The sequence below is a fragment of the Neopelma chrysocephalum genome, unplaced genomic scaffold (assembly GCF_003984885.1).
Source record: "Neopelma chrysocephalum unplaced genomic scaffold, ASM398488v2 Primary Assembly neopelma1_22, whole genome shotgun sequence".
NCBI classification, from domain to species: Eukaryota; Metazoa; Chordata; class Aves; order Passeriformes; family Pipridae; genus Neopelma; species Neopelma chrysocephalum.
The window spans coordinates 7,840,615-7,912,703 of record NW_020897689.1 but is presented as its reverse complement, the minus strand read 5'-3'; the positions used below and the strand labels follow the sequence as shown (position 1 = coordinate 7,912,703).

The following is a 72,089-nucleotide window of genomic DNA, read 5'->3' as shown; positions in this document are numbered from 1 at the left end:
GCAATTAGGGCAGAACGTCGCTCAGGACGTCCACTACTGGCAGAATCGAGCATGGTTCTGATGTTCCAACATGCTAGAGTTAATTTGAGTACACCTTTGGAGGCAGGTGCATGCCTTTGTCTTTTGCTCTTTGTGCGACCGCATTGGAAGAAGATGCCCGTCGGTCTGCGGTTAACCAACCGGGTGAAGGTGGAGATGAGCTTTGTTTAGGCCACCTTTTCTAGGCCCCTCTCCGAGTGGAGCAAGCAGTGCTGTCCTTGAAAAGGCTGCTTGGTCGTTCAGGGTGCTGCCCCAAGAGACTCTCATCTCCGTCAGTCTCAAATGACCAATATCCTGAACCGCCTGCATGCAGGGTTGAGTCTGCGGCTCCCAGTGCATCTTTCACCTACCGTTTCGACCCTCGCCCGTCGCTACAGGACTTTTTGCATGTGGGTAAAGCCTTCAAGCCTGCGCAATGGATTTTTTAGGTGAGATGCAGTATGCGCGGAACTGAACCCACCCTTTAATCCTGAGGTTCATCTGCCAGGGCCGAGCAAGCTTGGACGGTGGCAGCGAGGTCCTCAGGACGTAGGTTTGATTAGAGTGACCTTCTCTGAGATGGATGGCCTTCCAGGGCTAAGCGAGCTCCATCTGCCCGAATTTATGCAAGTTTCTTCCAAATGCACCCTACCTCTTTTAAAGATCTTTTTATCAATATTTCCATTCTTGATACTACAAGTCTCATTCTCCAAGTGCTGAGGTAGACAAGATTTCCTGTTCAGTGAATACCTCCCACTTGTTCATGATTCCAACACCTTCCCTTACTCAAAAGTCACACAATACCTCAAGTGGGAAGGAACCTCTGGAGGTCATCTGATACAACCTCTGTGCTTAATCAGGGCCACCTAGGGCCAGTGGCCCAGGACCATGTCCAGACGGCTTTTGAATATCTCTAAGAGAGAAGGCTCCACAACCTCCCTGGTTGTGCCAGTGCTCAGTCACTCTCACAGTGAAAAGATGTTTCCTCATTTTCAGAGGAAACCTCCCATGTTTCAGTTCATGCCCATTTTCTCTGATCTGGCTCTGTCTTCTTTGCCCCGTCCTTTCAGGTATTTATAGACATTAATAAGATCCTGCTCAAGCCTTTTCTTCTCCAGGCTGAACAGCTCCATCTGTCTCAGCCTTTTTGCATAAGAAACATGCTTGAACCCCTTAAAGATCTTAATGGTTCTTCACTGCATTCTCTCCAGTGTATCTGCATGTGTTTCTTGTGTATCAAAGAGCCCAGAACTGGATCCAGCACTCCAGGTGTGGTCTCACCAGGGCAGAATAGAGGGGCAGGATCACCTTCCTCCACCTGCTGGCAACACTCCTCTTGATGCAGCCCAGGACACCCATTGGCCTTCTTTGGCACAAGGGCACACTGGCTCATGTATTTGTCACATTATGTACTTGTCCATAAAACTGTTATTCCTGTTGCATTCTTATAAATAATTTTTAATATTTTCTGAGTTTTCTCTATTGATTTCATTATTACTTCTATAACATTACCCCTCTTTTTTTTTCATTTATAATTAACTCTTTAGGGCTTATGTAATAACTATATTGCTGTCCATTTTATCTTCTTTTCCCCAGTGATGTTTCTTCTTCCTGCATGACTTTGGTTTTCTTGATATATGTCCCACTGTTTTTTAAATCACAGTCAATCTTGGTTAAATTAAAAAAAAAAATTCTTTCTTTTTGAAACTTCAGTAATTTTTTATTAATACTCTTCCCATATTTTTTAAAATCAGAGTTTTAAATTTAATAGAATAACTAGGAGTCCAGCATCCTCCACATTTCTTTTCAATGGCTGACTCAGACAATGTATTAAGACTAGAATACCTTCTGAATTAATTTGACTACGCTAGAAGGAGGCAACATTATCTTTACTTGAATATTCTTTACTTGAATATTTTCCTTACCTACATGGTTGGCTTTTGTGAATGACGTCAAATAATGCCTGTAAACACATTCTTCTCATTATTTTTAAATGTTACATTTAAAAAAAATATTTTAAATATTCCTATGCCCTTTCTTTGTGAAATAATTGATACATATTTAAGCAATCTCCTCCTGAAATATTGATTATTGTAAGTGCCTGTCTTGTTGGAGCTTGTTCTTTCATATAAAAATCATTCCAAGTCTCTAATAATTTGAAATACCTTCTGCTGCCTCTTTTTAATACAAGTGACCACAAGTAACATAATATTATAGGAAATAGTAAAGGTATAATATTTAATTGCAGCATTATCTGTTGATACATGTTTGTAATGTATCTTGTCTATTATTCTGTGCATTACAGCAAAAGGAGTAGTTATTTTCAGTTTTGGAGAAAATTTTTTAGGCGCTTATATTTGAGTGTCTGTACTCAATGTAGAAGCCATCAGCAGCTCCGATTACTTGAAATTGTCCCTTCCACTATCACTGACCCTGAATTTTCTTTTCTGACATTAACATATCACTGAATTGCCAAATTGCCTGTGTATCTTATTTTCTGTAATAATGCTCATATTAACCCATATAATCTGCATCATTTCCACTTTTGCTTAATAAGATCTTCACTGCATTTTAGAAATTATGTGGTCAGGTCCAATTATGTAGGAGAAAAATATTAATTATGTGAGAAATTCTGAGATTTAATACAGACCAAAAAAAATAAATCATAGGTTATGTAGTTTGGATTCTCTGCTACAAAGCTTATAAGGCACACTGAAATAATCTTAGGGACAATCTTGCCCAAGGCAAGACAAGTCCTAAAATGTTGGTGTTATATTAACTGTCTCCATTCAGGCATGATTTCTTTAGGAACTTTTGCAGATACTACATGGTAGTCTGTGGAGGACAAGTTGGATACATTGTCTATAAAACTAGTGTCTTTTCTTAGGAAAAACAGTGAAAATAACTCAGGTGCTAAATTTATACCTATAGGTTTTCCTACATGTTATCAGGCTACTCCAGGGTGGGAAGGGTCTAATGAGGGCCCTGACAATGAAAGGGATATATGTACACCCTTAAGCATAAAAATAGAATGACTATTTCACTTTATCTATGTGATCTAATCAGCAATTGCCAGTAAGCATTTCAGCTGCTATGCAGTATCTGTGAAATTATCCATAAATTTCAAAAGTTCACAGTGGAAGTACATTATTATTGGTTCGTATTCATGTTGAGCATCTGTTTAAAATGTTTGTTATCCATTTAATCAGGAAGCAAACCTCCCTCCTGATCTGTGAATTACTCACTGGTCAAATGCCAAATCACCATCAAGAGCCAACAGCAAATAATCTACATGATTAGCTTTTAGCATTTCAGGGAGTGGGTTTTGACCTCAAACAGCAAGTACCATATGCCTCATTGCCTTGTTGTATGATTCTTGGAGTGTTTTTCAGAAATTAGCATTACATTACATTTTTATGATACAATTACTTTCTCTATTTTTTTCTCCTACATTTTGGGTATCTAAACTTTACTGCATACTATGCAGAACACGAAGAACAGTGAGATATATCTACTTCATTAATATTTCTCTGTAAATAGCCAACATGGATGCTTCAGGAGGAGCATAAAAGCAAGGCAATCGTATATACTTCTGTGTAGTACTAAGCTTAAAAAATCCCAGCTGTATCAGCAAGTGAGGAAGTCTGGTTAAGGAATAACAGTAAATATTGCTTCATAGTTCTGCTAAAGGAACATTGAAAGTATTTTCAAATCTGATATAGCTCTGTATTTGCACTTGCAGTTTTAGTAAGAAATTAGTAGATAGAAATATTATTTTGGTGCAATGCATTTCCCCCTCACAAAACCCAGACATTTAGCACTGTATTTTGTCTTATATCAGTGATAGATGCTGATGTGCACAAGTAAAATGTGATATTTGTATATGTACTTTTACTTCAGTACCCTCCATATTTCCATTATACCCACACAACACCTCTCACAACTCAGGTTAAATGTCTTGTATATTAACAGACTAAGTAACCAAACCACTGAAATAATATAGGAAAATATTCTTAGCAAGAGATAACTTTTTTAACCACAAATTAAAACAACAGAAGAATAGAAATGAGGATCAAAACCTTTAGCAAGTTAGTAGGCTCTTTATCAAAGGCTCATTGCTCTTTTCCCTTGGTCAGAAAGTCTCTACATGGATATATATACTTGAGAGGGAAAGAAGGCAGTAAGAAATCTCATTTGCTTACTGGTATTCATGATGACTAGACAACATCTTCCAGACATGAGAAAAAGTTACACTGAAAAATCAATGGCTGTGTTTAAAAATGTGGCTTATATCACCTTCTTTAAAAGCACATGACACTGCATTAATGGACAAAATCATGAACAATACTGATTTTCTGTGTGAGAAACACCTGTCTGATTTTCTTCTCATGTTTTTCGTCTGTGATGTTCATACTACATTGGGTACTGTACCTCCAATTCTTTCGTCATACTCCAGTATACCACATGCCAGTGTGGCTGCCTGGGCGGGTCAGTCATTTACCACTAATCCTGCTCCAGAGACAGTGCCTCAGTGTCTGAGACAACGTGATGCTAGAGCATGTGTGACATTGTACACAGCCAAGAGACTTGGAGGACCCTGTGTTCACCTAATTGTAACTGATACACAAGCCAGAGTGTGCAGTCTTATGTGTAGGAACCTCTGGGAAAGTGGGAACACTACAGAATCAATATGTAAAGTGCAGCTGCTTCTCTGGGAACCTTTGTTTTTCTCAGACGCAGCATTAAATGCAATGTCTTCTCAATATTCAGTTTTCTAGGTCGGTTTTTGAGCTGATGTCAATACACTAAAAGGATTGTCTTCTAATGCTGTATGCCATAAAATATCATACCATCACAATATTTTAGCTGCTGAGATATCACTTGCTACCTCCTGTGGAACCACGTGAAAATGTGCTCTCTCTTATATTTGACAACTCCAGCATGTGAAAAGTCTATTTTTTCAGCGTAGGCAACTTTTTGTATATAGTTCCTTATTTTATGAATGCTAGTTTTGTGGTTGTGCCACTGTGGGGCTGTGGCTGCAGTGGTGATGACTGTTTGTCTTCACTGTCCAGTGTGTCTATTTTACCACTTACACAAGCAGCCTGATGTTGTGGTGGGGATAGCAGCCAAAGGCTAGCGCATAACATCCAATATACAGAAGGCAATTCTGTGTAACTGCTTCTTAACATATTAACCTATAATTAGTCAAGAGCCAGTAAGCTACAGAAGAAGAGAAGCTTGAAACAGAACATTGAGTCACATGGAAAGAATAGTTCAAAGCTCCAATAACCTCTGAAGAAGTTCACCCTTCCCTTCTTGCAAGCACTGAAATAGCTTGTTTTCCAAATAATTTCTTTTCGTATACCCATCCACTTGCTACTCAGCAACTTTCTACTGGTGTAAGCTACTCTTACACTTCACTCTACAGACTGTTTTGGTTTAGATTACAACTGTAAAAGCTGCTGATGGTACTTGAGCTCAACCTCAACTTTGGCAAAAGTGTGTGCAGCCCTTCCACACTTAGCCCCTGGGTTTGTGTTGCAGCCTCTCTGAAAGCAAGAGATTCTTACTTGTAAATTATCTTCTGTGTGCTCTTTCCTTTCAGACTGATGTGCCAGCAAGCCACCGTGATCCTGGCAGTAGCCGTGTGATAGATACTAGCCTGCTAAAATTTCCTATAACCTTTATCTAGGTCACATAATTAAAGCCAAGAAAAAAGTAGTAAACTTTTACCTGTACTCTTCCGCGTTATGGCATAATGAAGAACTAGAAGTAAGCTATGTCTTTGCCAATACCAGAAAGAAAAAATTCCTTGAATTGCTCACTGCATATAGAAGCTATGAGAAAACTGAAGAAAGTACATGAAATGAGGTGCTTTCACATTTTATTTGTTAAATATTTTCTGAAGGAAATTGCAGATCTTACAATCTACTTTTACTTATACTGTTAGGAATGAAAGTGCTAAAAAATAGTTCACTAAGAAAACAAAGAACTGAGACAAAGTACAAAAAATGCCAGGCTTCACTTCAAACCATTACTCAATAAAAGCAAATTTCCTTGAAATGTAGCAGTCAGGGCAAAATGTAGATAGAGGTTTACAGGTAACAGAAGTTTGGAGGTATCACCAGGAAGCTTCTTCATGAGAACATGGCTAAAAGAATAGGTACAGGTAAAGTGTCTTTTCCAATACTTTGTTAATGGAGATCTGTCTATTTGCAGAGACATAGAGATTATTAGTACTGCCTAACTTCAGGTACCTAAACTAGGAGTCTGAGCTCCTGCATGGTCAGCGTAGGCTGCTTTAGAGAGCTGGCCCAGACAAGGAGGTTAACTTTGATGTTCAAAGTCTTCTTCATAATTGATGTATACAGAGACCATCTTTACTTAGCTACCTCCCTCCAGTGTTTGAAGAAGTTTGTAAATAATTTTTATCAGATGCTGTCATATTAGTAGTCAGCTCATTTGCTAATGAAGCAGAAGCCACATTCCAGGTATGACCATTTGACATTATGTTAGGAATGTGTGTTCTGAAACTGTCACTTCAATTTGCATAATTAACAAATGGATTATTTGTGTTATTGCTGATAACTGGGTCTAAATGAGGTTATTGAAATAAATTGACTCTGCTTTGTGAGGAGATTGAAAACCGTGCTTGCCAATGAAAACATTAATAAGTAATGAAAGAACAGAATAAGATTTAATTAAAAAGGCATATAAAAGAAGGCAGAAAGACAGAAGAAAAAGACAAAGAAGTAGTACTAACTAATAAATGCAAATGAAGTGTTGTATTCAGCAATGCAGGAAGGAACAGTGACAGACAGAGACAGACAAAAGCATTTATCTTATTTTCAACTACAAAGAATTACCAATTCTGTATCAATTAAACTACAGGCCTGACCTGGAGGAAAATATTTTTCTTGTATGTATGAAAAGAAGATGATGATGCAAATCAGAGTTCTTCAATCAATCAAGAACACTGAAGTCAGGATCTGTATTATATTCAGTAGCCAAGTCTGAGAAACTGAAGAGATGGGTCTTTCAAATGAAAGTGGGGACTTCTACAAATCCTTTGCATTTGTTTGGTCTGTCAGCACCCCAGGAAAGCTGAGACCCTTGTGCCTGACCAGTCTGTCAGGGTCCTGGTATGGGGACTCTACACTGCACAGCCACCTGGATAGGAGAGCAATTCAACTAATGTGTTCAGGGACACACACACAACAGCATAAGAGAAACCCCCTCCTGGGTTTCCACGCTTTTATTCGAGTATGTTACCCACTGACGGTGACTGCCAGTGACTGTGAACACTTTGTGGAATAACAGTCTTTATTTATATACACAATGAAAATAGAAAAGTGTGACAGGTTACGGTTTAAAGATTGATGGTGATAATATCTGACTGCAAAACCATATTCAAAGCAATATACAGACATGCTCTGATCACCAATAAAAGTTAGGTTGAGATAATCATTTAGCACACATAGACTATTGTTCTCAACCAATAGGCATCTCTATAGGGGAGAAGACAGGTTCAGCCTGCCAACTGATCCCAGAAGTTATGATGGAGTCTTCCATAACTTCTCCCTGTTCTTAACTTACTTTTATACTACTTCTTTATGTTTAGTTGGATCTTGAGTGACTCTAGTCATACACGCCTTTGTCACTGATTGGTGTAAAATTCTCTTGCTTCACTCTTAAAGATATAGTCAATAAATTATAGACTACATGCTCAGTGAGAGGTGTTTGTACCTTGGAGGCGGGTAATTTAGGATGGAGGTGTGCATTAGTATTACAATTAGATTACAATGAACTGAGTTAATCCAAGGAAAGCCATTTTGCCATAGTTGCTGGTTCGGCAGCAAGAAATATCCTATCTCCCTTGGTTGACAGCTGCTATGTGCTTAAGGTTGCATTTTGCGTGTGGGGAGTCATTGTGGAAGAGGTTTCAGGCATGCTGACTGCATTGCACCCAGAGAGAAGCAACTGCATTTCACCCTATAATTTCCACAGTTATAACTTCTGTTAGAATGTGAATATAACTTCACAGTTTTCTCTGATTTTACCCCCAGTCCTCTTCCCACAGAGTATCAGTCAAGAAGACAAAGAAAATTGGCATCACATCAGAAAGTGATTGCACTTAAGAGACACAGTATTATCTGTCAGAAGCTCCATACCCTCCCTACATGCTATGCAGCTTCTACATCTGTTTTATTAACAATTTTGTTGCAGTGATATTACATTGATATTGTACTGCATTGCATCTTGAAGGGCAAAGATAAAATCAGACATTAAAAAAAAAGAAAACACAGGCACTTGCCTTTAACAATCAAACTTTTTGTGAAAATCTCTTCTGTGTATCAGGACCCAGCTTTCTTCTATCATTGCTGTATTTGGCATTTATAGCTGGAGAAGACATATTTTTTTGAGTATCATTCAATGGTGTAGCCTGACTACCATGTCAGGCTGATGGAGGAGAAGGAAAAGACAGTGGAGAGAAGATAAAGAAATAAAGGCAAGGAAAGTGAAACCAATTGCTGAGGAGTTGAAGAAAGAGAGACAATGAAAGAAATGCCTGCCCTCTTCCAAGCATGAAAGGAAGAAGACAGTGAGCATAAGAAAGGCAACAGGGAAGAAATGTTCAGGCTTGTAAAAGAAAATCGTGAAATGAAAGAGACTGAGAAAACTCATTCTGGCAGGCAACAACTGGCTGAAACAATATTGTGGTGAGCAAATAGAAATATTTTAAAAGGCCTAACTGATGAAAAATATAGAATGTGAAAAAAGATGGTTGTAAATGCACAAAGTACAGGGTACAGTATTGAATGTTGCACACACAAAACAATCAATACATTCCAGTAAAACTTAGTGGATTCTTTATATTCAGTAGATGGTATGTAACTGTTTATGAATTATTTATACAAGCCCTCTAGAAATGCTTCAAAATATATCAGTCCTGGTTAGGCATATTTTAGGCTCTATCAAGGATAGATGGCTGTCCACAGGATCTGAACTGATAGCTAGCCTTTTTGAAGGTTCTTCAGGACAAATGGATACTTTCCACTTTGACAGGAGATGCAATTGCAGGAGGCAGTGTGCAGCTTGCCTTGGCTTGTGTTACCAAATGTACCATGAGATTAGGGAAAATGTTGGATCACCAGAGGTCCAAAGCCCAGTTTGAAGAACATCTACAGTCCAAGAAAGAATAAAGTTTCCCAAACAGATTTGGGAGTGGCACCTCATGTAGAAGGAAAGTCGAGCAGTAGACATGGAGGTACCTCTAAGAACTGACAAAGGGACTGCCCTGAGAGTAGGGGCCTGGCAAGGTATGAATGGTGGGTAAGCAGTTGATTATGGGAATTGTGAAATACAATAGAAATATTTTCCCTTCAGTGTTTTATATCACTCTTCTACACATGGAAATGTACACTTTATAATTAAAGCTACTTATAAAAAAGCTTTAAAATTAGAAGGATTTTGAACTTTTATTCCCTTACAGAAATCCCTACAGATATTACCAATGGTAAAACATCTTTTCTGCACTTTACCCTGTTTCCTTTATGTGCCTTTGTCCCTTAAACTGTCTTAAATGTTGGGAGAAACTGCTTTCCTAGCATTTTTTAAAGAAGAATGCAGTTTATTATACATCTGGAAATAATGCATTATATAGCTCCCTCAGAATATTTTTTCTAATGTGTGTTTTGGGAACCTTAGAAATTTCAGTTATTTTTATGATGATTAGTTAAGTATAGATGTAAGTCCTGCTGACAGGTCATTTTTCAAAACTTTATCCTATGTCAGTGAGTGGGTGGTCCTAATACCAGGATGTGACAGTGAAGGGAAGCCTGGAAGAGGGGAGAAAACATGCAAAGTTAAAATGTGCCCAGTGTCAGATGGGTCACCGCATTAATGCGGTGTGACTTTTTATTATGATAGCATTATTTTGAGTATGTAATATGCTAGTAATTCCACTGTAAATTCATGTGATATGAAAAATTTAGGAGAAAAAGGCCACAATACATTAAAAATATCCTCCACAAGTTTTCACAGAAACCACTAGGATCAGATTTCACAATCTTCAAAAAAACCTTTCAACTTCTGAAAATTTTCTTGGAAGTATTTACCGCAGGCATAAGCGCCTTTTAATAAAACATCCCTAATATGCACCCTGACAACTTTGCACGTAAGTGGCAGTATATCACCATTTTACTATTTTTCAGTGTGTTACAGTCAGACTAAAAAAAGCACAAACCCCAAACAAACTGCTGTACACTTATTACAGAATATATTACAGCCCCCTAAATATTAAAAATTTACTTTCCTAATAAAAGAATCACAGAATTGCAGAATATGCTGAGTTGGAAGGGACCTACAAGGATCGAGTCCAACTCTTAGCCTTGCACAGGACCATCCCCACCATGTACCTGAGAGTATCATCCAAGCACTTCTTGAACTCTGTCAGGCTTGGTGTTGGGATCACTTCCCTGGAGAGACTGTTCCAGCACCCAATCACCCTCTGGGTGAAGAATCTTTTTTCTAATATCCAACCTAAACCTCCATTCCCTCATGTCCTGTCACTGGTCACCACAGAGAAGAGATCAGTGCCTGCCACTTGTCTTCCCCTCACAAGGAAGTTGTAAACTGTGATGATGTCTCCCCTCAAAGAGGTGTATCACAGACCAAGTGATTTCAGCCGCTCCTTGAGGCTTCCCCTCAAGGCCCTTCACCATCCCTGTGGCACTCCTTTGGACACTCTCTAATAGCTTAATACTTTTCTTATATTGTGGTGACCAAAACTGCACACAATATTCAAGATGAGGCCGCCCCAGTGCAGAGCAGAGTGGGACAATCCCCTCCCTCAACCGGTTGGTGATGCTTTGCCTGATGCCCCCCAGGACACGATTGGCCCTCCTGGCTGCCAGGGCACTGCTGACTCGTATTCAACTTGCCATCAACCAGGACCCACAGGTCCCTTTCCATGGCACTGCTTTCCAGAATCTCATTCCCCAGTCTGTATGAACATCCGGGGTTGCCCCTTCCCAGGTGCAGAATCCAGCACTTCCCCTTGTTGAGCCAGAAATTTTGTGCTATTTCATTACACGACTGACAAGCAATAGCAGAGAACATAAGAATACCAGTATTTTGATTTGCTAACTGCAATGGACATACAGACTGTCAACAACATTTGAGGGATAGGTCCGTTTTTCCCTCCATTACTGAATCAATATGATTTGAACAGAGGAAATGAAAGAATCAAACTCTCCTCTCATTAGCCATGAATTCACATGTGGGGAAGATGCAGATCTAATTCATTAGTGATAATACCAGCAGACAGGGATATTTTTCCCATGTAACACACGTGTCCAGCTCCCTGACCTTACCAGATATACATCTCAGTTGCACAATCATACCATGCCAGTCACAGACACCTTGGCTCCTCTTTGATATGTGCCAAAAGGATGATGTGAAGAAGCCTTCTAAATCCCCATCTACTGCAAGATCCAGACTATGATTCCAGCAGTCCTACTGCAGTTTGAACATTTCACACCTCCTCTCTCAAATTGTACAAACTAATTAAAATGAAGCCACATCAAATTTCTTTTCCAAAGGAAGCAAACTTTAAATAAAAGTTGTTATGTTGCTTCCTCTTGGCTGCACTGAATTTTATAGCATCCTCAGGAGGACCAGTTGCAGAAGACCAAATGGCTAAAAAAGTTTTTCCTCTGATTGGTCAAGTACTACTGCAAAGATGCCAAGATCCCAAAGCTCTCCTCCACATCAGGAAAGACCTGTCCTTTTTCCCCTTTTTTCAAGGCAAGAAGGAACTGTGATATGTAAATATTGCAGTCCATACCCTGTGTAACTGTCTTGTTTGCACATATGAATACTGCTTCTTTAAGAAAAACAGACACTGGTACTAGTGTAAGAATGTATGTTTTAATATTTGCACACATACAGATATCGGTCTGTTTAGAGTGAACAGGCTGAAGAACAGGCACAAACAACTGGCACAAAAGGGGAGCTGACCTTTCAGTGTTTACCCTGGTGGTGTTTGCAGTGGCACCTACCCGGCTGACGTTGGCGACACCGTTTTGGAAAGCGCCAATAGACTTTGCAAATCTGAAAGCTTCTTTGCAAAGCGTATACTATACTGGCTGCTGGAACTTCCTTTTCTGGGGCCCCACATTCTGTAAGCAACTAATTATGTTTTATAACATAAACAGGTTGGTATTTTGATGTCTTTAACCTGCACTCCTTTAAAGGTACTATTCCTTCAAAGCAGCAACTCAAATCCTCACATACCCTCCTGCAGCTGTAGCTGTAGCTGTAGCTGTAGCTGTAGCTGTAGCTGTGTGGGTTTGCCATCCACTGCAGCAGCTGTGGATGCAGCATATTCCCCAGTCCTTGGCAGTGGTGCTCTGTTTTAACAGTGGGTCAGAGGAAAGAGGGAGTTTGGATTACTGGATGCAGAACACCAGAGTACATAAGACTAATGAAATGGGAGATTCCTAGGAAAAAGTGGTTCTCTAATAAACATCCCTTTATATTTTTCAGCCATCTGTATACCCAGGCCCATACTGCTGCCAAACGTAGGATTTTTTTAATGCATAACCTTGCTTCACAGGCAAAAAAAAGCTGTAAATAAACGATACATCTATTTAGAAACTTGCACAGTTATTCTGAGAGGTGAGGTAGGAAGTTAGAGAATTGTAAAGACATTGCTCCTCAGGAGTAGTCAGAGGTTCTTATATGAGGCAGGTAAGTAAATGCAGTAACAAAGTCAAAGAGGCAGAAAGTAAAGGGCTGGGTCTTGCTATGAGAGAGTACAGAGTCTGGTTGCTTGTAGGTGGAAGGATGCAGCAGAAGTGTGGAGGGAGAGGAGAAGTGTGGGACTGGGAGAGAAGGAAGTAAAGAGAAGAATTAGCTGATTCCATTCAATTCACATTTGACAGTGTTCAGTTTAAAGAAGAAATGAGGGAAGAACAGTTCTTCCTGTACCACCTGCACTGCAGGCACAGAGCTGGAATATGCTGCTGCTGGTGAGGGTGGCAGCCCATCCACATCACAGTATCCTTGTGATGGTCTTATTCTTCCATGATTATATCCAAAGCAGCTTGATGCAACCAAATGTGCCATGTGGATCGATTCCCAAAGCCATCATTGCCTCCAAAAAGATACTGTAGCAAGACCTTTTCCTGATACTAGAAAATAATTTACCCAGCATGAGGAATGAGTATTTAGAGGTCAAGGCTACGCACTGAATTGTAAATGCCTGGCAAATAAGCTATTAATTAAAATAGAAATTGATTCCATCTTGTGGGATTTAAGGAGAAATAAGATTCTCACAAGGTCTCTTCTGAGTGCTCTTTTAGTACAGCTAAAGGCAGTATTTTAATTTTCAAATAATCCAACCCTATAATTAAAGTTACATTTTTGCCACAAATTTTAAAATATTAATGAAACTTGAATAAGTCTGGCTGAAGTGCTCTCGGGCAAAATATAGAAATATGCTAATGACCACCTTCTTCAAAGATCTACTTATGAAAGAGCCATATTCCAACTGCCAAAGTTCATTGCTTTCATTGTCCTTTGTAATTCTAATTAAAACTTCCTTTATGAATCAATTTTTAAACCATTCCTTCCTTTCATGTATTTCTGGAATCATATATTTAATTACACTTATCTGGAAATTTACAGGAAATACAATAATAACAAAAATTAATAATATTAAGATCTTTGTTTTAAACATTGGGTTGATTTTTGCCATCTAGAATGAGTTGATATTGAAAACTGAGGTGATATGTAGAATTATATAAACTAATTCTTAATAAGTTGACCATAACTGCCCATACTAGTATAATTTATAAAGACCCTGTTTTGCACAGCAGGGTATGAGTGCTTTATATAGGAGAAAAAAGAATTACTAACAACCTATAATAGAAGAATTAGCATACTTGTTCATGCCAACAGAAATTCAGAATTAAATATTCTTACTGATCCTTGAGCAGTGACGTTTCAGAATGTTCCAGTTGTACTACTAGAATGTGGATAAAGATAACTTCATCTGGCCTTTAGGTAGGCCTTGAGATATCATGAGTTATCATGAGATACTAAAGGACTTCCAGCACTAAACTCAGACTTGCAATAATAGCTAAAATAATACAATTTTCCTGTCTGATCTATATACCTGTTCTGGTTCAGATTTGGTCAGGAATAAAAACAAAAGGAAAAAAAAATAGAAGTGGGTTAACTGTTCAAGAAGTTATGCTGTGTTATCTAAAACTATCCATTGCCCTAGATGTAGCCCAGACATGATCTTCAGTACTTCCTTTGTTCCTTTCACTTTTGGTGCCACTGAGGGCTTTTGCCACCAAAGTCCCTTAAAAGTACCAATCCTTAAAAGCACCAATACTTTCTCTAGGGCAATGCTACCTATGACCAGTGAAATTATGATGCCTCTGTCTGATTTTTTCGACATTAAAAAGACAGGCGATTCAGACCAAGCAAGGCCTGACATTTGTAAACCATTCTGTTTTTCACTGCACAATCTGATAATGAACATCTGTACCTAGGCAGAAATGCTGAATGTATGACATCTCTCAGAGAAAAGTTGTTGCCAAGGAGCCACTTACTAGGGTGGCATGGACGGTGTGAGATGTTACAGGTGCTGACGCAGATGACTCTGTATTGGCACCTGAACATGTTTCTCAGATGAAGAAGCTCTACTGGTGTCACTGGCAGCCTAGTTTGATGTTCTCTTCCAGTCATAAGAAGTTTGACCCAAGTAAGTAGGCCTGTTGTTCTCCTCCACCTCTCAACCTCACTACAGCACACAGCTTTTAAGAACTAGGATGATGTGGGAAACAGAACCTGAATCCAAGTAGGGGCACAAATATGGCAGAGCCTGTCCCAGGGTAAAAATGTGTTTCTTAGAGATAGATTACTCCAGGCCGTCAAGATATCTAAATTCCTCTGATTATTATCAGTTGCAGGGAACTGTGAGTAAAGAAGAGCAGCCTGTGTAGGAGCAGTTTCATAGGTCCTTTTTCATATGTTTTGATTTAAAAACCAAACAAAGGACACTTAAGTACATGGTTTAGTAGTGGACATGGCAGTGCTAGGTTAACAGTTGGACTCAATGATCTTAAGGGTCTTCTCCAACTAATTATTCTATAATTTTATAAATATGTACATAATGAACAAAACAGACCCAAGTATTTCTGTAATCAGGAAAGGTAAACATTTATACCTTGCAGCATTTCCAACTCTGGGGGCAGGACAGTGCTACTTCCTATACTTCTCATCCCCTCACCCAGCCATGTATCTCTCCCAGCTTACTTACAAAAGCTCTGAACCTGTAGGATTGGGAGCACTGCTGTTAATACAAGGTACCTCACAGGACTGGTCACCCCAGTGCTATATAACTCACAGTGGTTCTCAGCTACTGCTTTTTTCAGAGATAGTGCTGCTGAAATCCAAAATTTCACATGAAGTTACAGTTTGCCAGCATCTGCCTTCCTGCTACTATGAAAGATAAAGCAGGCAAACACTAATAGGACAACAAATCTGATACCAATGTGTCTTTGCCTTCCTTCCAGTAAACAAAATGCATAATTCACATGCAGTCATACAGTAAAGGCCAGCCTGGAATTTACTGGTAGTATAATATTTGGAATCCAAAGTTGGTGGCTTCTAGATACCCAGAGTATCTTCTTCACTGTCAGTGGGACTCCCTAGTTTGTTCAGTGACCCAAGTAGCTCAGCAGAGATGCCTGTATCATTTTTCCCACCCAGTAAGGATTTCTCCATCTTTGTAGAGTCACTAGTTATTGCTCCTCTTATGTACCCAAACTCTTTCAAAGAGGGAGTAGAGATGAGGCCCTCAAGATGGGTGAAACGTGTGGGGCTGATACTTACAGACTGCATGTGCCACAGCTGTGAACAGCTTAAGCTGTACAAGTCATGCTGGAAGCCTCTCAAAAGAGGCCACATCTCTCCCTGCCAGGCAAGAAAAATGCCTGGTACCTGCTGGGTCAGTCCCTCAATGAGTGGATGTGCTGATGACACAGCAGTGAGGGACACAACTCTGAGGCCTCCCCAGCCAAGGGCTCCGCAAGAGCAAGAACAAGAGCTGAGTTGCTCCCTGCAGTGCTCCATGCCTCTGCTTCAGCTCTACCTCCTGGGCAACCTCTGGGCTATAGTCACAGGCCCACCTTCTCAGGTGTTTCCAGACTCTTCCCACCCTAGTGAAAAATGTGCTAGACCCATAATTTAAACTTTCTGGTTTTGACCCTCTCCTCAAGATAACTGACTAGTGCATCTGGATTCAGACAGAAACATCTCTCAATAATTGGATATTAACAGCCATGTGGCAATACATATATAGAAAAAGGGTCAGAAGGCAGGAGAAGAATGAAAATGATGTAACCTCTAGAAATGAGCCTCTTCCATGACTGGCACATAGTTTCCTCTAGTTTGTTGTTCAAGGACTCTGTATGGCTTTGTCATCTCCAGTCTGCTTTACTGTGTGTAAATGGGAAGGATGTAGGTGGTTGATACCGCACCTGAGTGGGCTCTTTGGATAGTGTTACAAGGAAGGGTGACCTTCAGATGAAGTGAGTCAATGGTGTAGTCAATGCTACGTCCTGTCTGGACTTGAGCTCTTCCTTGCTGCTGCCCCTCCTGTGGTACTCCCACAGCCAGCAGGAATCACACCAAGTTGCACTTGCAGAACAGTTCACTGGGTAGGGACATAGTTCTCCTTCATAAAGGGTGACATTTCCATCCCTCTCCATCACACTGTGTGCTGCCACTGACCTTTGGATGATGTTTTGCCAACAAAAGGAGAGCATGTTGGCAAAGGCAGCACAGAGGAGGGAGAAGGCAGAAGAAGGGTGAAGACTACTTATTACCATAGAAACTTAAAGGGGATCCTGATACTATACACTGAGATTTCCTTCTTCACTGCTGTCTGGGTGTTATTCCCCAATACAAAGAAGGTCATCTTTTTCTGCATCTTAGAGATTTATCACCACAGCTGAGAGCCCCATCCTCTCCTCAATGTCTATGTGTCTCAGGTTGGGGCAAGACAACATGGTCAATGAGGGTAAAAATTTGCTCTAAACATCACCCCCTCCCTCCTCCCCAAACAAACAAACAAACAAAATTTATCTAGATACTTCGGAGGAACAAAGGGAAAGGTGATACAAGAAGGGGAACAGGACAGAAGCCAATAGGAAGGACTTTCCTCTGTCACTTCCCTTTCAAGGGGGGATACACTGAGGAGTCTAGGTGTAGCAGCAGATATCATTCCTGGCAATAGCGACAGTAGTTGCAGAAGCTGAGATGGTAAACATTTGATTCCCCCCTCAGCCCCCAGGAAGGCAGTAGGGATTTCCATTTTTGTGCTGCTGTGAAGACTGTGCCATGAACACAGGTAGTGGGTCAGGGCTTGTCCTTCAGCCCTGACTGACCTCTGCTGGGCTGCACCTCAGTCTGCCAGGGAAACAGACAGCAGAAAGATGCTGGCTCACCTATGCTCCCTGTGCAGCCTCCTCTGGCTAGCATTGGACACAGGGCAGTGAGCTAGATGGACTATTGCTCTGACACAGCATGGCATTCCATATGTCCTTCATTTATTCTTACTATTCAAAGATTTCCTATGGTAAGATTTAGACAGAAAAAAAAAAGTGCTTCTAACTGCCTACACTTCATAGCATCTCTCTGATACTGTTTCTGTGTCAGCCAACTCAGACAAGCAATCAGGGTGCCTGGGGAAAAAGAATTTACTCCTTGGGGGGACAAAAAAACCCAAACCCAACCAATTCAAAACCCACAAAACTTTAGTGTTTTCACTGCAAAAACCTTGGACCAAGGACATACTTCTCCATAAATTCTCATTTTCAAATATTTTTCTCCTTTTTTAATTTGACTCCTTGCTGTAATTCATAGATTGATAAAGATGCTACTTTTAACAGTGATATCGAAAACTTACTGATATTTCTACCTCACTTTATAAAGGATGATATGCCTAAAACAAGGCATTTCTTTTCCAGAGAATTAATGACTCTCACAGGGTCAAACTGGACAGGACTGGACCATTACAATTAAACTGCTAAACTGTTATCCCACAGCAATGTTAAATGCCCTGTTCTAACTGGCAGGAAGGGATTCAAACTTCAGTTTGTTTCCTCACACATGCAGCTCAAGTCATACATATGTATATATAACTAAATTGTCATCCACATTTCATATAAAAATATAGGGAAAAAATAATGAAATTTAGTATTAGGGTTTTTTTCCCCAAACTTATCATGACAAAATCTGCCTCTCTTAGAGTAAAAGTTGGTTTTGAGGAAAATGCTCCAGTCCTGTTTCTGCAGCAATGCTGTGCACAAGAGCAACATTTAATTCAGTTAATTTTATGGGACAAATAGATGGAGACAATAACCACCAACAAAGCTCTCAGTCGTATCCAAATCAATCAGCAGCAAACGGACTTAGAACAAAGTGTTTCTGCCCTTAAGGGTTGAATTTGTTGGAGCTGTCTATCTGTTTAGGCAGAACAAACTAGCATGCTCATAAGTCCCCTATCCCTCCAAACCAAAAAAAAGCAGATGTTGTGAACTTGAGAGCGAGAATAAACAGGAGACTAAATCAACAAGAATAAATATGGTACCATACACCTGTCCCAATTAGTATTTTATTTCAAATACATTAAATGTAAATATAGTTTTTCAATGTGATTTCATTTTGCCAGAAGTGCCCTCATCACTGGGTTACAAAAGTGTTACTACACATCTTCCTGGCTCAAAGCATACTTGATTATTTTGTGAAATAGAAGTGACAGAGAGAATGTTGTTCTGACTCACTGTAATGTACAGGTTGGGGAAATTAATCATGGGCAATCAGGCTCAAATCCTTTTAGAGAGGGATGGAAATAGAAACCTACCCCTTCAGATGCTGATTATCTCTTGTGGTACTGTGTAAAGAAAACACAGTATGTATTTGTCTTTTGTGATATTTTAGGAACAGCCATACTGAAACGATCCTGTGTGCTGATATCTAATGTCAGAGACTATTTCTGAGAGTCCAATCATTCTTCATTTCAGGAGCTTTTTGTTTGGTAAACAAAATATGTTTTGATCTTTATACACTTAAGAGGTAAGCAGAGCAAATTAACCAGTTTAATAATAAACTACAGTTCAGAAATCAGAGCAATTTCCTGTATCTTTCTTTTAAAATGTATCTTCAAAGTTATTTAAATAATGACATTTTTCTTTTTAATGATAACCTGCCTTCCCTTCACCCCAGCTCCCCATTGGTCTGCAGCTCTGACATTTCTCCATTGGTTAAAATCTTTCTTGGACTTCATACCAGCTGCAGAACGTTAATTGATGATAATTTTTGTACATTGTTGCTCTTGGACAAAATTAAACTAAAAAAATAAAAGTTCTTAATCTCACTTAGAAGCAGAATAGAAGCTCCCCTCAATAGAAATAATTACTACCAATCACTCTAAATGCACAAGAATGCCTTTTTCAAAGTAATACAATGATATAAATAATAGTTCTGTTCTCATGAAGTCATTGTATTAAAATTTAAAATGAAATGTTTTAAACTAGTAACAGAAAAGTAAAATTTTAATGCATGTTTGTTTAATAGATTTCATGTATATATACAAGTTCTATTTGACTATTTATTTTTACAGACCTTTGTGATCAATTTTTTAGTCACTTTTGTGAAATAGATGGTGAGGATGGTGCAGGAAAGCAATTCTGCCAATCTTGTTCTTTGTCGTAGCAGCGGATAATACATGATATTAGGTATGGCTCCTTGTGGAGTGCTACACATATATATTAAGTGCTGTTCTTTAAAATATTTTTTCTGAGGGACTGACAGAAAAATATGATCTTTGTGAATTCTGTCTGTATAATACCAAAAGCAATGGATAGAAAATGATGCTACAATGTCTAAAGATGACCAACATTTGAATTAACACCGTGTTGCACAAACTGTACTAGAGAATGCACAGTGATACCTGTTGATAAAAGAAAATGCATGGAAATGCTACCTGGTACATGCAATGCGTCCAGGGACTTGTACAACTTCTGATAGATGGTATAGGGTCTTAATGCATCTTTTTACTCTGGTAAATCTAGCCACAGGAAAGCTATGCTGCGCATTTTATGCTGCACATTTTTTGTTTTTGAGTTCTGTCTCTAAATTGGCAATATAGCTGTGCTCCACAAGAATAATACAGTTCACAAGATCCTCAACAATGGACGTGACCAAGACATGTTCAGCTGAAGGAATCCATCTATTGAAAGATGTTGCAACACTGGAATAATCTTGCACATTACTGTACTCACACCCAGAATAGCAGAAATACCAATATCCATTATTTCTTTACTTCATTTGTTGTTCTTGCCAGAAGCCTTTTGTGTCAGTTTTTTTTAAATCTGACCAGAAAATTAAAAAACTGCAGGGACAGTTTGGGCAAAAGCTTAATGCATGGCTTTGAGAGGAGTTCATACATTTTAGTCACCAACGTTCAGATGGATATATTTACCTTCTCTAGCTCTACATATATTTAATTGAAAAAAAACCAAAGAGATTAAACAATAGTCAACAAAAGTAAAATCAATTCAGACCACTCAGCAACATGGTGGGCATATTAGATTTCAGCAAAGGAGACTTCAGGAACCTGCTCCAGATCAGGAAGAGATTTAATTTGAAAACTGGTCTCCCACCATAGAGACTTGCTCCTGAAAAGTCTCCTGCTTGGTCATTTTTGTGGGAGTCTGAAGCAATTTGCTACATTGTTAGTACAGATAGGCAGGTGGGGGCCTGATTTGAGAGTGGACATGTCAAAACGCCATTTGTCAAAGCTGTAACACTTTTATGTGGTCACAAATCATACAGCCATAAAGCAAATGCAAAGGGCACAGTCACAGAGTGTAAAAAGTTTGCTTACAAATTAATTGATAACAAAAAGAAGCAATTACAATGAGGAACCCCATAAATATCTTCACTCCTTTAGAATTTTTCGGTTTCTCGTCTGCAACCATGAATGACTCTAACAGTAAATCTTTTCTGTTGCTTTGTAATGAAATAGCACTTGTGCCTGTACACAGAATAAATGGCTTGGTATGACACATACTCTTTGCTAGGTGATAATGTTAAGCTGTACCTCAATGCTCGTCACCAGTACACTTGTAGCAAATGTGGGTAGAGCCCTCCCCAAATCTTCGTTCGCGAAGCCTAGCCATGATGATTGATGATAATTCACCTCAATGCTACAGAGTCTAGGTCTTGGCCTCCAGAGGTTTAGAGAAGATGGAAGCAAGATGTAGCTAGACAAAAGCAATGAGTATTAAAAAAATCCAGATCTGATGTGTAGACTCCAGGAAGTCCTAATGTTTTGTTTCCTTCCTGTTTCTTCAAACTCTTTTGCATGGACAGGATGTTAGTATGGCTCATTCTTCTGTACCCGAAATGACAGGTGTTAAGTCATCTTAGCACATAAACATGGAAAAAACTTGCATCTAGTTTGTGTATCCAGCTGCACAGTGGCATTTTACCTCACACAGTTTTGCTATAAAAAAAAGTTTAGTGCCCAGTACTTGGGTGCAGAAGCCCACTTCCCAGCAACACAAGGAAAAAAGTAATAAAGATCAATGACTACAGAGCATAACACTTCTTGCATATCACAGAGCATAAGTAGCTATAGCATCCTGCACTTAGTTCCAAAGTATTTAGAGAAGTTATAACCAAAACTGAGAGAGTATAAGAAGAAGCAGTGTGTTACTTTGCATGGCATTGTTTCTCTTGGGCCCATGAAATTTGGAAGCATTTATAGAGCCGGCCTGAAGCCAGCTGGATTCTGATGAATTTTAACCTCAGCGTCTCAGTTTTTGAAAATGAAAATACAGAGAACCTTTGCAAGCTGCTACAGCAGTCCTGTGAAGACTGGAAGGTGGTCAATTCTGCAGTTAGCTCAATGTAACAAATTATACTAAGTAAATGAAATGTTGTCCTGATTAACTTGCATAAAAATTTCAGGCTAGAAGACTTTGATACAATGAAAAGTATATATCTGATGCCTATTCTTGCCTGGCAAAGAAATGAGTGGTTACAAGGTTTTGAATTCTCCTTTGTAAAGAGAAGTCTCATGTGGCTGGTCTGAATCCACAATAAAATTCCTGTCCTGATACCTCCAGCCATATCCACATGTTCTGGACTTCTGCGGGGCTCACAGCTTTTTGCTGTGTCTCAGCAGAAGCAGGCCAGCTTAGCATCCTCTTGCCAGCTGCCAAGGATGGAGGCGGACGCGGACGGGGCCCCCCTCAACCTTTTCTGGGCAATAGCTTTTGCAGGACCGAGGCCAGCTTCTGGCTGAGGCTGCGGTCCCAGCCAGCCCTTGCAGCCCGCGGGACTGGAGGCATCGATCTCCCCGGGAGCTGGTGCTGGCTTCGCCGCCCCGGGGGCGAGGACGGGCTGTGCGGATGCCGGGGCGCGGGTGCGGGGGCCGGGGCGGGCGCGCTGCCCGGAGCGCGGCGCGTCCCGCCCCGCGGGTGCCGGGGAGGGGTGTCCGCCCCACGTCACCGCCGCCCGCGATAAATGCCCGGCGGGGCGGGAGCTGCGAGGAGAGGCGCGGAGCTCCTCGGAGCGACGGTGGCGACGACCCAGAGGCCAGCGGGGGAGGCGGCGGCTGAGCGCAGCGGCAGCCCCTCGCCGCAGCTCCGCTTCTGGACACGTCCTTGACCGCCGCGCCGCTCCCGCCTCAGCGAGCGGGGCGAGGCCGTGCCCGCGCCCCCCGGCCCCGGCTCGACGCGGGCGTGGCGAGGAGGCGGGCGGCGGAGCGAGGCTGGCTGCGGGGAGAGCAGGCAGCCGCCGCCGGAGGGTAAGGGCATTGGCGGGGGGCAGCATCCTCCCCGCAGCATCCTCCCCGCGGCGACGGGAGGGCGGGGGGCGGTGGCAGGCAGACCCTGGGGCCGTGGGGCGCTCCGGTCCCAGGAGAGCGGGGCCGGCGCCGTCGGGTGCGGGCGGTGGCGGCGCGCTGGGGAGAGCCCGGTCCTGCCCGTCCGCCTCTTTTTGTTCCCCTCTCAGCGGCTGGGTCCTGTGTGGCGGGATTCGCGCGTGCTCGCCCAGGGTGTGGGAATGACCGCGGCTTTCCTACCTAAAGCATTCAGTTACCGAGTAGGCGGTGTTGGGATATTGTATTCTTGGAGGTGGTGCTACTTTTTCTGATAGTTTCCAGTGCTTTCCTTTGTTTGGGGAATAGAATAACCCCATCTTCCCCTATTTTCTTGTCCGAGTTGAATACCTTTAGTTTCATCAGGTATTTTTGGGAAATCATAGAACTAAAGCTTTAATCAAAGTCATATTTTGAAATGCACCAAGAGGGGCTATTTTATATCAACTTTATTGTGGATTTCAAGTTTACACTGGTGATGAATGCAAGCCTTAAACTTCTTTTGTTCTTAAATTCCAATATTGAGAGATCTTATCTGCAGTCTGATCTTCATTGATGTCTGACTCCTTCGAAGTAGATATGAAAAGCATGCTTTTTGCATTCAGGCACTGAAATGGGCATGCCAGTGTAATATATAAAACGACTTGAACAGAATGAAGTTCATAAGGTTGAAGATAACCTATCTTTCCGAATCAACAGTGTGTACTTATTAGAGTGAAAAGAAGTAGCATCCTGCTTTCTCCTCCTAAAATAACAGTGACAAACTGTATGAACTACAGGGTTTTTTTCTTTGTAAATTCATGGAGGCCAGTCCTTCAGTCTACAAATTACATTACTCTCTCTTATGTATTTACAGCCAACAGACCTGGAAGAAAGACTTTGTCTTGGAGCTAACTCCTGAGCATTTTTGAGATCATTCATCATGAAGTATGTAGTACAGGAATGGCTCAGAGTAACTATCTTGCTATTCATAGCTCAAGCAGTTTCTGCAATGATTCTTCCCAATGCCACGATCTTAGAGGAACTTTTGGAAAAGTACATGGATGAAGATGGTGAGTGGTGGATCGCCAAGCAGAGAGGGAAAAGGGCTATCACAGACAGTGATATGCAAAGTATCTTGGATCTTCATAATAAGTTACGGGGTCAGGTGTATCCACCAGCTTCCAATATGGAATATATGGTAAGGAAAAACTGATAGTGACATGCAGAAAGAATTGTTCTTAGTATAGTTACTATCACTTTATGAAACAGCATAATTTCAGTCTTGGTTTGCTTGTTTTCTCATTTAAAGCATATGTCACTTGTCTTTTTTTTTCTTATACAGGGATGAAATGTGAGATAAAAATGCATGTTTGTGGATCAAGTATCACGTTCTATTGATATTCATGCGTTTAATCTCTCATAGCTCACCTAAATTTAAGTAGCAGTTCCTCAGTGTTAGGGGCCAATTTCCAAAACTGGTACTCAAAATAGTTGCTTGTGATTGTGGCCTAAGAAGTTACCATCTAAGAAGAGTACTGAACTATGAAGATTCAAAATAACATATATTCTTTCCCATGCTTCTAGGTCGGATGGAATTTCTGAGCTAAATGAGAGTCTTATAACAAGAAAGTCTTCTATTTAAATTGGCATGTGTTACTGGAGTCCTGTATGTTTCTGTGTTTAACAGATTAATAATGTAATACATAATTTCTGTTTGTATTTTTTTCCTTAAGAAGCCTCTGTATTTGGATCATTGTTATTAGCATTAAGTCTCCCATGTTTCTGAACTTTGATTTTATTCTGTAGTTCAAGGCTAACTTTAGCTCTCCTTGCTAAGTAGATCAAATCAGGTCATGAGAGCTTTTAAGAAGTCCAGAGTTTTGACAAGAATGGGCAGTTTTACTTGCATCGGCATCTTTTTCCTGTTTCCATGTGGTGTATTATTTGTTTATCTATTCAAGCACCAGAGAAATAGCATTGCTATAGGTTGGGTTGTTTATATCAAATATTACACAGGTTTCATGACACTTTCTGTGACAGAGATTTGTATTAACACATATCAAGATGTAGATATCTTTCCCAGTCTGCACATATCCTTAAACTTTGTTTGCTGTTGTGACTTTTTCAGACCTTGTTATAATAGAGGTTAACATTTTGTTCCCAGTAACTCAAGTTGATTGATTTCTGGAAAACTCAAGAAAAAGCTGTTAAGTCTTTTTGTAAAATAAGAATAGAGGAGACTATTGTTTTCCCCTGTTAAAAGACTGCAAACCTTTTTCTCAAGATTATGTGAAAGCATAGCTATGATTTTCAGTTATGTGTCTTTTTCCATTCCTAATGCCATTCTACATTTGCCTGTCTTATATATCTTGAAAAGAAGAATTTGGATGTAGTCACTGAAGTAAGACTTTTGACAGCTCTATACTTCGAAGATTCCTTCTGCACTGCACACACTTTGGCTTAGGCTCTGTTAGGTCTACATCTGGAACAAGTTTTTGTGGTTTTGTTGTTGTTTTTTCTGCACTCTCCAATGACCCCTTAGCCAGAATACAAGTAGCATGAAAAAGTGATTACCCAATTTTGATGTTGAGGATGTTATTCAGAACAGGACAGCAGCTTTCAAGAGGGTGGGATTCAATTTTGGCATAATATCCAAGGGAATAAGGGGTTGGGATGGGCAAGGGTTTGGGATCTGTGAATGCAGAGGGTCTGTGTGAAGGGTTGAGTCAGAGGGACTCAAGAGAAGGGCATGGAGAGAGGCTGAGAGTCTGGTCAAGAAGGTTGAGAAATCAGAGTTATGGAGGAAAGAAGCACTTGATGAATAGACGTGGTTAGGGGAAGAACTGGGACTGTCTATGCAGAGAAAATTTGGGATCAGAAGTTTGTGGAGGGAGTTAAGAGGACAGAAATTTGCTAAGAGGCTATTTAAAAAGGCTTAACCTGTGAGCGGGGAGGGAGATTGTGTCCGGAGGAAGCAGGAGAGAGTCAGTCTTGGGAACTGAGAGAGGACAGTGGGACCCACCTGCTTCTTGAACAGAAGGAGTAAATGACAGGATTTCTGATTGTTTGCACATATATTTTTATGATACAGTTTGTGATTTTCCTTTCAATGTCTTACCAAAGGTGAATTTCAGTCCTCCAGAACAGGGAAATAATCTCCCTAAATGTTTGCCTGATGTTTAGCAAACTAGATAAGTACAAATGAAACACTTTTGTCTACTTTTGGTGTACTTTATTAGTATAGACATGCTGGCAAAAAAATCTCCTGCTATGGATACAGTCCTGTCCCTTTGTACTGGTAAAATTTCTCCTTATAAATACAGCTAGTTCTGCTTGGGGAAATGAAATATTATGTCTCACTGAATGTGAATGGAGGTGGTCAAGGTCCAGGTGCCTCACTTGTACACTTGCGTCTCTATTAGTCTGTCGTATAGTGGAGAAGTTTAGGATCTCCAAGAGTAAGTGGAGCTGCGAGAAGGAATGTGGGCGCTGTATGCTCTCATTGCACTGTTAGTCTGTAACATCTAAGGTAACCTAACAGGTGTCTGTGGCTGAAATGCTTCTGTCCTGCTCCTGCCAATAGAATGTACCAGAGTTGATTATGAGAGTGATCCAAGTACTTCAAGAATCAAGATTTTATATTTTAAAATTTACTTTTTTTTTCCCATTCTGAGTCATGAGGCTAGTCATGGCTGAATCAGATGAGTTCAATGCTATAAAAGTTGCTGGGAACGTATAGCTAAGAAATGGGAGGGATGGAGAACCACACTTAAGGTAGGACAATCAGTTATATGACTTAACTTGCAAAGTCCAGCCTTATCTTTGAGGTGAGGTCTCTCTATTAAAAAAAAAATTAAAAGGTTGAATTACAGATATTCTGTACAGCTTTATACTCTTCCCATATGCCTTGAAGAAGAAAAGGGTACTGGGCTATCACAGTTAAAGACCTAAAGTTATTAGCTTCAGTACGATTCACAGTAGATAGGTCTAAAACATTCTTATGGTTGTCTGGCTGAACTTACTGGATGAAAAGTTCATTTTGCCAAGTACTCTGGCTCTGGTGGTGAGCAGTAGTGAATTCCTAGGGTAAAAGAATAAGTATAGAGGATGTCAACAGAGAGACTTCTGCAATGAAACCCCCCAGCTTCCAGCAAACAGCAGCTTAGGGAATTCCTGACTCTGGTGGTGTACTTTTTGTGTGAAATGGAATAGTCTCAGATGGAATTTTTTGTGAATCTGAGTGCTTTTGAGTTCATTTAGTTCATTTGTATTCTTTGAATCAAGTTGCAGAGCTCTATAAATTTAATTATGTACTGCGTGAAAAAACTTTGTCTTGTTGGTTTTTTTTTGCTTTAAACCTGTTCTTTTATTTGATGCCGTGTTTTACTTTATTGTGAGAAATAATTTTCTCAGTGATCACATAGGTTTCTTTTCAAGAATTGTGCTTCCTTTACTTGAAAACTGTTCTGTCTGAAAAGCAGTTCCATTTTGTTTTCCTGCTCTGTCTGATATGATTCTCCTGTTTTCCTTTTATTTCAAAGGAAACAAACCAAACTGTTGACAGTTATGGTATACTGCAAATTGATGGAGTTGTATTTTCTTCACTTCCTAATAATTTCTAACATTCTCTTGCTTTTTGACTGGCTGAACTAAAGCCAACATTTTTCATAGAGCTATTCACAATGATTTTAAGACCTTTCTAATGGGCTAGAGGTCATTTACTACACTACAGTGTATATATAGTTGGCTGTAACCTCCAGCTATGTCCTTATTATTTTGTATGTGTTCACATTGAATGCTATCTATCATTTTGCTTCCAATCACTTAGTATTAATGAATTTCCCATCTTTATCTTGTATTTTTCCTACCTTGTTTTTAACTATCTTAAGTAGTGAGTACTATCTCGCATTCCCTTTTCTTGGGCTATTGGGATCAAGGTATATGGCAGAGGACAATGGACACATCTTGAAGGGAATTTGAAAAGTTATTTTGTATTCTTAAATCTTTTTTCTGTCATTTACCACTTTTTTCTTTATCTCATGATAGCTTAATTTGATTTGTTTATTAATTTTTAAATAGCTTAGGAACTCTTGAAAATTTAACTGCATTTTAACCCTTTTCAACATGTTTTTGACACTTTTCAAAGTCTAATATATTTGGGAAGAATTCATATTATCTATGTATTTCAATATTGTTTTTTAACTTATCCTATGAAATTATCCCAACAGAAGTAAGTTTTTTGGTCTGCAGTTTCTCAGGATCTACTAGAAGCTTTCTAAAATGCTAACACCCATGTGCTGTTTTTTGTTACTGTGGTAATGAGGCCATTTGAAGAGAGAGTGTACCACATAGTAATTAAGAAGTTTCATGATCAAGTTTTTCCAGGTTCTTCAAGGATATTGTCTGGCAATTTGATATTGTCAATATATTCATTTTCAGCTAATGTTTAAGTCTGGTATGCGTCCTCCACCTCATCTTCTGTTTCTTTCTCTGTATAGAAGAATTCTGGTGAGAGATCCTGTGTAAGCTCATCTGTAGGGAATAGTAGTGCAACAAGTTCTGTTAACTCCTCTGCAGTGGCCTTTTGACTGCATGTTAGATCATTTTTTCCTAGACCTCTTCCTTGAATGCTGAGAGAGTTTTTGGGTTGTCAACATTATGACTTAAGTAGAAAAAAAAGTATTCTTGAGGTTATGATGAACGGTTTGTTATGAAAATGCATGGCAGATGTGTGCTGTATATTTGTTTGTCTGGATCGTTTCCTAGTAAAGAAAGGAGTAAGGAACATTTTCTTTTTGCTATGCATATGGATTTAACAGCACTGGAAAGAGAGCAAAGAGGGATGATGTTTCCCTGCTGCCCTTCTAAAACACCCAAACAGTACATAGCAGAATGTTGCGTGAATCATTATGCTTTCAACATTTCCCACCCTGGGCCATTGACATCAGCATGGCCTTCACACTATGTATGCACTTGGAGCACATCTGTATGGAAGAGATACTTGAACTAGTACTGAAAACTGCAGCTGACTGCTGCTGGCAGTGTTCAATCTGACCAGATCAGGGAGCTGCTGTGGCTCTGATGTTCTGTGGCTGCTCAGGTGTCCCTCCTTGTTCCTCTCCTGTGCTGGAGCTGCCTGTGCCTGCCCAGGCTCCCTTGGCAAAGACCTATCCTTTAAGGCAAAAATGGGAATCATTGTGCTTTGTCATATACTTGTCAATGGTTTGTTGTGGATTGATGTGGAAGGGTTCCCTTATTCTCAGTTATTCAGTTCAGGTAGAAAGGGATTTATTGCATATTAATAAATTCTTAGTAGATTGTAAAGTCTTAGTAATATTTGAAAAAATTGTTTTAGGCACCATAACCTACAATTTCCTAAACTCTTGATCTTTTTTTTTGTTTTGTAAGCATTTTTTGTTTATCATGGATTGAAATTGGAAAACCTGTTCCCCCCCCAATAATTTAATTGGTAACATTGCACCTTAATAAAAATGAACCTGTTAATGAAAACTTAGATTTTTTTTCCTGATCATTACAATCAACACTTTAAAAATAGTCATTATTATTTGGATTATCATCATGGCTAGGCTTCGCGAACGAAGATTTGGGAAGGGCTCTACCCACGTTTGTTACAAGCGCACTGGTGGCTAAAAAGGCCAATATGAGATAGACATGTCCAATTACAAAAGGCACAGCAGAAAGACTCCTTAGGTGGTATATTCTGCAAGGCTCGATTCTTTCTGCATTGTCTTTTCTCCTCAAGAGTGATCCTGCGTGCGTTGTCAAAGGAAACAGCAGCGCTACAGATGGTGTGTCTCCAGGCCTCCCGATTGGAGGCCAGAGTAGACCAGTTATGATGATCAATATGGCCAAGGCTGAGATGTTGTTTCAGGGACTCCTTGTATCTTTTCTTCGGGGCTCCTCTCTTGCGGCAGCCAGTGGCAAGTTCACCATAAAGCAGGATCTTAGGGAGGCGGTGATCTTTCATCCTTGATGTGTCCTGCCCAGCGCAGCTGTGTTCTCAGCAACATGGCCTTGATACTTGTGATTGCTACTTGTTCTAGAACAGATGTATTAGTCACATAATCTGACCAGTGGATGTTTAGGATTGTACGGAGACAGCGTTGATGGAAGCGTTCTAGGAGACGCAGGTGGTGGCGGTAGATGACCCATGATTCGGAACCATATAAAAGAGCAGACAGCACAGTGGCTCTGTAAACACTGATCTTTGTACTTTTCTTCAAGTGTTTATTACGCCATACTCTTTTATGGAGTTTTCCGAAAGCACTATATGCCTTTGGTAACCTGTTGTCTATCTCTCCGTCAATCTTACCATCCGAGGAGATGAGGCTACCTAGGTAATTAAACTGCTGGACTGATTTGAGCTCTGATTGGCCAGTGGTGATCTGGGGATGATGGGGGACTTCCTGAGGTGCAGGTTGATAGATAATTTCTGTCTTCTTTAAGCTGACTTCCAGCCCAAAGAGCTCAGCAGCATCTGCAAAGCAGGATGTTAAACGCTGCAGAGCTGCTTCTGTGTGGGCAACAAGGGCAGCGTCATCAGCATAAAGCAGCTCCCAGACAAGATGGTTTAAGGTCTTAGTGTGAGCCTTCAGTTGCCTTAGGTTGAAATTATTTGGATAGTGGAAGTTGTTAATTCCTTTGTATTCCAAACAGTTATACTTTGCAAAATAAAAGGACCCACCAAGGATAAAACTTAAAAAGTAATTTTGATTAATGAGTTTAGAATGCGTTCTATTTTAAACCATTTTTTTAGTATTCATTCCTTGATTTCATGCGTGTTTTTCCAAAAAAAAGGAGTAAGTCAAATAGCTCATGCAAGATCCTCATTTCATGCCTGTGGAATTTGCTGTAGTTAAAAGTGTTTGGGTTCCCAGCTTGACAGATAGCAGAACATTTCAACCTGCTATTTCTTGGCACAGAGCCACACACTGCATTTTGTAATTAGTGTAATTGGAGAACATCAGTATCCTCTAGGGATACTATCCTCTGCTTATTTAATTATTTCTAGTCTTCTGGGAAGATTCTTCAGATAAATACATTGCGAAACCCATGCCTTGCTTCTATAAAGTTTTGTTTTGGAAACCTTGTGAAGAAAGTATAGTCTTCTATGGGTGCTTTTAAAAAAATTCAGATTTGAATATTCATTTGGTTCACAGAGTGGAAAAGTATATATTTATTCTTACTTTTTGTTGGTATAATATCTCTGAAGATGTTAGTTTCAAAACCTTGATAGTGATGTGTTGAATATAATTTCTTTCAAAACCATGACTGCCTTGTGACTTCTATGGGACCTTATATTTTGGAAGGCTTAAAGATTTGCCACTGCATTTCAGTAAGTTCAGGAACACTTCAGAAGAAGAAAATTAAGTAATTTGAGACTGTAAATATTTCTCATTTAGATTTTTCATAATTTTTCTGCAGGCAAATTCCTGCTATATTGAAATAGAAACCATTAAACTTTGGATCATTTGAACCCACTAGTGGATAAAGCTCTTGAATGGATGATAGTAAAATGTTATTTATTGCATTGTAGTGACTCAGTAGGGAGTAAAATAATTTTTTTTGCTATTTTGTGATGCTTTTAGATTCTGTGATTTGTTTTAAGTCTGGAAGTAGCAGTTTCTCTATATATGTATCTATCAGCTCCCAGCTGAGATTTTTTGTCATATCCATTGTTCTTAGGAAAATTGAAACAGCATTAGGAAATGTAAAGGAAGGCCTTGTAGTGGATGTGCAAGTTTTGGTGAATTTTTATGTTCTGAAGTGCCCTGTTAAATTTCCTAGAGCTTTCTGACAAAATTTTTGATGTCTCCATTTAGTGTATCTTCTCCATCTTGCCAAAACTCTTTGGGGTTGCTTGGTTAAAAACAATTCCTGTTCCTTCTTGAGCAGAGGACTTTGGTTTGTGGAATTCCTTAAGTGGCTGAAGAGCACGTTTAGTGCCAAGAACAGAGCAGCTCTATTCAGTGTGAACCTGCCTGCTTTCCCTCTGGTTTTCCACTTTTCTGCTCCACTTCAAAGATTGGTGGAAGTGCTTCAGCTCCTTTGCCTATGCTCAAAGGCTACTGACACTGCATCAAAGAACACAGTGACGTTGACTTATCCTCTTATTCTCTCTGGCAGTTTTAGCAAAGGATTGTGCAGTGTGAAGTGGCCAAGAAAAGAAGTGGATAAGTCCATGGTATGACTTTTATTGATGTAATGCCAACAACAACTAGGCAACTCCAAGTAAAGAAACTGAAAGTGGAAAGTAGCAGAAAGGCTCACTGTCTCAAAGTTTAAGGAAGCCTTCCCAAAATAAAATAATTAGCAACACAGGACAGATGCTGTTCATCTTTTATTTTTTGCTGTCAGAGAATTTCTTCAACCCCCATATCAAAAAAGTTCATGGAATATTAATCAATAATAGCAGAATCAAAGCTTAAATACAAAATGTAAACTGAACACAGAAAGCATCAATGAGATTTATAAAAGAACTTCCATGTAGCCTGTCATCTTCATGATATCTGCCGTGGAATCTTCCTTAACTTGTCACTTTATTGAAATGCTATGTATGAATTTATGCTGTTATCCATAAATATAGTCATCAACCTTAATTTTGGCATAAGTAGAATGACTATCATAGAAAAAAGTGTGATTCATTAAAAAGACTATCCTCTGTCCATATAAAGAAGGACAAATTTCACTTTATTATGAAACAAGAAAAGTTTCTTAAAATGAGGTTGTTAAATCCAGAATTTGGCTGCCTGATAGATATTACAATATATTTGTCCTGAATTCCCTGTTGGATTTTCAAATCATCAGGCATTCCTTTAATACATTTTCAACTCTTTTTTTTAGATTTTATTTGAACATATTTCTGACAGCAGTGCCAAGTCACATATGATCAATGGATGCTCTCTGGCAGCAAGTTCAATTCACTAATGTCAAATCACAGTGGTCATCTTTTAAAAGCATTTACTGTGACACATATTTGAGATACCGCAGCTAATTCCTGTTCAAAGCCCAGGAAATTCTGTAGCATCTCTAAACTGCTGTATGAAAGCAATCGGTTACAGCGAGTTTATCCTGGTAATCACTACCAGGATTTGAGGGAAGGACTCGTTCTCTGGTCAGTTTGTGATTAGCTATAAATATTTATGAATACTACTTGTAATGAATGTGTGTAATTCATAATTTGACAATGGACAAACTAGAGAAATCAAGATCAGCTTTTATGCTGTTGATTCTCTTCCATTCCTGTTAGAATATAGAAGTGAATAGATGATTTTTAGTCATGTTCTAATAGAAAGTCTTAATGCATTGCTTTTAAGAAGTAGCAAAGTAAATGCACTGTTTCAGAACACCCTGGAAAGCTGAATATTCCAGCAAGGTTTTTTTAACATGCTTAGAGTACACACAGAATTAAATGTGATTAGTCATGTCTGCTGGTTCATATTCCTGGTTTTACTTTTTGAACACAAAAAGCTCAAACACATGAAGCTGTAATAGGGACATACTTCTAAATATTGGTGCAATTTTTTCAGTGTTTGGGAACAATATTTTTGGCCTTATACTGCTTTCCTGTTTCCAGGCAAAAGCCACAGTTTTCCTGCTTTTTACTCTTTTCCAAAAGAGTAGCTGAAACCTCAAGGTCTATTCAGGGATCTCTGCCTGGTTTAAAGCTTTATAAACTCCAGTCTGCCACATGGTAGCATGTAGGTTCCTTACCATTTCTTTTCTACAGAGGTAGTAGTTCTGTGGCAGAAAATGGATCTCTAACTTTATTGACAGAGAAAAGTTGGGCAATTTTAGCTATTCTCTTTCTTTGTCCTTAAAGGATATATCAGTACTAGTTAGTATTGTTGGTTTTGTATTTTCAAGGGGAGTTTCCTGGTGTTTCCACACTCCTGAGTTTTTATGGTTGCTGCTGTATATGGGACCTCAGGCTAGAGGGAGGACACATTTTTTTTCAAACTCAAATGACTGAAAAAGGTAAACATCTCAGTTGAGTGCAAGTTACTTACTTTTCAGATGTGTTCATTATCACTAGTTTCCATGAACTTCCTTCAGCAACTTTGTACTGATGAAAATGCCTCACCTAAGCGAAACTGAAAGGCTAACGGGTGAAAACTGCCAATGTCTGTTTATTAAGAAGAGATCATGTTAAACCAATCTATTTTACTTTTTTAATGACTCAGTAATTAACCAGAATAGTGTATCAGAAGGAATTAGTATTAATTAGTAATTAAGTGTCATGTTTTGACTCTGGAAAGTCCTTGACACTCTCTTCCCCTGACATTTTTGTGACAGAAATTGACCAGAAGCTCCCTATTAAATAGGCAGAAGATTGAAGGTGTTGATGCTGTTGGAGCCCATTCATTTTTGGTTAAGCACTTGGGGTTTGACTTGTCTGAGCAAAGAATATATGTGAAAACTGCAGTATGTCTGAATACATAATATATATAATATGGGCACAGCATGGCATTGTTTTAGGGAACATGATCAAAATTAGAACCTGAAAAATAGAAGTCATGGCCTGGAATCAACATGGTGAAGTTTAACTGCAAGATATGGAATAAGGAAGAAATCAAACAGTAACATACAAGGGATAAAATGTAGAGATAAAACTACAGTAAGAAGATGCAGGAGTTGCACTGAATTTAAAAATAATATGAGGCAGCAATCTTTGAAAGGAGACTTCTGTGTGTGAAACTGATGAGACCTTGCCTGAAATGCAGTGTCTATGTCTGGTAATTTTTTAAGAATTGTCTAGCCATTCTAGAGAAAATGAAAGAGATTAATGAGATTGATTATAAAGACAGAATATGTGCTTTATGAAATGATTGAAGGAATGAAGCAGCTGAATTTCATTAATCTTGGAAATAAATAAAGGTTGTTAGAGGAAAGAGAGTGATTTCCTTTTTCTTGACAATAAAACATCAGGTAGCATTGTAGGGCAGGAGATTTACGTTGCATACCAAGGAAATCCTCTTTACTCTTACAGTGATAAAACTCCAGAAGAAAATTACAGTAAATATTATTCTAAAAATACTGTTACTAATTTTAATTAATAAAAATGTGGATAATACACGTATATTTGGCTCAGTGGAAGAGTCTAGACAGACTACAGTCAGGATCAGTCTCCTGAAGTCATTTTCAACTGTACCTCTGTCATTCTATGCTGATGATTTCTATGCAGGTGATTTCTAGTTCTTAACTGTATTTCTGGCATATTTGCATATTTGCTCATAGCATTTCTGATTCTATGTTTCATCTTTCCTTTTTTTCCTTCTCAGTGTCATTAGTCTTAAAGAATACAGTGGATTCTTTTATAAAGTAAATAAATACCCATACTGTACTGTGGTATTTACTTTCCCACTTTTCCCCTATATTTAGAATGTATACAGTAATGAGGTATTTATCCTATGCCATGGTAAATGTTTACTTTCAGTGGTGCCCACTGTACTTACTTTTCCATCTTTACTGAGCTTAAATTTTAGCACTTCTTTAATTTCAATATGGTCCAATTCCATATGATTATTTCTGCCTTCCAATGTATATGAACATCTCTCTCCAATTAAAACGTTATCACTGGGGTTTTTTATTATTATTATTTTTAATGGAAACATTTTTTTGATCTCCTGGACTTTGCAGTTCTGTTGCAACACCATTTGGTGTAATTGGTGGACTCTTATGTTGGTGCAGCTTGGGTGAGGATACGCTCTTTTGATTTAACACTTGCACAACACAAATGGTGGGATTCATCTCAACAAGCTTTTGATGTCTGCATTTGTAAATGTCTGCATTTGAGCCGGTCTCCTCATAATTAGTAGAGAAAAATGAGAATTGTCAACACACAATTTATCTCGATTAAAGGTGGGTAGCTAAAATTATCTCCCTCTATAGATGCTTATTGGTCTATGTAACTGCAAAGATAATTTGGATAATTATCTCAGATGTAGGCATCTGATTTAAGTCTGTTTAAATTCAGGGGAGGTTAATCCCACCCCATGTAATTCATTTGGCTCTTGGTGAATTTTGGTTTAAGCTTTGTTAACCTTAACAAAACATCAGTTTCTCCATAAGCAAGCAGAACACTGGTTTCAGTCTATGTGCTACTTGAACCCTGTGTTTACAGTTTAAATACCCCAATTTTTAGTCCAGTCTGTGAAGTTAAACTGGCAGTAGTTGTGGCTTATTTTAATGTCATCTGTTGTAAACTAAAAGCAGTCAGAAGATCCATATTGTATGTAGCACCATATCACTGCTGGAAAACATGTAACCTCCTGGGGTAGAGGTAGAGTTGGCAGCTGGAGGCAGTAACTGCTTCTATGGTTCAGTTTAATCTGCCACCTGAGTTTGTCTTCAGCCAGTGTGGTGTATGAGAACATTTGTGAAATGCTGATAGTGGTATATCTGCATGAGTGTCTTTGATTGTGCATTAGGTTTTAACAGGATTCTGATGAAAGTAATGCTTGTGTTGGCAAGTGTTGTGGTGCAATTGGAACACATTTGTAGAGTAAAAAAATTGATGCTGAGAACCTGACATTCTTGGTGTCTGCATTTCAGGGGGGCTTATTTTGAGCTAGTTCTTTCTGTGTGGACTGAATACCCACAAACAGCTGCAAAGTGCACTCCTGGAGCACAACTACTGGCATTTTATTTGGAAAGAATCCAGTTTGTACTCCAAGAGTGCTCTGTGATACACATTAATTTGGAGTGATCAGGATTTTATTTTCAAAAGCACATTGCTGATCCAAATTTTAAAGAAGAAAACCTGCAAAACTAATATGACCAGTCTTCGTGAACGAAGATTTTTGGGAAAGGTCTTTTTACCTTTCGAGCCTGCGCAATGGATTTTTTTAGGTGAGACAACGCGTGCGCTGAACTGAGCCCACCCTTTAATCCTAAGGTTCATCTGCTGGGGCCAAGCGAGCTTGTGAGACTGTAAGGCTAAAGTATGCAGAGCTGAAAGTTTTCTTCTCTTACTGTAAAATAGATACTTACAGGGGCTGGTAAGAGACTTCCTGCTCTACATAGTGGGTCAAGTATAAGTTTGAAATAAATAGGAGTTTTATTGTGTAGGTGTAATGTTTTGGATAGCAGAAACATCTGAGATATGGACCACGCAATCTTGTCAATGGTAGGCTCTTCAGAGTAGATGATGAAATCAAGCCTAGAGCAGTAGTGAGCCTTGAACTGAGTGGTTTTGTGTGTGGATGAATTATACCATCACAACAATGACACATTAAAAGTTAATGTAGACCATTTTTGTCACCCAGGAGTATAGAAGAGTAAAAGGGAAGTGGTTATGTCAGTAACTTTCTACAGAGAAAGATATGTCTCTTTGGATCTTTAAAGAGGTAAGATAATGGGATCAAGTTTTCACAGACTGAAATTTCACATTTTGATGGGTGATCGCTTCTTATTTCCTGTAGCTTTGGTGAACAATTATTTATGTGTGCAGATGGCTAGAAAGCACTGAAGCAAAGGCCATCTTGAAAGTTTTACTCAGGGAAAATGTAGTTTATGAGCCAGAAAGCTGTATTTGTCATGTTAACTCAGTATTCAATAGTACCATGAAAGAAACTATGGCCCGGATAGATTGAGGAGCACAAAATGATACAGCATATACCATTTTCATAGACTTTTCTTGTATTGATTTGCATCTGTCTTGCTCTCTTTTGTTCAAAGCAGAGAAGTACAACATGCATTTCTTAAGTTAGGTACTGTTGTGAGCTTGCTCTACATGAGAAGGAGCGAAAGAGAGGTACATAGCTTGGTAGCTACAACCACTTTGACATCATGATCACTGACGAACAAGAGGAAAAAAACCCTCTGTATTTCCTTCTGTTTCTGCAGTAGCAGTGTGTCTTCCCATTGCTAGGTAACGTTTTTTGGTCTTTATAATTGACATCAGTGAGTGGTCTTCTCTTGAAAGTAAAAGCAAGATTTGGAAAGTGGAAGCACATTTTTCAATTTAAGACATACTAGCAACTCCTTTTAGGAATAGCTTCAGGTAGGTTTATATTGCTGAACAGTTTGTGATATTTTCAGCGTCTGCCTATCTCAGTGTAGAAAGCCAACCCTTATGATGATTCCTTATATAAAAGGTAGACCACATGTAGTTTTCCAACAATGTGAGGAACACTTTTTCTTGATAAACAGGTTGAATTACCTTGCATGTAGTACCAAACAATTACCAGTCAAAATGCTTGTCAGACCTGGAAATCAGCTGCCTAGTTGCACTTCCATCTTGTTGTGCTTCCATTACTACCCTGTATTTACCAAAGGAATCTGATAGTGCGAAGACATTGAAACCTGGTCATGTACACTCCTACATTTCAAAAGATCATAGTCACCCTTTTTATGAAAATAAGCAACTTCCTGTATTTTTAAGTAACGATGTTTGAAGATTTAATTCATCCTTTATCAAACAGATGCATCCTTGCCCATAGCTATGCAGAGATTTCTTTTAAACTTTACCATTTGTTTCAAAGAGTTGTTTTAGAAGTGTCCGTGGTGTAAATCTGTGAAGTACCAACTGCTGCTGAGTATTGTGGAAGAACCTTCTGAATTAAGCTTAAAGCTTTGGAATTAGGTCAGCTTAGTATATAGTAGCCAGATTTGAATATCACTATTAACATTGTAGTTAAAGTATGAGAAATGCTTACTTTTGGTAGGATGTAAAATTGCTGTAACTCTTCATATTCTTCCATTTTTATTCCAGCTTCTTTTAAAGTGCCAAGCATTTTGACATTTTAAAGTTCACTAATTAATTTTTATATTTGTTTGAAGTTCTTCATTGTGTAACTTGCTCCAAATGAACATTTTTTACATGCTTTTTTTGTAAACCTTTCCTTATACATTTGCTTTCCTCCATTTATCTCTTTTCTTCCCTGCTTTAAGGAGGAAGGAAACACTGGGAGAACAAAAACCTTTTGAAATGACACATGAAAATATAGGTGTTTAATCTTTCTTTGTATGTGGAGATGATTTCATTGTTTGAAGCCAAAAGCTTGCCATCATGTAAGTGAAACAAGGGAATGCTATTAAAACCACAAGAATAACACTTCTATTCCAGTAAAGAGATATGTTTTAAATACTTGTGCAGATTATTTTACGTTTGTTTCATTTAGCCTGCTATGTGAGCAAGCACAGAATGAATGTAACAAAATGCATTACATTTAATGCTCATCTGACAGGATTGGTATGAAAAGCCTTTAAAATAAACAGTCGCTTAATCCTTAGAATTAAGATACACAGTTTTTCTTCATATAACTTCAATTAGAATAATAAATTTGGGGGGAAATTTGGATCTCCTGTTTTAATTACTGAAAGAGAAGGACAAAATTCAAGGTGGCATCACTAATATAAAGCAGCTTCTTCCTGTTCTTGATCCCATCCCTGAAGCAATGATTAGGGCACATTAACAAAGAAGTAGTAAATCTTTCAAATTGTTTAAGTTCCAACTACATGTAACTGTAGAAGTGACCTTGAAAAATACTTTTAAGCTATTCTTCTCTACATTAGCTGTGATATGAGATTGCAGGCTGACAGATTTCTTGTACAAGTTTTTAATTTGTTTTCAGAAATTTCATACTTGTTCATAATGTTATTAACACCCGTGTACAATTTTTGCATCACTGGAGTAGTCAGATATAAATTTAAGATAAAGTTTTTCAAGTAATTGCTTCGGGGATTAGGATATCAGTTACAGAATCAGAAAACTGGTAAAGTTGGAAGGGACCACAGAGTCCTTGGAGATTGGTCCAATCTCCATGCTCAAGCAGGATCATCCCCACTGATAAATAAGTTAAACAATACTGGGCCCATTATTAATCCTTTGGGGGATACCACTAATGACAGAACTCCAACTAGACCCCGTACCACTGATAACAACTCTCTGAGATCTGCTGTTCAGCCAGTTCTCAATTCACCTCACTGTCCACTCATCCAACCCACACTTCTTGGATTTGCATGCGAGGATGTTGTAAGAGACAGTGTTAAAAGCCTTGCTGAAATCAAGGTAGACAATATCCAGGGCTGTGCCCTCAGCCATCCAGGTAGTTGTTTCATCATAGAAGGCAATCAAGTTGGTCAAGCGGGATTTACCTTTAGTGAATCCATGCTGACTACTCCTGATCACTACCTTGTCATCCATGTGGATAGAGATGGCTTTGAGAATGGAGCACTCAATATTGAGGTGAGGCTGACCATTCCGTAGTTCCTTGGGTCCTCCTTCTTGCCCTTTCTGAAGACTTGAGGTGACATTTGCTTTCTTCTAGTCCTCAGGCACCTCTCCTGGTCTCCATGACCTCTCAAAGATGATTGTGAGCAGCCTCACTGTGGTGTGTGCCAGGTCTCTCAGCACTTGTGGATGTATCCCATCAGGGCACATTGAGTTCTGGATGTCAAGTTTGCCTAGATGTTCTCTAACTCAATCCTGCTTGACCAAGGGAAAGTCTTCCTTCCAACATTCCTGGATCAGAAATTCCTGAGGGCTGGTCTTGTCAGTGAAGTCCAATGCAAAGGCAGCATTCAGTAACTCTACCTTCTCTGCATACTCTGTTACCAGGGTCCCCCTCCATTTAGTAATAGGTCTACATTGTCCTTTGCTTTCCTTTTGCTACTGATGTATTTGAAGAAGCCCTTTTTGTTGTCCTTCACATCCTTGGCCAGATTTAATTGCAGACAGGCCTTGGTCTTCCTTGTCTCATTTCTGCTTACTCTGACAACATCTCTAAATTCATTCCAAGTGGCCTGACCCTGCTTCCATCTCCTGTGTATTTCCTGGCTATGCTTGAGTATTGACAGGAGTTCTTTATTCATGAATGCAGGTCTCTTTCCCCTTTGCCTGATTTCTTGCTCATTGGGATGCATTGGTCTTGAGCCTGAAGGAAGTGATCCTTGAATATCAAGTTTCCCTCTTTTTATTAAAAATCATTAGAGTGATCCTGGAGATTGAGAAACTTTTTCATTTCTACATCAATTTGTCTTGTGTCTTCTGTCTTGGTAGGGCCTGGAGACCCAAGTAACTGTGACATCTAAACTCTTCTACCTTTTTTGTTTTCTGTGGCTGTAGGTGGTTAGCGGTATTTTATTCCCACTTTTTCTTTAAAGGCTCTGGCAATCACGAAAGTGAATTGAATCTCTGTCTAGAAAGTTCTTTTGAACTGGGACATTACACACTGTTCCAGAATGTTTCATAAATTTGATGTACCTTTGCAGAGGTTTTATTTTAGTTCTAACTTCTGTGACAGACACTTCAGGAAGTGGTGGCTTTGATGAGAAAATGAATACTGCACTTAAAGAGATATTTCCTATGTGCAATTTACACTTGACAGATTTTTATGTCTGAATATGTAATGCTTTTGATATTTACTCCATCACATCTGAAAACAATTCTGAAATTATTAAAATGAGAAAGAAATTAAGCTATATCTTGGTAATCATAAATGAGGCTGCTTCAAGGAAAGTGCATTATGTTGAGACTCATCTCACCATAAATTGTAGGACAAATTTAAACTCTATAACCTAAGAAGAATTAGGGTGATTGCATCATGATGAACCTTAAGCTGTGACTTCTTTCCCTGAGTTAAGCATGCCAATTCCTACCTGAAATAATCTTGCATGTATAACCCCATTCATGAAGAAAGTGGAGTTGGTTCTTTGGCTCATACACTAACCTTTTCTGGAGTCGGGAATGACTGTGCAATGGACAAATATCCAAACACCTCAAACTCCTCATTGCTGATATTGTCTCCTGCACTATGCTTTCTGTGAAGAGCTGAAGACTGTCTGCTCAGGTGTGAATATTTCTTTGCTGCAGCTAAGATTGTGGCCTAGAAACTGGGAAGTGTGCTTATCTCTGGCTAGGCAAGCAGGGTAAAGGGAGTAAAGACAGTATTTTATACTGTGGATGAAGACAGAGAAACAGTTAAAGAAGACGGAACTTTCTTTAAAGACCATATCCAATTTCAACAGCACTTGGAGCGTGGGTGTTCATCTGTCAGGAGGATTAACGGTGAATTTAAGTTTTTCATCAAAAAGCTATTCTTGCAGAGTTCTGGATGGCTCTGTCATGCATAGCTATCATCACTCTTTAAAAGAAAATTTTGTTAAAGGTAACTACTTCAGTAGCTTGAAGAATTGATTCAAGCAGCTAAAATTGATTGGCTAGCTCTAATCTTAAAAAAGAAATATTTCAGTTAAAATAGCTGCAAAAAGTATTTTTAAACTTATATGGTGAAAAAATGGAACAGTAGAGCCTGTTGACTTCTGTTTTAAGAGTCAAAAATGTGAGGAGATGCTTTACAAGAGAATATGTAGTGGCCTTCTGAAGCTCATCAGAGCTATAAGAAATTGTAGCTAGCCTTCGAAGTGAGAAGTGGGAAGTTCTAAAATTGAGCAGGTGCCCAAATTTTGATCTACTGTAGTGGGTTGACCCCGGCCAGATACCAGATACCCACTAAAGCCGCGCTCTCACCCTCCCTCTGCATGAGTAGAGATAAGAGCTTGGAGAGGTCAGTGATTGATTACCTTCATGGGCAAAACAAGACTCAAAGTGGGGATACCTATATTTATTACTAACAGGATAAGAACCAAAGAGTGAGAAATAAAACAGTCTTAAAAACACCTTCCCCCCACCCATCCTTCCTTCTTTGTTCTCCCTCCTCCCCCCCAGCGTTGCAGGGGGACGGGGAATGGGGGTTGTGGTCAGTTGTTTCTGCCACTGCTCAGAGAGAGGAGTCCTTCCCCTGCTCCCATGGGGTCCCTCCCACGGGAGGCAGTCCTTGATGGCCCTCTCCAGTGTGAGTCCATCCCATGGGCAACAGTTCTTCCCGAACTGCTGTCCCATGGGTCACTCCTCCATGGAGTGCAGTCCTTCATGAATGAGCTGTACCAACGTGGGTCCCCCCACAGGGGCCGCAAGTCCTATCTGGGAAAACCCTGCTCCGGTGTGGGCTTCCGTCTCCATGGGCTGCAGGTCTCCGGCAGGGCCCTGCTCCATCCTGGGCCTCCTTCATGCATCCACCTGCTCCAGGACGGGCTCCTCCATGGACTGCAGGTGGGTCTCTCTACTCCAGTGGTCCTCCATGGGCTGCAGGGGGACAGCCTGCTTCACCATTGTCTGCAGGGCCACAGGGGCCTCAGCTCTGCCACCTGGAGCACCTCCTCCCCCTCCTTCTGCACTGACCTTGATGTCTACGTTGTTATTCCCATATTCTCACTCTGCTCTTCCCTGGCTGGAATTTCTTCTACGCAGCAATCTTCTGTTCTTAAATATGTTATCACAGAGGCATTCCTATTACTTCTAATTGGCTCGGCCCAATCCTGGAGCCAGCTGGCATTGGCTCCATGGGACAGGGGAATCTTCTAGCAGCTTCTAACAGAAGCCACCCCTGTAGCCCCCCCTGCTACCAAAACCCAGCTACAGAAACCCACTACATTCTACTCCTCACCTCTGTGAATCACATATTTAAGAATTTTAAATTCCACATTCATCACACAACCTTCCCTTACATAAACAAAAGAAATAACAACCTACCAAAACAGAATATAACAAAAATTCCCCCCAAAAATCAAAATAACATCACCATAACACCAAACTTAAGTGAACAATTTACACAAAATCCACCCCTTGTACCTTTACCACAATTACAGCAAAAATTCCCCACGATCATTTCATTCTCTTAACATTATTCAATACTTGTTTTGCTCGTTACCTCTCCCAATTACTATCCTTATCTCAAAATCCTTGTGACTTCCCCGTACGGGCCACCAAAAAGCCTGTAGGTATTATGGTCCAAGTCCTTGTCTCAGCCAGAGTGTCCTCCATTACGGTTTGGGTCCCTGCCTCCTCTACAGTCTTCTGAGAGTATTGAACTGTGGCTCGATAAGCACAGGCCAGACCCCAGTACAGGGCAAGAAGCTGCTGGTTTTGATTGGGGTAGGCAAGGCACCCTTCCATGAGGTGATGTGTCAGTTTGCTAGGGTTGAATACCTGTTCAGGTGTGAAGTACCAGGTAATGGGAGGTGTCAAACACCCTAGGAATACGTCCACACTCCCTGCCACCCAGGAACTGGGCCCCTCAGGGCACATCTCAATATATTATCACCTAAAGTTTGTTTTCTCCTACACCAAGATAACACCACATTCCACAAACTCCATAATGTTCTGACAGTATTGGTTAGTGGCAGTAACATTACTAAACTGCTCACATAAGGATTAGCAAGGAGCATGGGTGACTTCATTATATATTCATTATATATATTCATATATATATATTCATATATATATTCATTATATATTTCATTTATATCAAAGTCAGGAAGGGGGGGAAGGTTGTATTCCTCCTTCAGTCTCAAATAGTTCCCCAGAAGACAACTCCCCCAACACAGAAAGGCCATTAGTACAAAAGCAGGGCACAGAGCCGTGGTTTATATTAATATGTTCCCGAAACTAGCAAAGTAAAGGTATAAGCAATGCAATGCAATGCAATGTGTATATATATATGTATATAACTACCTTTCCCATGCCCCATGATTGGGCACCAAAAAGGACTGTGGTGGGTTCACCTTGGCTGAATGCCAGGTGCCCACCCAGCCGCTCTATCCCTCCCCTTCCCAGCCGGACAGGGGAGAGAGTAAGGTGGGAAAAGAAAACAACACAAATTGTGGGTTGCGATAAAGCAGTTTATATTTATGCAAAAAAGAAAGCAAAAGCAGCGTGTACGCGCACAAAGCAGAAGCCAGCAGTTAATCTCTACTTCCCATAAGCAGCGATGGTCGACCACTTCTCCGAGAAGCAGGGCTCCAGCACACGTAACGGTTGTCAGCAGGCAGCCATCAGAGACAATGAGTGCCTCCGGTCCTGCTCCTTGCCTCAGCTTTTATATCTGGGTTGATGTCATATGGTATGGAATATCACCTTGGTCAGTGTGGGTCAGGTGGCCTACTTGTGTCCCCTCCCAGGATCTCGCCCTTGATTGAAGAAGGAATGTTACAGTGCTGTGCTCAGCAGTAGCCAAAACATGGGTGTGTTATCAACACTCCTCTAGCTACCAATGCAGAGCATGGCACTGTGAAGGCTACTATGGGGAAATAAATTCTGGCTCAGCCAGACCCACCACATCTGTCATAAGTCTAATTTACTCTAAATTTGCATTTCACAGTCTAGTTGGTAAAACCCTTCTTAACAGCAATTATTTGGGAAATATGTTAACTTTATGACTTGTTCATGCTCAGAGCTAAATCTACGTATTATAAGATTTTGAACTGACTTAATGTCATACAATATATGCGACAAAAACAAACTGTGGTGGCTTTTGTTTTAAAATCTTATGATCTTGAGATTTCATGATAGAATGATGAAGCAACGGTACTACAATCTATAAGAACAAAATATGTATGTGGAGGAAGTATGTTAACCTTCATGTTTTTTTACAATGGGTACAGAAGGGAGAAGAACTATTTATGATAGTGTGACAAAAAAAGGGAAGAGGAAAAGATTTATACAAACTGTCATATAAAATTTTGTGATTTAAGATTACAATATTTCCTTATGAAGATTAAAGAATGCTGGAGTTTATGATATCAAAGTACTGGCCCAGGAGGGTGAATAGAAAATTCTTACTGTTTTCTAAAATTAGTGGGCTTTGTATCCAAAGGTGGATTAAAAGATTTATTCTGTCATTACTGTACTGTTTGAGAAATTCTGTCAAAATAAATATTGCATTTTGGGAGTCAAAATGTACCCTGTAAATTTCTTACTTGCTGATGATTGCCAGCTAGTTGAGGGAGGTGATTGTCCCGCTCTGCTCTGTGCTGTTGTGGCCTCACCTTGAATATTGAGTGCAGTTTTGGTGACTGCAATATAAGAAACATATTGAGCTATTGGAGAGTGTCCAAAGGAGGGCAACAAGGATGGGGAAGAGTCTCAAGGGGAAGATGTATGAGGAGCGGCTGAGGTCACTTGGTCTGTTCAACCTGGACAAGAGGAGAGTGAGGGGAGACCTCATTGCGGTCTGCAACTTCCTTGTGAGGGGAAGAGGAGGGGCAGGCACTGATCTCTTCTCTGTGGTGACCAGTGACTGGACCTGAGGGAATGGCCTGAAATTGTGTCATGGGAGGTTTAGGTTGGATATTAGAAAAAGGTTCTTCAGCCAGAGAATGGTTGAGTGCTGGAACAGGGTAGTTGTCACAGCACCAGGCCTGACAGAGTTCAAGAAGCATTTGGATGATACTCTGGGGCACCTGGTGTGACTCTTGGGGATGGTCCTGTGTAGGGCTGGGACTTGAACTCAGTGATCCTTGTGGATCTCTTCCAACTCGGCATATTCTGTGATTCTGTGTGGTTGTATGATAATAATAATAGACAGAATGGAATGCAATACATTGGAGACTTCTGAAGAAGAGAAGCAAGAACAGATATTCTACAATTAAATTGAGTGATATTAAAGTCCTTATATAATGATGGTCTTATATAACCAAGGACATATTTGTTTTTAATGGGTAATCTGATTATTAACGTGAAAACTGCGTGTCCAAATCAATAGAAAAATAAATTTTAGCATGTGGAATTTGTCTGTTATATTTGTGTAATCTTTGGCTGTGTTAAGGAGCTTTCTACCTTTCATCTGTGCCAAAAATTTGTAGACATGATCTCCGGTGGCTGCATGGGAATTTGGATCTGGAAATATTGAATTATCATTATTTAGATAGCATAGTCTCAGTCTATGAAACTTAATCTGAATTTATGATGAAATACTTGAGGTTCTATCAAGACATGTTTCTTTCCCCAGGAAATATTATAGTTTCCTAACCTGAGCATTGGTATCAGAGAGACAGGTATCTGGAAACTGTTTCTGCAGCTCTCAGGAGATTCAAAAAGTCAAGCACCATTATGGATACTTTGTGCAAGAGGAATGGATCACTTTGAGCAAACCCCAGATTAGTGCAGTAAAAACTATGCATACAGAGTATGGTATGATTTTCTTTCAAGGAGAGCATATTTTAGTATGCTTTTGAAAGAAAGAAACTTTGATTTGCCTTTCAGCTACAAGCCTATTCTTTCATGTCTCTTAAAGAATAAAAAATAAGGATAAACAATAGTGATACACAGTAATTCATGATCTTTTTTTTTGACTTGTTTTAAGCATACCTCATGAATCTCCTTTTTTGCCAACCTAGTGATAAAATCAATTAATGACAACCTTACTCTAGTTGTCATAATTTGTGTTTGAATTGTGTATTATTTCAACAAAAGCTCGTTATAGAAAAGGAAGAGAAAATCGCATTCATTTCACATGAACTATTGGTTTAGAGGAAATAAAGCTTTGTTTGAAAGCATGTTGGATAATACCCTTTTGGCTAAGGAAAGTGCCCATAAGTAAAAAGAAATCTCAAGACAGAAAAAGCACTTAATTTAGCTTGGAACTAAGCCTTTCAGTTTCGTATTTGTGCTTTATTCACTACAGCATGGCTGCACATGGTTTCTAAAGGGAATGCTGCGATGGGATTAAAACTTTTTTTTCTCATGGTGAAAACATTTTTCTTTCTTACGTAATACAAATGGAGCATGTAGTTTTCAAGTCTCAATTTTTTCTTCAGTCTTCTGCCTCAGTAAAAGAAACTTCAAAAATGGACAGTCGTCTTTTTCTATTTTTTATAGAATGAGATACACACCAAGGATTTCTAAGAAGATTTCCCTTTCTTTTCTTTCAAATTTCAGTCATGGGACACAGAACTGGAGAGATCTGCAGAGTCATGGGCTGAAACCTGTCTATGGGAGCATGGACCAGCAAACCTTCTTCCATCAATTGGACAGAATTTGGGGGCACACTGGGGAAGGTAGTTTAAGATATTGTTTTATGCAATATATGAAGTTTTCTAAATTTAACAAAATTTGCTTATTACTTAAAGGAAAAATGATAGAAGCTACAACTTTTGAATGACCTAATACACTGCTACTGGCTTTCATAGGTACAGACCTCCAACATTTCATGTCCAAGCATGGTATGATGAAGTGAGAGATTTCACATATCCTTATCCTCATGAATGCAATCCATATTGTCCATACAGATGCTCTGGTCCTGTTTGTACACATTACACACAGGTATGTAGGTGTGTTTGTTTTTTATCAGCTGTGGAAAAGAGTGGTTGAGACCTCCAGTTATGTTGCTATATGAGACTTAGAGCATACTAAACTTTCAGTATATGCCATAGCACAAAAGCCCTAAAAGGACTTGTTTAGACTCCATAGTTAAAAGCGCTGGGTATTAGTAACAGAGTAGGGTTGCCATACAAAACTTTAGACTTCATCCTCATAAATATCTCTTCCTTATCAGGACTAAGGAAAAAGCTCACGAATACCAGTGTAGCACTGAGTGTTGCTGCTCACTGCACTTCGCATAATCCAGCCTCTGTGCTGATATGCTGATAGTCCTTTCTGTAATAAGCTGAAGAAACAGCTCATTTTTTAAAAAAAGAAATATTTTCTTAGGTGAGTTCCTCAGATCAAGGAATAGGTTTTAAGATATTACTTTAACTTCAGCACGATTTTAAAATGGCATGAAACTAATTTATTTACTTCTGAAATCTGCGTATCTAGCCTGAATTTTGGCAGAGGGAAGCCAGTCATGTTTTCATGGGAAATATATGATTTTCAGATTATACTACAGTCCACATAAAACTTGTGATACAATATTTGAAAACCTAAAAGTGATTAATTTTTAAACATTTATTTTCTCTTTAGTAGCATAATTTACAATTGTATCTAATTTTGAAACAATTACCTCCATATTCTTATTTACCATTTCTCTAAATATAATTGCGCTTACCATTACATGCAAGATCAATACATATATAGTGTTTTCGTGGTATCCTGCTGGATCTACGGATTTGGCTTACCTTGAATCAATACAATTTCAACACCTGTGATATTTGTCTAATTTGAAGATTCCAGCCTTTGTCACTCTGATTATTTTGAGATCTGCAATGAAAGGTGAATAAGGAGCACAGCCACCTTTGATGGCAATGACGTGAAAGCATATTTGTTTAAAATCCATTACTTGGGTCTATTTGGTGTATTAGGTTTTTTTTTTTAAAGTTTTATCCTTTATCTTACTTCCTTTTACTGCTGAAAAATATCTATTCTCTCAGTCCAACCAATCCAAACCCCTCTGGGTCTTAAGGTTGTACTGAGAACTCTAGGGCACAGGAACATAACTTCTAACTCACAATCATCTATAAATTATAATTCCAAGAACCAGTTCTTCAGATCATGTTTTGTAAATGTTTTGCTACACTTTCAAATATATGCTTAGACCATTTATATATATAAAATGAGAGCTGCATTTTTTGTATCAAGGTAAAGCTTTTCTTTCTATTAAGGGTATAACCAAATGGCCTTTTGGCAGTTGTAATTAGGTCCCTTCAACCCATTTATAACAGAGGGGAATATATCACTTCTGTTATTTGAGTTTTATATGTTGAAGTTTAGAGGTAGTTATGATTTTAAGTTAATCAGCTTTGGTTTCACATGTTTTTCTCTTTCATTTTCCATAGGTTGTTTGGGCTACAAGTAGCAGAATTGGTTGTGCAATTAATTTGTGTCATAACATGAACATCTGGGGACAGATTTGGCCAAAAGCAGTCTATCTTGTATGCAATTATTCTCCTAAGTAAGTAGATTGATACCCAAAAATATCTTGAAGGGGCAAGATACTTTAAATAATCTGAAAGGAGATCAGTCTGGATTTTCTATCTTTTGTACTGTTACTTTGTTCCCAAGGCAGCCTTTGGCTGCCCAAATACTCTCGTGATTTTTCTAGTCCTTCAGTTTTCTGGCCTGTGTTTTAGTATACAGCATCAGAGATCTTTGTTGTAGTGTGATATTTGTATCTCCCCACTGTGACTTAAGGAATGTGTAAGAGGAAGCCCCTGGTTAAGATCAAATTTTATAGGATATTCCATCTAGGAGAGTGGAGTCTGTTCTCATGTAATGGAGGAACTTAGTCTTACAGTGCTATGCCAGTCTGAAAAGATCTTACAGCAATTTACATCAGTTCTTCAGCTTTTTTCTTCATGGACTTTTCAACTACGTCCTATGTATTTGATATAGAATCATAGAATCATTTGGATTGGAAAAGACCTTTAAGGTCACTGACTCCAAGTGTTAACCTAAAATTGCCAAGTTCACCACGAAACGATGTCCCTAAGTGCCACATCTACATGTCTTTTAAATACCTCCAGGGATGTTGACTCCACCACTTCCCTGGGCAGCCTGTTCCAGTCCTTGATAGCCCTTTCAGTGAAGAAATGTTTCCTAATATCCAATATAAACCTCCCCTGGACTAACTTGAGATCATTCCTCTCATCCTATCGCTTGTTACTTGGGAATATCAGAACAAAGTTACAGTCTATGTATCTGCTGGTTTTCATTATTTGTTGATGTACTAAATGCTGTTTAATGTTAATACATTCATTTATTAAGGTATTTTTTGCTATTTTTTTTCTTTTTGTGTGAAGGGGTAATTGGTGGGGTCATGCTCCTTATAAACCTGGTCGCCCTTGTTCTGCATGTCCCCCTAGTTTTGGAGGAGGTTGTAGAGAAAATCTTTGTTACAGAGGTAAGTACTATTTCAGCATTACAACTATAAATGGGAATAGAAATGTAACCTTTCTTTTTTGATTTCTTTCCTCATTATGCCTTAACATAGTGGAATAGTATATATTATGCATGTACCCAAAGACCTGGTAGGGCCCTTCTTTACTATGATGAATGAGATCATGTAGTTATGGTACATAAGGCTGAGCCTCATCAGAGTGGACTGTACTGAACTCCTGCTGGTAAGTGCTGATTCAGGGCTTTTAGTGCACAAGGATGGAGACTGTCACTGTGTGCTATTTATGCCTTTCTGTAATTACAGTGGAAATGTATGTAGTCATTTGTTTATAGGGAAACATTATCTCAGTGGCATAGTCGTGCTATATGAAAAATCAAGAACAAAACTAGAAGACATTAGAAATTAAAATATAGGCTAGGATGATTATTTACTCCTTAAAATTTTTGGAATGCTATTCATATTTTATAGCATTGAAACACAACATATTATGAAGCTGCTACTTCTTTTTGCTTTACTCTGTGTATGAGTAATTTAGCAATTTTTCTTAATAACTTTTGAGATCTCATATGGACTATATGAAAGTGCATAAATGTGCCCAAATACCTTCCTTATACTTCTTGTCTAAGTAAGAAATGTCGATTCAGTTATGAGTATTTCAAAATTATTTTCATTGTGTATGAATAGAAAGGCCTCATTTTCAGGTGAATTTTATTATGAAATAAGCTTCTTTAATTGCATGTCATCTATGAATTTGGTAAAACTCATGTATACCAGAGATCATCTTTGTTTTATTGGTTTTCTGATGGCATAAAGGTACTAAAACAGGAGCATTTTCATACTTAAATTGTGGCGCATGTGCTAGAAAAAAAAATCTTTGCTCAGTATCACAAACGTACTTGAGATGTTTTTATTAATCTTGCGTTCTTCATCTTATGAAATAGTGAGAAGTCTTTCTTGCTTTCATTTGTCCACCATTTTATGAGAGCAAAGTCATTTTACTGAAACACAGTGAGGGATTTACATTCCACACTGATTTTTTTTCTGAGAGATTATTTTTTTTACCGATTTTCTGAAACAGAGGATTCAGAAAGACCTTATTCTCCCCATGAACCAGAAGAGGAAACCAATGAGATTGAACGTCAACGATCCAAAGCCCAGGATGCAACAGCGCAAAGCTGGCCAAGAACGCATTCACCTTCGACCTCCACAGGCACTGATGACAGTGAGAAAAATGAAGTAATAAGCACACAGCAAATGTGTAAGGAATTTATCTGATTTGCAAGTGATCAACAAAATTAAATTGTATAGTATGAAATTCACTGCAGTGAATTTGCTTTTTGCTTGTTTTAGCTCAGATTGTCTCATGTGAAGTAAGGCTAAGAGATCAGTGCAAAGGAACAACTTGCAATAGGTATGGTAAATTTTACAGTTGTCATTTTGAGATTATTCTGAAAGGCTGTATTTGTACGTGAGCTGGAATATTTTCCCTTTTTGTAATCCCAGGATTTAAGACCAAGTTGTATTTTATTCTCTTAGGTATGAATGTCCTGCTGGCTGTTTGGATAGCAAAGCCAAAGTTATTGGAAGTGTACATTATGAAATGGTAAATAAATATTTTTAAATTAGATTTTGTACCAGTAGAGTGTTTAATGAAATGTCTTTTCTGTTGGAATACTAGTTAAAATATGTTAAGAATGCATTTTGAGTATATCAACATTCACCAAAAATAAAAGCTAACACCAAATGTTTAAGATAGCATCAGATGACCTAAATTTGCATCTGCTATTCTGCATGTACTGTCCAAATATACTTCATACTTACACATACACAGAAGTAGAATTTTTATGTACACTTATTTGACTGTAAATATGTGAAGATGCAATTAAGGAGAAGTGCAGCAATTTGTGGATACACTCGGATAAATTGTTTCAGTAAGGTAGGCCTACTTGTGAAACCTTAATGCTAGCTGAAAGTATATCATTTACTCTGTAGATCTGGAAAACAGCATAAGAAATAACAGCTATTGTGAACAAGTATAATGTAAATAAGAACAGTTTATCTCTGAGTAAGGCAAAGTGGTGTTTTATTTGTATGAAATAATACCTACATAGACCATGCCAAACGTCATAGACTCTCTACCAAGTTTTTAATGACACATTGTGATTGAAACCTTATTATTGTCTGACATGAAACTGCTTTTCTTGCTCTGTTTTTCAGCAATCCAGTATTTGTAAAGCTGCCATACATTATGGCATCCTAGACAATGAAGGTGGTTGGGTTGATGTCACTAGGCAAGGGAGGAAAAACTACTTTATCAAGTCTTACAGAAATGGCATTCAGTCAATTGGGTAAGTTTTCTTAAAATATATGGGAAGGTTTTCACTTGTTTATTTGTAGTTCCTACAAGATATATCACAGTAAAATATTTTTCTCATAGTTTTTGTCATAAAGAATATGAAAATGCTGTAAAAATGCATTCTTTTTTTTCAGATGGATTCAGTGGGAGTACAAAATAAATGTGTCGTTGCAATAAATACATTCACAACTGGGCAGAGGGGGGTGCAGTGAGTAAAAACTGATTTGGGACAATGTCTTGAGTTAAATTCTGTATTCTCTAATAAAAATACTTCTAGCTAAAAGAAATCACTGAAATATATTATTTACTGACAATTTCTATTATTTCTTCTTCAGGAAATACCAGTCAGCTAATTCCTTCACTGTCTCTAAAGTAACAGGTTAGTATTAATTTCTTATAAACTCAGTACTACTTTATGATTTTTCTAAATAGCACACATTTATTTGTTCTGTTTTACTTTCTTCAGTTCAGGCTATTACCTGTGAAACAACAGTGGAACAACTGTGTCCATTTCAAAAACCAGCCTCACACTGTCCAAGGTAAAATTAATAAAATTTTATTAGTTTAGAGTGCTGCCAATATTTCTGTCAGTTCCTAATTATCCTAAGTTGCCATTGATCAAAGATGTCAACAGTAGCTGTGAAAATGAAGTCAGAAATGTTTAACTGATATTTAAATCTTTGGTCTCAGTAGAAAGCCAGGTAGGTAAAGATGATCTGCAGGTTTTTTCAATGGGAGAATCTATTTTTCTTTTGCCCATGAAGATCTTGTTGCTAATCTTAGTGACATCGTTAGGCTAAAGACTGCGAATAATTCTTTATTGTCCAGTATTATTTCTATGCACCTTGGGCAAAGTACACTGTATTTCAATTTATTTACCTGTAAAACAGATACGATAGAAGGATGCAATACAGATATTTATTGCAGAACTTACCAATTTGTTTGGGAGTTCTGTAGGAACTGGAAAAAAAAGTTGAAATATATATGGTTAAATTAAGGTGTGGTCTGCAGGTCAGTAAACAGCTTTAAATATTTGTACCATTTCTTTGAAGACTGTGTTTTAACTCTTCGAAAGAAGCTGTGCCGCAATATTTTGATGAACGAATTTGGTAACAGTTCTTAAAACCATAGATGAGTCAAAGGTAAATACACTGTAGCATGATTTACCACAAACTAAGCTGGAGATATCCACAGGATTGCTTTCATAGCAATCCTACAGCCAATACAGGAAGCAAGTACAAAGCCAGAACTGCTAGAAAAATATCCCTTCATGTAGCTCTTGGGTCCATGGACTTGTTTGGTGTTTGGCTATGGCTCCTGGCTCTCTAGCTGGAAGATGTGGAGAACTAAGCTAAGGAGTGGAACACAGGAATGGATGGATACAATCTCATATTTGTATATTTTTCTTTTTTTATTCATTATTAAAAACTAAAACTAGCTTCTTTAAGAGAAAAATAGAGTCTGTCTTAAGGAAAATTCAAAAATAAAAATAAGGTTAAAAATAGTTTAATTCTGATGCATCAACTTAGGAAACTTCACAACAGCAATGATTCATTCAAGATTCTGTGCATGCTCTTAATTCTGAAAATATAGTCTCAGGAATTACAAGCTATGGCATTGATTACACAAGCTTACTTTTCCCTTTTGTACCCTAATCATAAATCATCAGCTCTTCAAGAGCTGTCCTTTGAGATCTTGCTTCCTTCCAACAAAAGTAGCTTTCTTAAGTGCTTTAATTACCCATCTGGTAAGACTCTAGCATGCCTAGGTGATGTGACGTGCCAAATATCCATGGAGCCTGGATAGCATCCTGGAGAAGAACACTTGCCCAGGGCTGCCCCGTGTAGGGGCCAAAGTCTTTAGGGCATGACCCATTTTTTAAATGAAATAGTTCAGAGTAGACATTGAGTTAACTGTCAGTTCTTGCTTGTAGCATATCACAATTAACAAATAAGATGCTTGACACCTGTACTACCGTTAGCTTCCCATATGATTTTCATGTGCATGTTGAAACTTTAGCAGCCATGAATCACTGAGAAAGTTTTCCTCAAAGGTCAAAAAATGCAGTTAATAAAGATGGTCTTTGTTTTGGTAGCCTTCTGATCACCTAGAATCAGGTAGGAATCTCATTACTTTACGAAGTTTTTCATTTTAGTTATGGATGCCGGTGCTCACCTTCATTATAAGTTGCTAGATTGGCTTACATCACCAGGTCATCAGCATCAAAGCAGGTCCTCACTCAGATCTGCCTCTTCTGTGAAGGTATTTGACTGTACAGTTTGTAAAGGATGCTGTAGAATCAGATAAATTATAGAAGAGTGAACAGTCTCTCTTCTCACTGGCTTTTCTACTAACCTCACATATGTTGGACAAGAACACCATCTGCTTATCAAAAGGGAAGAAGACCAGACTTGTTAAAGTATAATTTTAAGCACTTCATTATAAACCTCAACTTACATCAGCAATGCTTTTCACCTGTATGGTCAAAGCCTCAAAAGCTGACAGCATTTTAAGAGCAGTATAGACCCATATATATGCATTATGAACTTGATTTATACTCAATAATGCTGACAATGAACATGATATAGTAATCCTCTGATACTCATTCCTAACTGTGTGTGGTTTGTTTTTGATCTTTCAGGGTGTATTGTCCTCACAACTGTATGCAGGCAAATCCACACTACGCTCGTGTCATTGGTACACGAATTTATTCTGATGTAAGTATAGGGATTTACATTGCATTATATAATGAAATATAAAATCCTATGAAAAGTTATAAGGTAAGAATAACAAGATAGAGAGTAGATACAGTTATCCTGCATATGCTTATTTTTCACACAGTCTTTTCAAAGTTCTTTTTCAGAGACTCCCATTTAAGTTAGCAATACTCAGCTGCTGAAGATATGGAAAGTTATTTGAAAACCCATTATAGACTTCAGTAGTCTCTGGACCCAAATTTTCAGTTTTTTATGAAAATTCCCACTGATTTGTTCAATATTAGCAGTGTATACTCATTTAAACCCCTGCACTTTAGATCCTGATGTACCCACAACTTCTGTCAGATGATACTAACAAAAAAATTACTCTTAAAATAAATGTCCACAGTCTCATTATTTTGGATATTTCTTATTTGTGTGGATAGCAAAATATTTGCAGCAGATTTTCAATATGTTTGTGTAAAGTATCTCACATTGTCATATTTTAAGACTTTTTTTTTGTCATTCTGTTTCCTAATCAAGTTTTTTTCCCTACAACATGTTGAGTTCTCAGGTGGATAGAAAGAATGAAAAGAGGGTTCTATTTTATGCCCCTTCTTTGTCATCTCTCTGTGGAGAAGCAAGGATGTAGTGGCAGAGAAAGCCGGTCACATTTTTGCCAGTTTTAACTGAAAATGTAGTCTCTGCAGTTATGTTTTAACTATCTTATAGCTGTCATAAGGAATAGTATGGCAACCAGCTGGGCCAGATTTTCACTACTTTCTTGTACTTTTAAATGTGTGAAAATAATATGCAAATATTTGCTCATCATTATTTTGAAACTAACTAATGTCCGTTAGATTACCTGAGTATCTTGTCCTGAAAAACTCTTGTCCTTAAGCAGTGTCACAGATGTGAGTAGTACTTCTAGTTTAAGAAGGATAATTGATTTGTGAACTGGGTCCTTAATGTGTGTAAGAGAGGCAGTGAAAACAGATTCAATGCAAGTCTATTTTGTGGAAGATGATTTTCTTTCAGTTCTGTGGTTGCAATCAAAGGCTACAGCCAAAGTTTCCCAGTGAGTTAGAAAAGACTTTGTTGTAGGAGAAAAAAGACATGCTTTTGTTTAACTTAGACAGGAGAACATCCCAGAATATATATTTTCTTTGTCTAGAGAAGCCCCAGGTGACTTTAATTAGTATTATAAAGTTATGCTTTAAAATTTATTTTAGATGTACTATTTCATTATTCATCTCCATTGTATAGAAATGTGTGCAGCCATACTGCTTTTAGGAAAAAATGGACATAAATAGAGGTAAGAAACCAGGGATGGAAGTCTTCTTATCAACTTCAAATGCTGTCAGGGTAGATATTTACACTGAAGGTGCTATTCTAGGTTATGTTTATAGTAGTTTCTAGTACATACAGTATAGTGGTAAAGGAGATAAATAGGCATCTGCAGAGCAGAATTCATTTGACTATTTCAGAATGTCTACCTTACTATGAGATGAATTGCCAAATAGAGATGTCTATTCTTCTCCATTTCCTACGGAAGGGTCCTGGGGCATCTAGCTCAAATGTAGAAGGATGTATTTGTACATCTGTTCCCATTGATGATATCAGTATTATACTTTTTTTGCTAACATTTATTTTAAAACTAAGATACTTCTTAATTGATATTTTCACTAATACAGTTGGGTATTATATGCATTACAATATATTACTGAACTAGCTTCAGGTGAAGTATTTCTAAAGAATAACCTGTTTAATAAGTGTGCCCTCTTTTACAGTTTTTCATGTATTCACGGAGAGATTTGTTCACAGATAGAGAGAATTCATTCGCCCACTTGTCATAGCAAATGTATTTGAAATTGCAGTCCATGATCTACTTGGTTGATTCCACAAAATAGATGGGGTTTTTGTGATGTTCATGCAAATTCATAAATATGTATGTGGGTGTATGCATATATGCACATGAGTATTTATTTACCTTACTGCTTAGGCCTCTTACATTGAATAAAGGAACAGGATTTTGCAAAGATAGTAAAAAAGAAAGCAAATAACATTAATGGATGTCACTAATTCAAAAAGAACCATTTACAAAATCATTTTTATAGTATTGAGAATCTAGTTAAACCTTTCCTTTTCTGGCTTTGGTCTGTTCAGACATTTATTCTTAAACTCATTTCATATTTTATGGTAACTTCTTTTCCTCTCTGTTCCTGAGAAGATTTGTTCTCTGGTTTATCAGTAGCGCCCCACAGAATTTTTACCCTTTTTTTTTCTTTTTCTTTTAGCCTTTAGCCTCTTCATCCGTAACTCCCACAGTATCAGTAGATAAAGGATGCTATAGTCGTAACAGTAAGGCATGTATTGGTGTTCAGGATATAACGAAAGTCTTGAAACCTTGGGAAGAGGAAAAGTACGAAGTAGTTTAATTGGCATCCCTCATGGCATGTTCACAGCCAGCAGTGTGGAAAAAAAACATAAAGCATCTTTGCAAAACATAATTTTCATAAACAATTTCAGATCTTTACTCTGTTAAATATTGTAACATTAAAAGACAAACTACATAACAGTGAAACCGGCAACTCCTGTGCTTGGAATGAGAGTAGGAAAATCATTGCTATTTTAAATTCCTGATTTTATATACAATTGAGAGTGCAAAATAGCTATGGTAAAGATTTAAATTACACTAGTTATAACTGGAAAAAATAAAAGTTTTATTTAAATAGCGCTTTGTTTGACCAGCTATTGATATTTATATTGGCTAAGTTTTTTAAAGTTGCTTGTGGAGAGATCTATTGCATTGAAGACTTTTTCCACAAAAAAACTTGTCTCTAAGTGGAGATTTACTGTAGCTGGACCTGCACTTTGCTGTGCTATGTATTGAAGATTGGGGCCTACCATCTGGAGTATCTAAGAAGTTTCATTCTTATAGCAATTTTTAAAATGCTGAAAGAGTATTAGAGGACTGCAAGTTTAAATCAGTTATCAGGATTGTCACTGAGGAATCCTTCTGTGAGAATTATTTATGCTTCATAGGTTCATGAGAGGAATTAGTGACCAGAGAATGTAGGTTTCAAGCAGATATAAGTGCTGATAGCTTCACAGAAAATTTTCATTGAATCATAGAATACCAGGTTGGAGGAGACCCCAAGGATCATCTGCTCCAACCTTTCCTGACAAAACATGGTTTAGACAAGGTGGCCTAGTATCTTGTCTTAAAAGTGTCCAATGCTGGGGAATCCACCACTTCCATGGGAAGATTATTCCAATGGTTGATTGTTGTCATTATGAAAAATTTTCGTTTTGTGTGCAATTGAAATCTCCACAAGAGTAGCTTGTACCCATCACTCCTCATTTTTTCCATATGACTTAGGTAAAAAAGGAGCCACCCTTTAAATAATAAAACATGATGATGAGGTCTCCCCTAAGCCTTCTTATCTCAAGGCTGAACAAACCCAGTTCTCACAGCCTTTCCTTATATGACAGGCTCCCCAGTCCTTTAGTTGTCTTTGTGGCTCTTCTCTGGACCCTTTCCAACCTTTCCACATCTCTTTTATCACAGGAACAACAACTGATGTGGCCTGACAAGCACTGAGTAGAGTGGGATAATGATTTCTTTATCTCTGCTGGTGGTGCCCTTGCTGATGCAACCCAGCATCCTGTTGGGTTTGTCTTGTTTCTCTTTGCTGCAGTGGCACACTGTTTACTCATACTGAACTTGTGGCTCACCAGGACCCCCAGGTCCTTTTCCTCAGAGCTGCTCCCCAGCTGGGTTGATCCCTGCATGTGCTGCACTCCTGGATTATGTATATGCACTCCAGGTGCAAGACCTTGTCCTTGTTGAACTTCGTAAGGTTCTCGTTAGTCTACTCTTCAAGCCTGTCCAAGTCTTCCTGCAGGGTTGCTCTCTTCTCTGAAGTGTCAGCTTTCCCATTTAGTTTGGTATCATCCAGGTAGACTTGATCCTATCATTGAGTTCACTTATGAAGATATTAAACAATGTTTGGGCCAATATTGATCCTCAGGGGCCCCACTTGTGACAGGTTAGCAGACTGAAAAGAAGCTATTTGCCACCACTCTGGGTGCCACCTGTCAGCCAGTTCCCCACCACTGCACAGACCCATTGCTAGACCATATCACTGTTTCTCCATGAGGAGTGTGGGAAACCATATCAAAAGTCTTGGAGGAATCAGCTAGACAATTACCCCTCTGTTGTTGAATTGAAGGCTGATAGGTTCTTTCATTTTGAAAGACTCAAGAATTCAAACATGTTCCTGATCTTTGAACTGAAATAGCTTGAAAGAAATGATTTTGGCATCATGCTGAAGAGGATATTTGAAGAGACAGTGTCTATATTCCTATAAATTGGCCTAATTCCTATGAAACTGATTTAAATACTGTAAGATTAATAAAATTAGTCATGCAATAATTATTTTATGTTTCCTAAACTTGGTTTAAATGTTGTTATTTGTTTTCTTCTAAACAATTACGAAATAAAAGGATGAAAACTAACCTTTCCCGCATTCTTTCATAGATATCCAGTATCTGCAGAGCAGCACTACATGCTGGTGTAGTCCGTAACCAGGGCGGTTATGTTGATGTTATGCCAGTAGACAAAAGAAAGATGTACGTTGCTTCCTTTCAAAATGGAATATATTCAGAAAGGTACAGAGCCCGTTTTCAAAGATTACACTTCACCCTTTGCCTCCGTGAAATTTACAAAGTCTTGCATTGTGTCTGTTTGCAGCTGGAGCAGTGCTAGAAAACAAACAAGTAGGCCAAAATTGGTGATTTACAGAGCTTGTGTAACAACTGTGGTGACTTTGGAGAAGCTGTGGTGGCAGAGCTGCCTGCCTCCTCTAAGCTCATAAAACATTACTCTGAAAAGCTGCGTATGAAATAAAACCTCTTGTTTGCTTTGCTGGTTCTGTTGCAACTAACACAATATTTGATAAGAAAATTGCCTTTACTTTCTTAGGGAGGTTTTAAAAATTAACATTGGTGATGCAGGTTCACTGGTTCCTGAGGAACTGTTCATTAGTGATTTACGTGGTATTGAACCAGTACTGGATCCTGAATCATAAATAATATTTACAAACATTAAAATTCATGATCATTGAAACATAGTTTTAATTTCTTTTTTTTTAATAGTTTGTTGTTAACAGTGTTTGTCTGAAAGACCTGGAGAAGCTATGAAAGTTCATTTGGTTGTATTCAGTGTATTTGTACATTGTATGATGATAACACATGGCTACATGTGCAATACTCTCTGAGAGAGTTTTCCAGGTTCTGAAGGAAGAAAGAGAAATTACCTTCAAAAAAAATTGTACCACTCTTTTCATCCTGTAAAGCCACTCTATTAGTCCTGTAAAGCTAAGAATGATTGTTTCCTAGACAGACTATAGTCGTTCCAAAAAATTTTTGCAGGGAAAAGATCTCCAGAAGTTTCTGTAGAGAACTCAGAAATAGGGAGATATAGGGTATTTTTTTCTTATTTTTAATTGAGGATAGGGGAGTGTCTTTTCTCTTTCCCTCAAACTTTTCAACAAATCTGGAAGTTTGTAAAATACAGATTTCCTTTGCTTAGTAGATGACTTATTTTGCTCATTTTTTGACTTTCTCCGTGACCATCTACTTCCCTTAGAAAGGGTGCTTCCTTACTGACACTTTTGTTCTCCATATAAATCTTCTCATTCAGTAGAAATGCAGCCAGGAAGAGTTTTGCAAAATTAATCATTATTTATACTTTATATATAATATACACATTATATACTATGTATAAATGTAAATTTTAAAAGTATGTATAGATATACATATATTTATGCATAAACCATCTTGGTAAAGTCTGGAAGAATAGCAGTTTGGAAAACAGTCCCATGCAAGTTTTCTGTGAAGCAGAAGATGATGGATTGTAATGCTGTTGCAACCAGCCTGCTTCCTTGCTTTCACCTCCATTTCCCTTTCCTTCCCAAACATGCCTCAGACAGGGTTTGCTAAAGAGAAGACAGTGGGACCATTAAATATGACGTACTAGTTCAGTTTATAAGACAAAAATATTTATTCTAACAAAATTTCATTGCATTTGAATATTTTTTATTTAATTTCTTTCGAAGCCAGATATTTATCCATTCGGAAAGCATTCTCATTGGATTTGTTAGACATCAGTTCTTTATAGAAATCTATTCTTCATCGTATAAGCTACTAACAAATAAGGGAACTCCTGGATCTGCAAGTTCTCTCCAAATGTAGTTGTTAGAATAGTGAGCATAATATGCATGCTTTCTCTTTCTTCCGAAAAATTTTTAGTATTTTGCTTCAGTAGAGCTTTATTCCTTAAACCAGAATCCCTCATCACAAAGGATTACTTGATTTTTTTAATGTTATTTTTTGAAATTTATGTAGTTTTTATTTGTAGCAGTTTTAAAAAATCTTGGATAGTTAAAGTTAGGAGTTGTTACGAGAACTGCTGCAGGATCTTAGAATTAACAATTAACAATTCAAAAACGTTGTCATTGGAGTGTTGCAGTCTTAAAAATAACATAATTGATGTATTTATGTTTCAGTTTACAGAATCCTCCAGGAAGCAAGGCATTCAGAGTATTTGCTGTTGTTTGAATCTAGCAAGTAAAATGTAAAACAGGCAAGTGAAACCAGAGCACTTGGAAAAGAGTAATACAGGCCATTTCTTATAATTCCTAAAATTTGTATAAAGCTGTAACATTATTGTACAGAAGATGTATACTGCTTTCCACCAAAAAGTTTAAATTACATATATATCTTAATGAAAAAAAATCTGTAAAAATAAACATGGGAGAAAAATGCATATGAAAATCTATAATGATATATAACACTACTTTGAATCCTGTGTTAAATATTGCTATATTTTCTTAGCAGTTACTCTTTTACAGTTAATTCAAAACTCCTAAATGTTCTTTGTTTTCCTCATCTGAATATATTATTGTATGGTGCTTTATATATGCCACTAACAGTAACCTTTAAACTATATCATAGGGAGGCCTGAGTTTTTATTTTCAGTGTACAGAAAAGAAGCCATCCCAATATTCTGATAAAATAAATCATGCCTTAAAGTAAAATAAAAACATATATAACTTTTTGATGATTTACAGTAGCATTAGCCATGCAAGCATAAATGAAGAGCTAGATTGTTCTCAATTTCACACTAATCATAACAAGTCCAAATACCTATTTTGAAATAAAATGGAAGATATAAAATATGGGAAGCTCTGGGTCATATTAGCATGTTTTCCTCTAAAAAAAATATTTCTAAGACACATTCATCTCTATTATTTCTTAAATAGGTTGATAAAATATTTATTGGATGCTGCTAAGCTCTTTAATTCAAATAAGCAATTCATTATGGCCCAGTCTTTCACAAATATTCCACTGTCTTGGGATGGTTGAGTGAGAGACAGACACATATGATATTGAAGGATCTGATAAAATTTTTATATTGAGAAGTGTAGTAACCTGAAATTAAGGAATAAGCCTGCAGTTCTGCAATGCAGTTCTGCACATCCACATATATATTTTTGCCATGTCACTCCTTCAATTTACCTAAATTGTGTTTCAGAAAAAATGTAGACTTGTACACATACATAAAAATTTGCAAGCTTGTGGCCTTGAGTTTTACATGTTGTCAATATACATCGATATGAGGGTAAATGTTCAAAAAAACCAAAGAAAATAATAACAAAGGCTAACCTTGCTCCCCATGACCTGGCAAATATTCCTGCAGGCCAGGAAGTATAGTGGTAGGAAGCCCAATGACAATTATGTCATTCGTTGCTTCACCATTTAAAAAAATTCATTTATGGTGAACAGCTTGGTGGATTAATTTTACCATATTATGGTATATAAAGAACATGTAGTGGTGTTACTATGTTTCTTTCTATGAAAAGTGTATTGGTGCTTTAAGACTGAAAAGCTGTTAAACTTTATTTTTGGTGTATTTTCTTTCTGATTTTGAATTTCACTGCAACTTGTAAACTTATTCATACTCTTCATATTTCAGAATACGATATTCTGCCTTCTCTTTTGCTACATGTACTACCTCATGTAGTTAGACAAGCTTTGTTAGTTTTTTTTAATCTGTTTTGAATAAAAATAATATACATAGTAAGACTAACTTTGACAGCTTTTATTTTTTAATTGTTTGTCCTGAATTAAGAGAAAAAACAGCCACCCAAAATGTACTTCTTTTTCTTTTTTTTTTTTCCGTGACCTAAACATTGCAAGTGTAGGACCAAGCAGCAGACATAATCTGAGGTTCTAAAAGCTATAAAGGCAGTTTAGACACAAAACTTCCACTAATTGCATCAGAAGTTTTATGGATAAATCTTCTGCTCATTTTTTCAAGTTTTGACAAGGGTCAAATTGATGAGGGAGACAAAGAGTCTTTTATGCATAACCCCTTTTTTTTTTTGTGCAAGTGGTGGCCATTGAAAGAAACTTTTATATAAATTTTGCAATACTGGCATTAACCATTTTTCAGGATTGAAACCAAAGTGCAAGTAGACTTTGACTGTGATGGATCTCCAAGTCAGTCAAGTGCCTGAGACAGACCTGCACCATCTTTTCTTAAAAGCACCAAAGCAGTAACACAAAGTCTTGCAGTACCTGTAGTTGGGGTTATCAGAACATAAAATGCAGTAAGGCCATCTCTGAAGTTGAGGATACACAGAACTAGAGGGAGACATTAAAAACAAAATGTTGTGACTGCAAATAGTGTCCCTTTCCAAACAGGTGGTACGTTTCCTTGCAACCTGGCCTTGCCATTCAGCAGCTCTCCGTGTTCCCTGTCTGGCCTGTGATTCCCAGCAGTTGCCTCAGAACCCCAAGGGCAGCCTGTGGGGTGCTGCAGAGCCTGGGCAGTGAGGTAGCTCCCTGCCCTGTGGAATAGGCAGCAAGGTCATCCCTTCCTGTGGGCAGTGCAGAGCGTGCGGTAAGGAAAAGAACAAGACAGTCACACCTTTAGCCATAACCACAACTTCCTCACTTTGGGTAGATGGGTGAATGGAGTCCTATGTGGAAACAATATTGCCACTCCAAATTTCTGCCTTTTTCCTCCGTTTGTTCCTTGTCCCTTTTTTTGTTCTTCTGCGTATCTTTGTTTCCTTTTCTCTCTTATCTGTAAAGGCCAACCTACATTTGCTGGAAGTTCCTGTGCAAGGGGGCAGGGGTGGACCCTTGGGGCCATAACAGTAAAGTCAGAGCTTGGTGGGAGGAGAAGGGGGGCTATTTCTAGCATATGTGAATGGTTACACTGTGAGTGGATCTACTAACCAATACAGTGACAAGAAGAAAGGGAGGTGAGTAACTCTTTCTCTTCACATCTTCTGTGACACAATTTTTTGGAGTTCTGTTGCTTTTCCACATGCAATGACTATCCTAATGCAAATATTCCAACTTCTGTTGGCTTTTTGAGAAATTTTCTTCTGTATTTACTGTAAGTAATAAGTCAATGAGTAGATATTTCCAGACAGTTGTAGAGTGGGAGCTGCACACTGGTATTTCTTTCTGCACCAGAAGCAACTGTATGCCGGATGGTTACAGCTAATTCATAGAAAGCCCAAAGGAGTAACTTGCAGTATCAGAAAACTTCTTTAGCCTAATGAGAAAACCATAGAAGAAGATCAACTTTTAAATTCTGCAGAATTGTTTGGTTAATTGAACAGTTACAAAATTGTGTTCTCAACTTGAAATAAAAGAAAGGGATAATCAATACAAGAGTAAAGCTTAATTAATGCTATTCATAATATTTAGCTTGCCTCCCAGGAAAGACCTAGAAGTAGCTGACAAGAATTATTACAACTGATACATAATAAAAAGCTGTTTTATTACATTGCTATTTGCCGGTTATAATTTTGAAAGGGCTAAGATACCAAGGAGTTGCTTGTAATTATTTGGAGAGGAGTCAAACGTTTGTCAAGCATAGATCACTTGCCTGGTGAGCTTTTCAGTAAGGACCAATTGAGGCATTCCCCTGCTATGCTGCATCCCTTCCAGCTGAAGTAGCTAATTTCAAAATTACAGTGTTAGTGTGGAAGAAAGTGGTCAAACTCAGATAATCCTTTAACAGTTGTTCACCATTTTGATAGCAGTGTGAGGATACTTTAGTTTTAGGGAACTTGGGACCCAACTTCATGTCAACAGACAGTTCATAGTACTAGCTGGACATAAACAAAGGAAACTAGGAAACATTTCCTAGACTTTGTGGATGTTGAGGAATTTTAAAGAGTTCACAGACGTCCTTGTGTCTGATTTCTCCATAGGGGACAGTCTGATCTAGAAATTATACATAAAGTACTTTTGCAACCAAGCCTGAAACACAGATTGGGATAACCTGTTTGTAAGTTTACGGGTTTTTAACTGAAGAAATAGTCAGTTTCAAGTTTTATGTAAATGTCAGTCAGTGGATTATCAGTGAATTTGAAAGAGGGAAAGTAACATCAGCTTTTTTTTTATGTATTGATACGTATGTTCAGGAAAATGCATGGCCCTTTATGGCAGAGGTGTAACCAAGTTACTCACATAAACAGTATCTTCTGTGTGGCAATTACTTTTGAAGTATGTTTTGAATTTGGCTAAAAAGTCAGATAACCCAGCTTCCTGTGAATACACAAGGGAAGGTTTATTTCCTGCAATTTCTGTAGTCATACAAAGGGTAAGATTTAGAAACATAAATATTTGGAAGTTACAAAGGTTATTCATACAGTGCAATATTCTGTTTGGAAACGTATATAAATACTGTATGAAATACTGTACTGTCAGACTTCTATGACTTAAGGCTTTTTATAGCATCTGTGGAACTCTAGGGAATTATACAAGGAATGAAAAGCCTGAAGATTCTTGTTTCATTCGTTGTATAACATGCATCTTACAGAGCTTTAGGTATACAAATGACAGCACACTTTAGTATTTAAAAAATTGCATATGATTTTATAAAAATATATATTTTGCATATGGTAAAAGAAGCCATCCTATCAGCCCTAGGCTTAGTCTGTCTTGCTGTCAGGAATAAATGATGGAAATAGTATTTTATATATGGTCATTATTTATATTTTTATTGTTAATAAAGGAGAAGTCATTGTTGTGACTAATAAAATGTGATTCCTGCTCCATGTTAACATAGGGTGATAATGTAACACCTGAAGTTTGCCATCAGCTGTTCAGTGATCTGTGATAAATTTCTTGTTCATCTTAGCCTGTTTGCTAGGAGACAGATACCTACATCATAAGACCATCATAGTGTTTTGGAAAAAATATTAATAATAAGTGTTAAATATTCAGAAGCCAGCAAAGCCCCCCGGTCAGACCAACTTGATATAATAAGGCACAGGAAAATATGAGAGACTGAAGGAGTAAAGTACAGAACCTGCAACTGAAACATCCAGTCATGATGCTCCATAGCTTACTACCCGCATTGATTCCTGCAATAATAACCCTAGTTATTCAATTCAGTATCTACCCCCAGTGTTGTATCCAATACTGGTTTTGTCTTTACTGACAATGTCCAAAGGCTAGCAGCAAAGCTGTTCGTTAAGAACTGAGATACTCTGGCCAAACAACACTATGTCTTTTAATAGGCACAGAAAAGACTTCAGTTGCCAATAGCAGTAACTCGTGGGCTTTTAAATTTCCAAATTTCATTTAAAGCATAAGCATTATAACAATATTAGGAATAATCTCCTTGAACTTTATTTAATATAACGTCTGCTTAATATGTTTAAAAAACTTTATTTGATGTGTTTTCGGTTATTTCTGAATTAATGATTTTATATGACAATATCCTTATTTGGAATATCATCTTAGAATACATATGAGAACTTGCATTAGTTTTGCTAATTTTGCAAGCTCAGAGACTCACAGGACGTCGTAGTAATGCTGATTATTTTTAGGATGCTCAAGAGACAGAAATTGCTAGGAGGTAGTAAATCTTCCAAACTTAACCTACACAGTTTGAAAAACAAGTACTTCAGTTGCTTAATTATTCACTTAGGCTTGTTTATATGCAATGTAAATATGAAGCTGGCTCTGACTTCTTATAAATTGCTGCTACTGTACGCCCCAAAGATAAATTGGAAAGAGTTGCTAAATAAATCTCCCTGTAGTCAATACAATCTTCATTCCATATTTATCTATTGAAATCCATCTGTTTCTTGGTGGTGGATGGGGTTTTTTTCCTACTGAAAGATCATGTCTTCTGAATAAGTATTTCTTTTATTGTGTCAGAACAACTCCAAGACCTTTGGGGCTGCAGGCTGCACTAAGCACAGAAACAGAGCAATCATTTTATGCAAAAGGACTTAGTCTCAGATTTTGGATTTAGCTCAGTTCAGTACACAAAGAAGTGTGTTGTATGAGTTGATTTAGTGCTTACTATACTGGAGGTGATAGTCTACTCCAGCACAGCTATAAAACTGAGCCAGGCAATAGTTCTGTGAAATGCTCAGAGCTCCTCTCTTTTAACCAGTAAAAATTATGAGGTAAATTAGATCAGTTTACATTTTTAAATAAAAGGAATAGCTAGACAGATGTATTTGGTGGCTTATTGATACAAATGTGCTCTTCTGCCACTGATTGAGGGTTTTTGCATGTTTTGCATGTTATGTTCAATGATGTGCAGATTATGCAGAAGCAGTGATTTTTTTTTTGGTTGGCACTGATGTTAAAAGGATTGATACTTGGATGCTTCTGCCCCAGCATCTTTTAAAGCAGTTTTCTGTAAATTACAAGGCAATTGTTTTGTAATATGTAAAGATCTGTCCTAGAAATAAGGAAGTCACACCTTGACTGGGATGTGTGGTTGCATCTACTGAACAGTAAAAATACTGTTCTTTGATTTAGGACTTCTTTTCTACTAATGCTTCAATTCAATTTGTAGTTTTCATTATAATTCCTGGAGAATTACAGTCCAATCAAAACACCTAAAGGTACTTGAGGAAAACAACCATCTCTACCATGATCTCTCAGAAGACATTCAGCTCTTATTTATCTCACATCAATACAGCACCTAAACAATAACTCAGTACCACTCCTAAAGTAATTGCAGTCTATGACTACCCATAAGGCTGAGATACCAGCCCAGCTTCTTATTTAACATTAGTCAAAAGCATAGACAAAGGAATTTAACAAGAAAGGTGAGACAGATTTGCAGGTAAAAGCTAGAATAGCTGAGTTCTCAGAGAATATGAGAAATGCCTCTTAAGGAAAGCAGGCCACTTTGATGTATTAGGACATGAACCTACGTACCTGTATCACATGATTAATGAGTAGAACTGGTAAATGCTGCTACAAAACAAAGAATAAATCTTAATAAAGATTGATCTCAATACTTTTAAGCTGTTTACTATCCCAAACATGTAACCTTTAAGTAACATTTCAAAGCTGATTGTTTTTCCTTGGTTTGTAAAATTAAGCAAATGCTGAGGTCAGTCGGGCTGAGAATGAGAATTTTTCTGTAGTTTGACTGGTAGGGGGATAAGGTATACTGATACACAAAAATCTGATGCAAATTTTAAGGTTCATTCACAAGCATCCAAACTCTCTGTAAACAGTTTTCCAGTAAGCTTTAGTCTTTTGGCTAACAAATCACTTAAATGGATGTCCATTTGAGTTACATTTACCTGTTTTGTAGGACTGGGAGAAGAAACATGCAATTAGTTTTAGAAAATGTGTGTCTGAAGTTATTTAGTGATAGCTGTAAGGTGAAATAAGAAATATTCCTCGTATTTCAGAAACACATCTTTATGCCTTGAAACTGCTTATAATACAGTGCTACAGCTCTCAGCATTCTGTAATGAATTATGGTGGAACTTGTACCTTTAAGAACTGCTCTGAGAGTCTGGTCAGTCTATTCGGAAGGTCCAGTTAATCAGAAAAGTATGCACTAAGCAGAAGACAGGATGAAGGATGGTTTGTTTTATAATTTTGCTCTAGCAAGTTTCCCAAATTGCTTTAGATGAGTTAGCAAGAACATCTTAATGTCTTCTAAACTGAACAGTCATCAAATTTTTCTTAATTTCTAGAACTAGATATTTAAATTTGTAGATATAAAGGTGCCAAGTCAGAATTTTATTTTGACTTATTTACAATAATGTAAAACTGAACTTATATTCCTGTAGTCTGTTCATCTCTAAGCTCATCCCTTTGCTTGTTCTTCCAATCTCTAGTTCACTGTGTATCTCTATCAGTTCATTGGTCAGCAATACAGCAGTGTGTTAGGACTGTAAAGCCAGAAAATATGCATTGGTAAAAAGTTACAAAAGGCGTAATAATTAGTGGGTTATCCTCACAGTGCAAGGAAAGTAATCTACTCATGAGGAATGCAGTCTGTGTCTCCCAAAAGCCAGTGTAAAGGAAATAGCTTCTTTCAACCTACTGGTATGTAGGTTGAAAGACTTGTTATTCAGTAAAACTTCTGGGGTTGACCCTGGAGTTACAAAAAGTATCTGCACAGTTGAAGTTGCTATCTAACTCTCATAATTCATGGTTAGTGACAGAAGTGACTGTGAAATAGAGGCAGTGTCTCTCCTCCCACCTAACCCAGCTGCTTTGTGTCTCAGCAAGAGCATAAATGCTTCTTTTCCTTCCTAGTCAAAGGTGGGAGTTACAAAGGAAAAGAAAATCTTGAGAGGATATCTGTGGTGATACTGTTCTGCACAGCAGGGCTGGAGGGATGGCAGACTCCTTGCAGGGCTCTGTCACTGGAAATGCTCATGGGAAATCACAGAGAGAGGAAGGGAGGGAGTCCTACTGTACCTACTGTACCATGAGCATGTACAAGGAAGCATGATAAAAAGGGCATCTTCAGTGCTGTAAAAATGCTGTCAATAGACAGTTTTTGTGCACTAGGAAATTTAGCAAACAGTATTATGAAACAATCTAGTTGTTTGTTGCTAAATATAATGCTGCAAATTTGATAAATAAGATCTTGGGTTATCTTTTCAGTTAAACTGGTGTAAGTCATTTAACAGAATAATCACACCAGTATCTGTGATGCTCCTCAAAAACTGGAGTAAGGAAAACTTTTCTTTTCCTAATTATATTAATACAGTTGTTAAAAATTTATGAAATGATCATAAAATTTTAGCTATGTCCATGTTTCAAATATTCTTAGTGGAAGAAGAACCAGCCTTGCCTGTTCTGAGTAATGTCTTATGTTGATACTAGGTGCTTCAATATGAAAAGACCTTTTAAAAAAGGTAGCTAATCCATTTCACTGGGAGATTGAAGTGTAGTGTGATCACCGAATCCCAGAATAGCTGAGGTGGGAAGGTAGTCCTGGATGTCGTATGGTTCAACCCCCCCTACGCAAGTAGGGACACCTAGAGCTGATGGCCCAGAACCATGTCCAGACAGTTTTTGACAATCTCCAAGAATGGAGACACCACAACCTCTCTGGGCAACCTGTGCCAGTGCTCGGTCATCCTCACAGTAAAAATGTGTTTCCTGATATTCAGAGGGAACTTCCTGTGTTTCAGTGTGTGCCCATTGACTCTAATCCTGGCACTGGGCACCACTGAAAGGAGCCTGTCCTATTTGCACCCTCCCTTCAGGTATTTATAGACATTGACAAGATCCTTCTGAACCGTCTCTTCTCCAGGCTGAACAGTCACAGCTTTTCTTAGCCTTTCCTTGTAGGAGAGGTGCTTCAGTGCCTTAATCCCCTTTGTGGCCTCTTGTTGGACACTCTTTAGTGTGTCTATGTCTCTCTATACTAAGGAGCCCAGAACTGAACTCAGCATTCCAAGTGGTCTCACCAGGGCTGAGTAGAGGGGCCGGATCACCTTCCTCCACCTGCTGGCAACACTCCTCCTGGTGTAGCCCAGGACACCATTGCTTGTTCATGTCCAACTTGGTGTTCACCAGGGCCCTCAGGTTCTTTTCTTCAAAGGTACTTTCCAACTGGGTGTCCTTCAGCATATATTGGTGCACAGAGTTATTCCACTTCAATTGCAGGACTTTGCACTCAACCTTCTTGAACTTGATGGGTTTCCTGTCAGCCCATTTTTCCAGTCTATTGAGGCTGGATGAAAGCATGACCTTCTGGCACCTTAGCCACTCTTCCCAGTTGTGTGTGATTAGCAAACTTGCTGAGGGTGTGCTCTCCCCCTTCATCCAGGTCGTTAATGAAGATGTTAAGCAGGCTTGGACCCAGTACAGATGCCCGGAGAACACTGCTAGTAACTGGGCTCCAAGTAGACTTCTTGCCACTGATCATAACTCTCTGGATGCCATTATTCTTCCAGTTTTTAATCTACCTCACTGTCTGCTCATCAAGGCCATAATTCACTAAGCTTATCTGTGAGGATCTTAAGGGAGACGGTGTTGATCTATTGACAGAAAATATCCTCTTTATGCCTTGCCTCTAGTGCTTTTTACTAGTCTGCAAT

At 38.3% G+C, this 72,089-nt stretch overlaps 1 protein-coding gene across 3 annotated transcripts; it reads left to right on the top strand.

The window, feature by feature from the left end:
* The first annotated feature begins 23,854 nt into the window (after nucleotides 1-23,854).
* Nucleotides 23,855-63,803, top strand: CRISPLD1 (cysteine rich secretory protein LCCL domain containing 1). Of its 3 annotated transcripts, none has more exons than XM_027692007.1 (14): nucleotides 23,855-24,173; nucleotides 47,718-47,836; nucleotides 47,969-48,101; nucleotides 49,553-49,668; nucleotides 50,516-50,616; nucleotides 51,692-51,871; nucleotides 51,964-52,024; nucleotides 52,150-52,216; nucleotides 52,831-52,961; nucleotides 53,305-53,348; nucleotides 53,436-53,508; nucleotides 55,611-55,686; nucleotides 60,209-60,339; nucleotides 62,238-63,803. In XM_027692007.1, the coding sequence occupies exons 1-14, from the start codon at nucleotides 23,916-23,918 to the stop codon at nucleotides 62,287-62,289; spliced, it is 1,542 nt and encodes a 513-aa protein (XP_027547808.1). In that variant the 5' UTR covers nucleotides 23,855-23,915; the 3' UTR covers nucleotides 62,290-63,803. The 3 variants fall into 3 exon arrangements, with proteins under 3 accessions (XP_027547808.1, XP_027547882.1, XP_027547968.1); XM_027692081.1 differs by having other exon boundaries at nucleotides 23,941-24,045; XM_027692167.1 differs by lacking the exon at nucleotides 23,855-24,173 and adding an exon at nucleotides 43,786-43,934.
* The last annotated feature ends 8,286 nt before the right edge of the window (nucleotides 63,804-72,089 follow it).

Excerpts from the sequence above, each read along its gene's own strand:
- CRISPLD1 (XM_027692007.1), top strand. The coding sequence starts at position 23,916 with ATGAAGTATGTAGTACAGGAATGGCTCAGAGTAACTATCTTGCTATTC. Across the intron at positions 49,669-50,515 it reads GTATGCAATTATTCTCCTAA|GGGTAATTGGTGGGGTCATG; the intron begins GTAAGTAGATTG and ends TTTTGTGTGAAG. Across the intron at positions 53,349-53,435 it reads CACTGTCTCTAAAGTAACAG|TTCAGGCTATTACCTGTGAA; the intron begins GTTAGTATTAAT and ends TACTTTCTTCAG.